The 72089-nt window shown below is 37.7% G+C and overlaps 1 protein-coding gene and 1 non-coding gene across 2 annotated transcripts; both read right to left on the minus strand.

Annotated features, from left to right (window-relative positions):
- Nucleotides 1–31781: 31781 nt before the first annotated feature.
- Nucleotides 31782–31884, minus strand: LOC145103364 (U6 spliceosomal RNA). Its single transcript, XR_013706458.1, has one exon. It is a non-coding gene; the product is annotated as a U6 spliceosomal RNA (small nuclear RNA).
- A 12819-nt stretch (nt 31885–44703) lies between these two features.
- Nucleotides 44704–46883, minus strand: LOC145100188 (protein RGF1 INDUCIBLE TRANSCRIPTION FACTOR 1-like). Its single transcript, XM_079037557.1, has 5 exons — nt 46736–46883; nt 46470–46655; nt 46309–46383; nt 46031–46171; nt 44704–45492 (listed from the first exon to the last, which is right to left on the minus strand). The coding sequence occupies exons 1-5, from the start codon at nt 46736–46738 to the stop codon at nt 45142–45144; spliced, it is 756 nt and encodes a 251-aa protein (XP_078893683.1). The 5' UTR covers nt 46739–46883; the 3' UTR covers nt 44704–45141.
- Between the last annotated feature and the right edge of the window lie 25206 nt (nt 46884–72089).

The raw sequence follows: 72089 nt of genomic DNA on the forward strand, positions 1-72089 counted from the left end.
GATGTCGTTTCCTATGAGTAGTATGTCATATACACATGATTCATCCTCACTTCGTAGAAACGCAAACTCTTTGACTTTCTCGTCGAAGCAAAGATTCCATCTGCGAGACGCTTGCTTAAGTCCATAAATGGACTTCTCAAGCTTGCACACTCTATTGGGATGTTTCGCATTGACAAAAACCCTCTGGCTGAGCCATGTAAAATCCTCAGCCAACTTCCCATTAAGGAAAGCGGTTTTGACATCCATTTGCCTTATTTCATAATCATGAAAGGTAGCAATGGCTAGCATCACGCTAATAGATTTTATCTTGGCAAACGGTGAGAAGGTTTCATCATAGTCAACTCCGGGAGTTTGAGTGAAACCCTTCGCGACCAATCGCGCCTTATATGTGTGTACATTCCCATCCATGTCGGTCTTCTTCTTGAAAATCCACTTGCACCCGACCGTCTTACGTCCGGGCACATGGTCAACCAAATTACATACTTGGTTGTCGTACATGGACTAAATCTTGCTGTCCATCGCCTCTTTCCATTTTGTAGACTCCGGCCTGCCATGGCTTCCTTATAGCTGTTAGGTTCGTCCAAATTTATTAGTGTACTATCACTAATATACGTGTCCCCTTTTGTAGTAATATGAAAACCATATAACTGGGGTTGAACTCTAACTCTTTCGGAACGTCTAAGAGGTAAAGACTTGTCAATCGGTTCAACCGGAGTTTCCTCCTCGGGTTGAGTGCCAGCTTTAGAGGTTCCTTCATCGCTCGACTCTTGAATCTCTACAAGATCGATTTGCCTCCCACTGTCCCCTTGGCTTATGAGTTCTCGCTCTCGGAAAACCCCTCTCCTCGCAACAAAAACAACATTGTCACTTGGTCTATAGAAGAGATATCCAAAGGATTTCTGCGGGTAGCCAATGAAAATACACCGCTCACTACGAGGTTCAAGCTTGTCGTGAGTCTCTCGTCTTACAAAATCCACGCAACCCTAAACCTTTATATGTGCCAACGAGGGAGCCTTCCCTGTCCACATCTTGTGAGGTGTTTTGGAAACCTTCTTTGTAGGGACTAAATTAAGGATATGAGCGGCAGTCTCTAAGGCATACCCCCAAAATGAGATAGGTAGTGAAGGGCGACTCATCATGGAACGAACGATGTCCAACAAGGTTCGATTACGCCTCTCAACACCCCGTTCAACTGCGGTGTCCTAGGTGGCGTCAATTGCAAAATGATTCTGCATTTCATAAGATAGTCGTGGAATTTAAGACTTAGGTACTCACCTCCTCGATTGGATCGAAGCATCTTGATTTTCCTGCCAAACTGATTCTCCACTTCTTGTTTAAACTCTTTGAACTTTTCAAAGGTTTCTGACTTATGCTTGATTAAGTAGATATACCCATCTCTACTATAATCATCGGCAAAAGTCACGTAGAAGCGGCTCGCATCCCTTGTGGTTGATCTAAAAGTCCCACACACATCGGTGTGTATGAGATCCAATAGACCCTCACTCCTTTCACAAGTGCCAGTGAAGGGTGACTTGGTCATCTTTCCAAGTAAACAAGAATCGCACATGTCATCGTCCCTAAGGTCAAATGACTCCAACACTCCATCCTTTTGGAGTTGGGCTATGCGTTTCTTATTGACATGTCCAAGATGACAATGCCACAAGCATGCTTTATCCAAACCATTGGATGAATCAACACACAACACATCATTTCCTAAGTTATCTACAACCATCACCATTTCATATATTCCATTACAAGGCAATGCTTCAAAATAAAATACACCATTAAGATAAGCATTAATAGAACCCTTTTCATTATCAAATGAATATCTAAAACCTTGTCTATATAAACCATGAAATGAAATGATGTTTCTTGCCATATCTCGCGAATAGCAAAAATTGTCGAGGTCTAATCCTAATCTACTATTAAGCATTAAAGAGTAAATTCCGATCTTGGTGATAGGCGACGATCTTCTGTTCCCCATGATCAAATTTATATTCCCATGCTCCACATCCCTATCTCTTCTTAGGCCCTGCAAATTAGAACAAATGTGAAAACCACATCCTGTATCAAGTACCCAAGAAATGGAATGTGATGAATCATTAGATTTAATTGTGTAAATACCTGTGTAAGATGGCTTGATCTTTCCATCCTTGATGGCCTGCAGATATTCTGGGAAGCTTCTCTTCCAATGCCCTATTTTGTAGCAGTGGTGACACCTTGCCTCCTTCGGGTTAGAGTTGGGTTTAGCAGAACCAACTTTGTTTCCACTAGAAGAGGTACCATCTTGGGGTTTACCCTTGTGGTTGATCTTTGAGGGAGCCTTCCTCTTCTTACCCCTCTCTTGCCCAATTGCCAAAACAGGGGCAACGGTTGGAGCGGGATTTGACTTATCCTTGAGATTGCTCTCATCAGTCCTAAGCAAGCCTTGAAGCTTGCTCAAGGTGACCTCTTCCTTATTCATGTGGTAGGTCATGCGGAACTGGTTGTAGTAGGGAGGCAAGGAGTGAAGGGTAATGTCAATCACAATCTCTTCATCAAATTTAACATTCAACTTGAGAAAATGGTCAACATATCTCTGCATCTTTTGCAGATAAGCGGTAAGGGACTCTCTAATACCCATTCGGGTAGTGATTATCGAAGTGATGATCTCATACCTCTCTTGCCTCGCACTTTGATGGTATCGGTCCAACAAGTCTTGATGCATCTCATAGGGATACATGTCCTCATAGGACTTTTGGAGTTCGGAAGTCATTGTCGCCAGCATGATGCAATGGACTTTTGTGGCATCACGCTCGTGGGCCTTAAAGGCAACAATCTCTTCGGGAGTAGCAGTGTTCATGTCGATCTCCTTCAGCTCCTTTCTAGGACATACTATTTGTCCTCATAACGAGTGACCATTCTAATGTTACAGATCCAATCGTTGAAATTGTTTCCGTCAGATATCACCCTCCCACACAAGTTCATGAGTGAGAAAGAGTCGGAGGAACTCGAGCCGGAAGCGTTGTTGTTGTTCATGTTCGACATCTGAAAAAGAAAAGAACAAAGTTTGATTAGAAATGAATCCCTAATTAAACACCCAAAATGAGAAATTAGGGCTAGGATCCAACAACATTATTTACATACTAGAAAAGGGATGCCGTAATCTAACATGCAAATAACTTGAAGGTAAGTGAATGACGATTCACTAATACTCCACCATGAAAAATGAAATGAAGATTAAGCTTTAAATGTATTGAAAAACTCCTAGATTCTTTTGAGATTCATTGAACCTTTCAATGGCATGTTTAAATGTCGATATGCCCCTCAAGTTTGTGACTGGGATTCCGAGGATCACAAATCGGGTGTGAATAACCATGCAATTGTACATGGTGCCCTCATTGTTACAGTCACCTATTTGATGTGCCGGTTAACCACACACGCTCCATCGAACTATGAAAAACAATGAGTCACCCTTTGCCACCTTTGCTTAGAAACCAATTAGTGTGTCGGTTAACCACACACGCTCCACTAACTTCTTAGCAAGGGTACAAAGTGTAATTTCATGGGATTGCATCAATTCACTTTGCCTAAAGTAACTAAGATTGGGAATTTTGTGAAAACATTTAGTTTCTTTATATTGATTCATTATACTTTTAATGATGAAAGGTTTGCCCTATCCTACCCGTTCAGTTAACGACCCTCCACCAATCAAGGAAGCGGTGGGTGAGAGTGGACACCCATTAAACGACTATTTTATAGGCTATAATCTTATACCCCCTTATAGATTGGCTTCGTGAATGAGGCCTAGTAACGTTAAGACTAGCATTTTAAGTTATACATATATATATATATATATATATATATGTATATTAATCTTATAATATTATAATGTATAAGGTTGAATTTTAAACTTGTAAAATTCTAGGGTTTGAAATTTAAATAGTTCAAATTAAACATTTTAATCATAAAATTTAAATTTCAAAACTTGAGGACAAGTTTTGAACTTTTTCAAAACACAAGGATCAAATAGCAAATAATTTTCAATTAAACATTTAATTTAATAATTATCTAAATTTGACCTAGTCAATATAACTTGCAAGATAATTCAAAAATTAATTTAAATAATCAAGTATTATCAAAATAAGGAATTTATTATTCAAACAATTGGTAATTATATTTTGTTTTGATGAGGATATTGACAAAAAGGTAAAAAAAATTCGGATTTTATTAAACTAAAACAATTTAGGTAAGTATCCTTAAGCAAAACAGCAAGAAATCCTGAAATTCCCTCTGTCTGACGCTCCAACTCGTCGAGTCCTCTTATGGACTCGTCGAGTTCATCCTACTCATTGACTCCACAATGGGACTCGCCGAGTTCATCAGGCAGAGAGCAAAAAAATGAATTTTTCAAACAAGAATCAAACACAAAGCATCAAATTCAAGAGAAGGCAATCAAGGCTCTGATACCACTGATGGGTTTGAGCCATAAGAACATTCCTATGTGCACATGCAAACCCTAATGTTTGGATCTAGGTTTCTCTAATGAACATGCTTTTCATCCAAGACTTGCAAACCCTAGATCTAGAGTAAACAATTCGAAATTAACATAAAAAATAGATCTAGATGATTACCTCTTCTTGAAAGCTTGAATCTTATTATCCTTGGAGCTTAGAGTCACAAATGCCACTCCTCTAATGGCTTACAAACAGCAAGAAGCAAGAGGATGATTTGGAGAGAGGTTGTAGGCACAAAATCAACTCTAGGAACTCGTTAGGGTTTCTGGTATCCGATTTCGTAGCCCTTGGGGTCTTTAAATACTTAAACTGCTAGGGTTATAGCCTGAAACCCTAATTGGATAACTTAGGTCTTAAGCAGTCCAATGATCCTTCTAGAATAAGGATTGGACGAATTCAAGGAGTCCATACACCTTAATTTCGTCCACCCTATGATCCATAAGGATCCACAGCCCAAACCCAACTATCACACAATTGACAGTTCCAGTCCCCTTTATTTAATTAATCTCTTTTAGCCACATAATTAATTCTTAATTAATTCTTGTATAATATTAATTAAATTGAAGGATTTCTCCTTTAATATATTAATCATATAATATATTAATAAATCATAAAAACCTCTTCATTTATAAATCATCCTATCATGTTGCTTTGGTGAAGGCAACCCAAAAGGACCATGCACAACCGGGTCAAGTACTTACCAAACATAGTTATGGGCTTAGACACTAATCCAACATAAGTTTCATGAGGAGTTGTGTGCTCATTTTCATTTTAGTACAACATACCATCCTCAGACCGATGACCAGAGCAAGCGGACGATCTAAATGCTTGAGGATATGCTTCGGGCTTGTGTGTTGGATTTTGGAGGGAGTTGGGATACTTACCTTCGATTGGCCGAGTTCTCCTACAACAACAATTACCAGTTTGTTGGGGCGGGGTTGGTCATCGGGTCATGGGAAGCACCAAGGTGGTGCTTAAGACCACAAAGTTGATTCAGCAAGTGCGCGACAGGTTGTGGGCAGCGCAGAGCTGACAGAAGAGTTATGCTGATCGACGATGTTCGGAACTCGGGTTTCAGATAAAGGACTTAGTGTTGTTGAAGGTGTCACCTTGGAAAGGTGTCATCTGATTCTGGTAGTGGGGCAAGTTAGGCCTCCGATTTATTGGTTCTTTTAGGATTACAACACGGGTTGGCAGGATTGCATACCAGATTGATTTGCCTGATGAGCTCATTCAGATCCATAACACTTTTCATGTGTCTCAGTTGTGAAAGTGTGTAGCCGATGATGCAGCTGTGATTTCGTTGGATGATATTCAGGTGGATAAGCGTCTGAATTATGTGGAAAGGCCCATTGTGATTCTCGACAGGAAAACTAACACTCTACGTGATAAGGTAGTGAACCTGGTAAAGGTGCAATGACAACACTGAAAGGGCTCTAAGTGGAGGTGGGAGCCAGAGGGCGTGATGAGGGAGCACTAACCTGACTTGTTTGAATTAGCAGACTTCAAGGACGAAGTCTAATTCAAGAGTGGGAGATTTGTAACATTCGATTTTAGGTACTTTTTCCTTGTTCCTTTAAGTTTAAAATTATGCGAAAATGGTCCCTCGTATGTTGGGCGTACGTTTACGTACGCTTAGCATACATGCACGTTTTGGAGTCGGGGAGCTTAACCACGTACGTTAAGCATACGTGGTGTATGCAGGGCGTATGTCAACCAAGACCAAACCCTAATTTTTAGGGCATAATCCTTATTTAAACATTATTATAGCCTTTAGACTTGTACCCTCATTAGCCTCTACTGTTCATTACATCCCATTGAAACCTTAGTTCATCCTTTGAGTGTTTTTGAGCATTGGAAGTGATTTTGTGGCATTTTTGTGTGTATTCAAGAAGAAGGAACTTAGAGACCAGGAATTTATGTAATCATAATCCCTAACTTCCTTTCAAATATTCCATTCAACACTTGAGCACCAGGTCAACTCCCGACCCAACAGTTGAACCTTCAAAGGTTACCCAAAGCATACCCAAAACATCTCACTGGATTCCTTCTCACAATAACTATCTCGGCTCACTCTGTTACACAAGTTATGAAGTCCGCTTTACCCCAAGCGAATACTAAAATCCCAACTGAAATCTTCTCATCCTCGACCTCTGTCGTTTAGTACTCATTAGTTCCATGTGTCTCTCGGTCCTTCCCATACCAACGAACTGACGCACTCAGGTCTAAGACGTCATATGACAAACAATACCCCTCCAAAATGAGACCTATCTCTGAATCCAGAATCTCATTTCTCTTACTCAATACACAGTTAGAGACAAACTCAAACTCGAGAGTCTGATCCGACATAGAATTGGAACCACTTGTCCCAATGAAGCACTCAATCCATGACCCATGACCTGCTATCCACACGTACATCACTTCTCCAATTCCTTCCAAATGCGATAACCACGCCTTAACTCAGCCTATAATGATTCCAGACCAATATGGAGACCCCAATCTTGCCCCTGGTCCAACCACCAAGTTCTCGAAAACTCAAATAATAAGGCTACCCAAGCCTAAAAAATCTTATGTGTCATGCTCTGACTAGCGAATAAGACGGCCTCCCGTAGTATCATAACATCCCCTCTCACTAACCCGAGAAGGCTACGGCTCCTCGCAGGCCTACGTCACTCTTTCACTAACTCATGAATACTACTGCTCCCCGCAGTATCACAACACTCTCTCGCTGACTGGTGAATACTACGGCTCCCTATAGTATCACAAAACTTTCTCGCTGACTGGTGAATACTACGGCTCCCCGCAGTATCACAACACGCTCTCGCTGACTCACCATGGGCTCACTCCATGGTTTTCCCTGATAATCTAAAGTGATAACTCCCACTCGGATCCACTCACCCTCTTATCACTCTTGATGATAACAGTCGTGACCAACACTTTTCTCGCTGTAATTTACACTCTTGGATACTCCCGTTAAATGACGATAGATGAAGGGCTCCCACTGTAACCATAGTCACTTGATGCTCCATTTGCCATCTCATAACTCAAGTCTCAAAATGATCCAAAATTCAAGGCATTATACTCGGATACCTCGGTACACCATCACAGAATCTTATGATGTCTTGCCTCAACCACTGACATCCTACTTACGACACCATACTCAGATATCACAATGCATCCTTTCAGAATCTCACAGCAGATCTTCCTCTCACACAACTCGTAAATTCGAAATATTCCAACTCTCAATTTGAAATACGGAGGAATCATCAATGACTCAGAACATTTTGACTATAATCCGAGATTCCCTCCTCTATTGCTCAAAACCCATGCAAAAATACTCATACCGACCCTGAAGTTGGTTGCCCAATCAACTTCTGCCCTTTCCAAAGTGCATATAACAACCCATACGTTGAGCCCGAAATTCTCAACCGCCGAAACTATCCTTTCGAGCTAACCTCCTCGAATTTACCATTACAACCTTGAAGAATTTCTAACCACCACAAGCTCTCTGACCCACGGCCACATGCCGTGGAGACGCTCGTCCTTTCCTGAACACGTATAACATGCATTATCTCGCTCTGCACCTCACCTCGACCACCAATAAACCTTGGTCTCATGTATTCGTACCGCAAGTCTCTATATCCAGTTCTCTAACCGCCCTTGAACAAATCTATGATCCTTTCAATAAAATACCCGGATCTCCCCCACTTAGGGTTTGAACCATCGCCGTAGGCATACCGACAATCTACTCCATAGATTGTTTCACCAGGTATATCACACTTGACTCTTGAAACGAACCACGTACTCATTCAATGATCTTCCTGATGGAAACCAAGCAACTCCAAATATCCCGCATCTCAGACAAAACCTCATAATCCTCCCAACGTGATTGCCTCTAGTCATCATGAATGCCTTAGACCGACACACCGCCGGATACCCCGACTGTTCCGAAACAGTCCCGACTCTCAATCTGGAAATAATGCACTATCACACACCTCGTCTCTGATTCCTTGACCAGCCTCCCATCACGGGAAATTATAAAAGCAAGAGACCTCACTCTCACAGTCGATACACAACGTAGACAACGAGGGCCATCGCCCCGATGTACTCCTCTTGATCGCCTGTAACTGCTGCTAAAAACATGCCTCACACACAAAAGCACCTTTCTAGTCTCTCCCATTTCAGACTCACTAATGACTCTCTCATAGTATAATAAATACCTCGCAGCAACATACTGCCCAAATACTCTGACGGAAAGGTTACAACCCTGTGCTACCCCACGGGGCTTGCCTCCAAACTCTGAAACCGGAACTCGCTATCTCTTTTGCTTCTCCCACGAAACGAAGACAACACAACTTTTGTCAAAGAAGGTGATGTCTCATTTATCAGTCGGGTGCTCAACTTACCGTGATCCTCTAATAAGCATCAACTCTACTCATCCCTGAGTCTTGCAATTCTAACTGGCACCTCCAAAAATCTCTCGGAAACTAACCTGATTTCCCTCTCAGGGTATGCTCCATTGAAACTCGTTCAATTTGCCCCTCTGGCCCCACACTCTATCATATCTGCTCTTAGTTTGATCAATCACAATAGAATAATTGATAAATTCTGAAGCACTAATCTCCACGAACCATAGTACTTGAACCATGTTATCACCTCTCGATCTGCCACGAATCATGGTACCCGAACCATGTTATTACCTCTCAATCTGCCACGAATCATAGTACCCGAACCATGTTATCACTTCTCAATTCGCTACTTAGAACCTCTGGAATTCTCCCTGGTTCGAGTACAGGTCCTCTTCTTTCAGTATTACGGGCCCATACTACCTGCCACATCTACCCATACTTTCCACACTGATCGTCCCAGATTTCCTAAGTAGCAGCTCAACCATTATCGATCACCAATCCAGATATACTCGGTTGGTACCCAACGAATACTCTCCTCTATCAGCATACTCTTTTGACTACAGACACTCCCTAGGCTCTTCCTAGGTTCTTACACTTCTCTGCCATCAGCTGCTGAAGAACTCCTTATGATGCCAGCCATCTACTTCCTAAATATCGGTCATATTCACTTAGTAGTTGACTCCCATCATGAAGAGTTCCACAAAGCACAAAGCAAGCAACATTCGGGCGTCGAATAATCTTCACCGACATGTAAAACCACTCTAGGTTATAACTCTATTTGCTATACTTGCTCTCAAAAGGCATCACTAAACTCATGCTACCTCACCTCTCATGGTATCTAATTACTCTTCTCAGCAGACTCCTCAATGCTCATCTAGGTATCTCTATTAGATTATCTCTCGACTCAGACCTCCCTCTTTAAGTGATTCCTGCTAGATACTCTTACTTAACACATACTCAAGGCGCATAACAGATAACGATAACCCCTAGGCTAAGGCATCACAAATTAGACAACTCTAGCCCTAATATATGAAATACCTAGCCTATCTTCTAGTATGCATCACTAATATCTCAATAATAACTCATAACACAAATAAATAAGTAAGGGTATTTTGGGAAATCACCGTTCGGGCTCTGGCTGATTGTACACACTACTTCTTCTCGTTTTTCTCTTAGAACTCTTGCTCTTTTAAGAAAATCTTTTCTTTTGAAAACTTTTCTCAAATCCTTAGTTTGAGTCCAGACACACCCGAAGGTGCATCCGAATCTCTCAAACCACGGCTCTGATACCAACTTGTAACACCGTAAAATATAAAACCAAATTTTCATTTGAAAACACAAATAAACATATGTCACATTTCCTCAAAATCACTAGTAACAAATTATCACCACATTTTTATTTAAAATTGTTTATCACAAATCCAGGATCCTCCAAACATAACTCTTTCTCTCGTGTCTACAATCGAGTCGGCGCCTTCCCGATATCATGAAAGTTACCTGAAACACATATCACATAACACGGTAAGCACGAAGCTTAGTGAGTTCCCCAAAATACCACACGCATCTCAGTAAGTATAGTGAGAAGACTCACCTCGAAAGCTAACAAGTAATAATCTCGCACACGGAAATTTTGAACTAGCCTTCGCCTATCACATAGGATAAATATCTCTAACTAATACTCTATTCATACTCAATACCAAAAGGTTGCCCTTTCTTTCTCTTTCCAACTCTTGTATTGGGTAAAAGACTATTTTACCCCTTCATGGTCTCCATTACTCATGTATGACCAAACCCTAAAGTCAACATAAGTCAAACTCGAGTCAACAGACCATGTTTGACCCGACTCACTGAGTGCAACTATGTGACTCGTCGAGTCCCCCTTGTTTCTTCTGTCATATCGCAAAATTCCACCTTGACTCGTTGAGTTGTCTCGTCAACTCGCCGAGTCACCCATGTCCAGACTCGTCGGGGAAAAACCCCAGCCGACTTGTCGAGTCGGCTCATAGACTCAGCGAGTCCCTTCAATCTGATTTCTCATTCAGACGATTCAAAGCAACTCTACTACTCCAAACACTAGATCTAGCATCCCAAGACTTCATTGTCATGTAAAGCTTCAATCTTTACGTCCATGCATGGTAGTTTTGCTCCAACATACCAAAACATGCTCTCACAATGTGTTAAGCACAATATCCTTCATATGGGTGAATAAATTTGGGACCTTTGGACTCTAGGGACCTCACAAGGTCCATATATGAGATCTAAACCTCAAGACAACTCTGTAAGCTCGAAATCCCAAATAAATGTGGCATAAACCCTAACCTTCCAAAATCAAGAGATCTAACCATAAGAATGATAAAGTTATGAACTTTTCACCTTGTAGAGAAGCTCTTGGATGACAAGCAACATATCTAAAAGCCTCTTCTCGTTCCTTGCTTGAATTCCTTCTCTTCCCCTCCAAAGATGCACCAAAATACTCAATATAAGCTCAACATTCTCTCTTTTAGCTCAAAAAGGCGACTAAGGTTTCTCTTAGTGAAGTTGGGCAACTCATGAGCCGCAAATGAGGCTATAAGTTCCCTTATATAGGCCCCAAACCCGGGGATTTAGGGTTTCACTACACAACACCTACTCGGCGAGTCGGCTCTCCGACTCGTCGAGTCCGCTCATTAAACCCATGCATTCAACTCGACTCTACACGATGGGTTCTACTCACAACTCGTCAAGTCACTCAATAAAACCCCAAAATAAACGCACCATTAATATACCTATGATTACAGATGTTACATATACCCATGATTCAAATCAGGAAATACATGACCTATGCAAGAACTAACGACATCGTCCATATTGGTTATGAACTATACTTCCCCACCCACTTGGAGGGATTCCTTTAACCTCATTAGGAACTAGATACAACAGTCAAGATTATTTTCCACGGCCAAACCAAATGCTATTGGGAGGGTCTGGTTGTTCCCGTCGATAGAAACCTCTACGAACATTATGTTTAGGTAGTCCCCTCTAAGACAGACACTACCTATGAAGATGGCATGCAGCAAACAACTATGATAGCATGGAGTTGTATTTTTTTGGGAACACAAAACAATTAGTTTAGATGTAGAAACATTATCAATTATAAAGAAACAATAGATATGTAGAAAAGAAAAGTATATCACACATCTAATAGCCACAAAACAAACTTGGAAATGATCCATCACATCTGTTTCAATATGAGTGTAAGTATGCGGGTTGGTTCGCCTAAGGTTGTGTAGGTAAACATACATGTTGTTAAAGTTTTCTTTGAGCTCACTTTATGAGAAATTCATCTTCAAACAGTTATATAAGATAATTACGGATGATCAGAAGTAAGCGTCTAAGTACATGTAGACACGTATATGTGTAGTGGACAAAAATTAAGTTTTTTTAATATAGAATAATTGTCCGAAATGGGTCTCCGATTCATTCATCTGTGACTTCGTGTTGTCACTTCAAAGTACGAGACTGGTAATCATATATAGATTCTTGTTTCGGACATGGGTATTCCGGGATGTAAATCTGGAATGTACGAATATTTTTATTCCGGACTAAAGCTCCAGAATAAAACCTTGACTCTAGAATGCCCTGTTCCAGAGAAAGTGTTGTCAGCGACGCTCCGTAATAAAACTCAGACTTTGGATTGCCCTGTTCCGGAGAATATGGTCATTTTTCAAAAAAAAAAGTTAAAACCGATTATTTTTGTTAAAATACTCGTTTGTATACGTTAGTTTACTCAATTTCCAAAAATCTCTATCTCCATATATTCTAATAAATAAATATGTTTATTCTCCTATCGACAAATGTCATTATATTAGAATCCTCATTAATATTATATGTCCCTATCATATCACTTGTCAACATATTAATTATCCATTTCAAATTTCAAATTTCTCACCCTAATTACATTAAATTTTAATTTTCACTTTAATTATATTAAATCAATAACATTATACTATCAAAAAATAAAATAAAATTAATACAAATTATAAGGTAATATAACTTTACGTATTTATTTAAATCAATGATTATAATTTTATATAGTTAAAACAATATTTATTAAGTAATAATTTATTTAAAATAATTGATTAATAATTTTTATTTTTTAATATGAAAATGTAATTAATTTTATATGGTTATCACATATTATAAACTAGTTATAAGTAATAAATTCACTGCAATACACCGTAATTCCCACTAGGTATATTCAGAGTGATAGGAAAAAAGCCGTTGACAATTAAAAGTGATAGAAATTTATGTCCATGTATACTTAGCCAAAATTATACAAAAGCAACTCATATGCTTTTAAATTATACAAAAATAAATCATATCATTTTCTTCATTAAAAAAAATTCTTAAAAACTGTTGAAACTATTTCATGAATTTGACGAATTTTTTGGAACTAACTTAAAGAACGGATAGATATTGGTCTTATATGTGGGATCTATCGAATAACTAATGTATAATTCGCAAGATTTTTTAGTGACCAATAAATTTTGTGATATATTCTAAAATGTGGATTATTGGATGATATGACTTATGAGGGCCAATATAGTCATTTTAATTAATAATTCCAATAAATATCATAGAAATAAATTTGATAAATGATATAGAGTAATAACTTTTTTACTGAAATGACAAAAATTAGGTGAAAGAAAAAAATAAGAAATGAAGAATTTGTAGCAAGAAAAAATGAGCATAATGATTAGTGGTGACATCTAATAAAATCTTCAAGCTGCTATTAAATAACCGCATTAAATATTTCATTAACAACCTATCCAAAATTGCATATTTTATTAGTTTATTTGTACAAAGAGAATAGAGTTGCATAATTGACCAAATCGCCCAACATCTCCTGACATCTTCTCGAATTCAATATAACAAAGGAAATGAAAAAAAAACATTATAAATGGGAAGAAAGAAAAAAAAAATGTCGTCGTTCCTTAATTTCATTAAAAAAAGGAAGCATAAGGAAATAACATGATCATTTTCGACTTAATTTTCTTTCCGATTTGTAAGGATTTGAAGAAAAAGAAGAAAAAAATGTTTAATTTTCCTCTAAGGGATAATGACTTAGGAGGGTAATTAGGTTTTCAGTTTGTCCGTATCAGGTCACTAAGGTTTTTTGTATGCGTATTAGACCAATATGGTTGTTATTACCGTTTAGGAATAATCATTTTTACCAGTTTCTTCCTGTTTAACCGGTAAAAAGGACTATTTCTAAACGGTAATAACAACCATATTGGTCTAATACGCACAAAAAAACCTTGGTGACCTATTACAGACAAACTGGAAACCTAATTACCCTCCTAAGTCATTAACCCTAGTTATTTAGAAAACATGTTTACAAATCAATGTGACTGACTTGTTTGACTGAAAATAGTTGCTTCCATTTAAACTTATCACACAACCCTTCCAGAATTTCCAAGTCCAAAAACTCATATGATTGATGATCTTCATGATGGGTTTTATACAAACAATCATATGTGTGCATGCAACCCTAGAGTTAGATCTATGTTTTCATTATTAGATACACAACATTATGAACACATAATAAAACCCTAATGAGCCATACTATTTTCGAAATTCACCAAGAAGATTAGATTACATACCTCTTGTTGTTATTTTGCAATAACAACTTAAATCTTCAAACCCTAAGTCTTGAAAGCAAGCACCACAAGTGTAGTGCCTCTAATGACTCACAAACACCACAAGCAATTGGAGAAGATATGGAGAGAGAAAGAGGAGGTAGAAATCGGCCCTATGATCTCTTAGAATCAAGTGTATGAATTCATGAGGCCTAGGGGTCTTTATATATAGGGTTGAGATTAAGGTTTCAGTCCTTATCCTTATCTTGTTGCTTGCCCACCAAGTAACAATAAGATAAGCCTTGAAAGCCCATATCTTTGGACGATTTCAAGGATCCATATCCTCTAGATTTCGTCCAACCCATATGTAGGATAATCCTTACCCTACTTTGTAACTATCACATAATTACAATTCAGCCCCTCTAGTTTAATTAATTACACTTGATCACAAAATTAATTCCTAATTAATTATTGACCAATATTAATTAAACAAATATGATTTCTCCTTTAATATATTATTCTTATAACATATTAATAAATCATAATAACCTCTTTCTCTATTATTTCTCCAGTCAAGTTGCTTTGGTGAAGACAACCCAAAAGGACCATGCACAATCGGGTCAAGTACTTACCAAATATGGTTACGGGCTTAGACACTAATCCAACAGTCTCCCACTTGGATAAGTCTAGTAACCACAAATGCAAGTACAACTCGATTAGCAATCGTAGCTCTCAAAGACGCTGTCGAACTCTGATCTTATCAGTAACCTGTCCTTTAGATAAGGGATCGTATATTCCATTCTAGATACCGTATAAACTGAGACATGGATTTAAATCATTCTCTCTGTCTATGTGTTGTTTCCCGATTTCTGATTTATGAAGACTGACAACAGACTACAATTGAACACATCAAATTAGTCCCGGCTTAGCCAAGCGCTTAGGTGTCATCACTAAATCATCGAGGGGCCCACATATATCTCTTTCATCCCACTTTAGATAAAAGGAATGGATAAACTTTGATTCAATGTTTGCTTGCACTCACTCACCGAATCACACACAACAATATGTTTTATGACACCAAGTTACTGGTACGTTTACATATTATCAATGTGTAACCGACTCGCAAGATACAACTCACACATCTCGGTTTCAAGAATATAAGATGTTATCGTCTCACCAATCAGTCGTGATAAAATCCATGAAGTGATCCAAGTGAGCGTAGGTATAATTCAATGCTCAAATCATATTCATAAGCACTCATGAACGTTGCAGCAAACATTTGCTTATGTCTAATACATTTTAGACAATCCACACACCAATTCACGACAGTCTTCATTCATATCTACTTCCAACATATGACCGACTGTGGTCCGTTTGAATAATTTGATTGTTCTGAACCAATTTAATTATTCAGGAAGTCAAAACATGCAAAGTGAAACACAAGAATAATACTAATCCCATATGGCCCCAAACTCTGGGTATAAATAAAACGTTTTATTTAATTACCATATTGATTACTCATTATTTGTTGTTTCGGGTAATCAACTTCTTACTTGAATTATTACTACACTTGTCCCATGCTCTCAGCATGCACACAATGTTTACCTACGGTCCTTACTTTGTGAAATAGAACAAACGAACACATTTCCAATCATACTCATTTCACAACTCCCAATCCTTATCACAAGTGTAAGAATATCAAATGCTTGCCACTTATAGAATATGCTAGATTCTAACATTTTATGCAATGATCCTTTCGTAAAGTCATAGCTTAAAATCATCAAGACTTGGCCAATCTCTATCAGAACCAATTCTATAGATATGATGTCTCTCACTCAAAGTACATGCCTTTGAACATCCTTCTTGCATAAAAGTTTCTAATCTAGACATAGATTCTCAATAATCAGCTCCCAATATGGAAACATTTCTATATTTTCCATATGACAACTCATTCTTAATAGAATCTTATCTATTCATAATAATGTCGATATGGTCCATCCAATACCATACTTCCAATTACTCACAAGCGACCAATCCTTAGCGAGCTTTGGATCGTCCTTTGATAGTTGTTTAATTATCTTAGTCAAAACTGATTCTTGTCCTTTTTCCCTCTTAATGCGCAAGACATTGGGAAAATTTTAGAATGGTCAAATATTATAGCATTTGCAATCGATCCTATACCCGAAGCGTATGGGACACGATGCATAATGTCTTACATAAAGATACGATACTTTATCAATCTTCTGCCATAATATCTTATGTGTCTCGTTCTTACAATTCGAACTATGAAGAGGGATACCGTAATCATAATCGAAATTTAAGAACATACTATGTATCCTTTGACTAAATTAAAATTTCTCAATCTAAGCTTTAGATTTTGAAACGAAGTACAATATTCTCTCCCTTAATTATAGCATAACAACTTTTCAACCCTTACGACTTTGCAAAGTATAACTCTTGTTTTCTATAATTAATATTGCTAACTTGCAATACTTGCCTTAATAATCATACAAGCACAACATTTATGCTACCACTATCATAATGATTATTATCATATAAGCATAACACTTATGCTCCCACTAGCTTTGACATGTTTTAGAAAACAACTGAACTTCCAGAAAACAATACTTATTGAATTTCTGAAGTTCATATTTCTAATACCTAATGCTTTGATAATCCTTTATCTAAGCTTCTTAAACTTATACACCTTTGCTATAGATAGCTCATATGTGTGTCTAAACAATTCAGACTAGTTGCCAAATCTCACAATTCGAATTATGGAAAGGGATACCGTAACCATAATCGAATTTGAGAATACAATTTCACAATCACTATCTTCTTAAAATCTCTCTTGGTGAAAGCATTTCCTCACAGTCATTTTCATGAAGGAGAGAATCTTATGACACTTAGATTTTAATGGTGTATGTGTTCCCATCCATGCGAATTTGTCAAAAGCAAAGTTTGCGACAAATCCAAACTCATATGGACCAAACTTTCTCAATCTTGATTTCTTGCCTTATGGTAACACGAGTGCCCACCATGTCTTCCAAGTAGTTAAGCAACTCATCCTTTCCTATTAATGTACTTTTCATTGATCAAGGTGCTTGCCTTTTATGCGTTCAAATGAGAACTCATAGAACTCACATGCATAATTAACTCAATTGGAACGGCACAGAAACAAGATAGTGTCAACACGATAGGTTGTGAACCTCAAGTCGTGTGCTAGTGATGATCGATAAGGTTTATTCTTGATTAGTTCTTGAACTTTTCAAGACCATTAAGACTCCCACTGACTCCTTGACATATAAGATTCTCTTATCAATAAACATTTCTCGACAAACAAATATTCAAGAGTTAGTGTAGCTTTTATCAAGACAAAACACTTCACAAAATTGGTCCTAGTTGGTCTTTGTCTTATCCAAGACATCACAACTTTCCACATTTGATGAATGTTATAAACCTTCTTAAGACTTGTCACTCAATGTCACAATCTTAACTCTAAGACTTGTTTTTGGAACGAAGTATGATTGACTTCTAAATTTTACCATTTCTTCAATTTTGATTCCTCTTCTCAGACATACAATTGTACTAAGACTCACTTAGAGGATCAATTGAGATATGGTTCTTAATCATTAAGACCTATCATAAAATATAATAAAAGGTACTCTCCCTTCTTATTAGAATAGAGAAACTTTTATATTTTTGCCTACTTGATTCTTCTTATTCGTTCTGCTATTGATTTAAACTCTTTCAATCAATTCAGAATTACACTTAATCTTATAAGTATAATCATATTTACTAAACCTTTAGTAAATCATGACGAATATCTTTGTTACTCTTGTGGTGGACTTGATCAACACACAACTTTGTGTACTCGATCTCCTAGTCCTTCACTTGACACTTTGTCAACGAATTAGTCTAATTTCCAAATATAAAATTTCTCATTCATCATGCAACCAAGTTGCATGATTCCAAGTTTCTGTCCAATTGAAACTTGGGTGATGAGAAACTCTCCCTATTTGCTAAATTCTCGACATTTCCACATAATTAAGAATCAAATCCATTATTTCTAATAATAGAAACATTCAAAACATCAATTTTCATACACGCCATCGCAAGGATAAATAAATAATATAAAATCAAAAATTTATTTTATTGCGGAAAAATTTGTCCTTACAATGCAATTCTTTGAAAAACTATGCTAATACATATTTCTTAGCAATCTTATTCTAACTCTAAGTAGTAGCTCAAGAATCTAATCTTCAAGTAATGTGATCGAAATCCATTTCTTCACGATTAGATTCCGCTCACTTCTTCCCTTAAGTTTCCTCTCTTTTCTTCGATTCTACAAAACATCAAATGTAATCTTATCACATCATGTATTAAGAATCTAGAATAGGAACTTAAAAGAGTTAGTTAATGGATTTTACCTAAAGTAGAGTCGTACGTTTTGACTCTCCCATCTCTTAGATCTCTTAGATAAATAGGGCAGCTTTGTCTCCAATGCCCCTTCTCTTGGCAATAAAAGCAAATGGATTCCTTTGGCACATGGAACTATCTCAGAATCTACCTTTTCTGGATCTCCAATGTCACCATTTTCAATATTCATTGAAGTGTGTGAGTTTGATTTACCAGACAAATTTGCTCGACCAGCTCGCCAAATCATTTCTGATTCAGCAACTATAAGCAAATAGGTAAAATCAATGAGGGTCACGTCATGATCCGTCATATAGTACTCTTTAACGAACTCACTATATGATTCATGAAGCGACTGAAGAACCCAGCCAACTTACCTGAAATCTCGACACCCAACATCCTTAACCTTTCAATGTGTGACTTCATCTCTAAGACGTGTACACACACATGTTTCCCATGTTTACTTGCCAAAAGGGATTGAGTGAGCTTGAACTTTTCAAGCCTTCGAACTTGTGGGTTAGGGAGAATAATTGGAGGAGGTGGAGGAAGTGAAGCATGATCTCTTGTTCCTCGATCGAATCGTGGAATATCATCTTCATGTGGAAAGATGTTCCATGGGATTTGGGAATACCATAGTTGTCGTACTTTAATGGGAGAAAACAAATTCAAGTTAGTTGATTTATTGAGTCCTTAATAAATCACCCAAATGAGATATTAGGGCTAGGACCCAACACAATACGCTACAACCTAGAAAAGGGATACCGTAATCTAGTTGCAGAATATTTGAAGGTAGGTAAATGACGATTTACCAATTTCCACCATGAAAAACGAAAAAGAAATTTAAGTTTTAAATCTATGAAAATTCCTAGATCCTTTGAGATTCATTTGAACTTTTCAATGGCATGTTTAAATCTCGATATGCCCCTCTAGTTTGTGACTGGGATATCGAGGATCACAAAGCGGGTGTGAATAACCATGCAAACTTACATGGTGCCCCCACATGTTACAGTCACCTATTCGATGTGCCGGTTAACCACACACGCTCCACCGAACTATGGCAAACATTGAGTCACCCTTTGCTACCTTTGCTTAGAACCATTTAGTGTTCCGGTTAACCACACACACTCCACTAACGTCTTCGCAAGGGCACAAAGTGTAATTTCATGGGATTGCATCAATTTCACTTTTTCCTAAAGTAACTAGGATTGGGAATTTGCAAAAGTGTTTAGTTACTTTACATAGATTCATTATACTTATTAATGAAGAGAGGATTGCCCTATCCTACCCGTTCGGCTAACGACCCTCCACCAATCAAGGAAGCGGTGGGTAAGAGTGGATACCCATTAAACGGCTATTTTATAGGCCATAACCTTATACCCCCCTTATAGATTGGCTTCGTGAATGAGGCCTACTAACGGCAAGACTAGCATTTTAGTTATACATATATAATATTAAACTTTTAATGTTATACATAGTATAAGGGTGTATTTTACACTTTTAAAATACTAGGTGGTTGAAATTATACTTTTAATTAACCAAAATCATTATGGATTTATTAACTCTCTTTTAATTATACACTTAATTAATTTAATAAAACCATAAGGGTTTAATTTGAACTTTTCAAATTTAGGGTTTTGGAATTTAGACTTTCAAAATTAACTTTTAATCAACAATTTAAATTCCAAAACTTGAGGGCAAGTTTTGAAACTTTTCAAAACAATTAAGTTTTAATCTCACTTAAAATTTTCGAATTTAAGACATTTAAATTAAAATTTTAAATACTAAAACTCTTGATTTAATAATTATCTTGAATTAGACTATTAATTTTAATTAATAAATCATAAGGGATTATCTAAATCATGAGGATAATTACCATTTATACATTTAAGATATCCTAATCCCATAAACTTCTACATAGATTTCAAAAATAAGGGATGAGATATCCCAAAATCTTTAATCACCATATTTAACTATTAAAGGATAATTACAAGATATGGGATAATCCAAAATCCCTAAAATTTAGGATCTTATCTTGGGGAGGAGGCTAATTTCGAAAATCATGGGGTTTTGCAAACCCTAGATTTCGAAATCTTGGGGCTTAAGGAAAAGATTTGAAAATCTTGTTCAAATTTTCGCAAATTAGGGTTTGGAAACCCTAATCTCGAAAATTCTAGCTTCCTAGGGTTTATTGGCAGTAAACCCTAATATGTCAAGTTCATACAATTGTATAATACTTATTGAAAACAAGTTAACCAAAGGCTCTAAAACCACTGATGGGTTTTATACAAACAATCCTATGTGTGCATGCAACCCTAGAATTGGATCTATGTTTTCACTATTAGATACACAACATTATGAACACATAATAAAACCCTAATGAGCCATACTATTTTCAAAATTCACCAGGAAGATTAGATTACATACCTCTTGTTGTTATTTTGCAATAACAACTTAAATCTTCAAACCCTAAGTCTTGAAAGCAAGCACCACAAGTGTAGTGCCTCTAATGGCTCACAAACACCACAAGCAATTGGAGAAGATATGGAGAGAGAAAGAGGAGGTAGAAATCGGCCCTATGATCTCTTAGAATCAAGTGTACGAATTCATGAGGCCTAGGGGTCTTTATATATAGGGTTGAGATTAGGGTTTCAGTCCTTATCCTTATCTAGTTTGTAACGACCCGTCTCCGGTATGATATTTCCTTGGTATTTATTTTGGAAGTTTTGCAAGAGGGACTCGGCGAGTTCATAGCCTGACTCGCCGAGTAGGGTCGGGATTTCGAGCATGTGTTAGCTGGCGACTCGGCGAGTCCATATTCCGGACTCGGCGAGTCTGTCCGTCTGGGAGAAACCCTAAATCCCCGGGTTGCCCACTATTTAAGCCACCTTATAGCCCCCAATCTCGCCTCCTTCACCCTCTAAAGCTGTGAGAAAACCCTAATTCGTTCTTGAGTGATTCTAAGTGATTTTTGTGTGCTATTGTGAAGGCCTGAAGAAGGAGAAGAAGAAAGGAGCAAGGAGAAGGATTGTAGAGCAGAGATTCTAGGGGAAAGCAAGAGCTCTTAGAGGTATTTTTGGATTTCCTTCTCTTTTATGCCTTAAACCCCCCTTTTTAGATCTTGTTAATGCCTTCTTAAAGCCTTATGTTGATATGGAAGCTCTCTTATGCCAAGATAACCTTAGATCTGTTCATTTAGGAGTTGTAGAGCCCAGATCTATTGCCTTTATGGAGCTATTTTGCATATTAACCCTAGATCTACCCCTTTTAAGCATCTTTTAGCATTTATTCCCTTGTTCATGTGTTTGTACACGTAAAGTTGGAAACTTTACGTGGTAAATCAGCTTATTGGACTCAGATCTATCATTTGTATGTTTTGGATTCGAGCAGAATCGAGTGTAGGATAGTTGCATGGCGGTGACTCGGCGAGTCGGAAGAACGACTCATTGAGTCGAGTCGCGAGTCCCCGATTTCTTCCTTTTTGAGCGGTGTCGAGTGGGACCAGTGAGTAGTGGAGTGGACTCAGCGAGTTTGAGGGTAGACTCAGTAATGGAGGGACTCGGCGAGTTGTTCATACAACTCGGCGAGTCCAAGGCAATCTTCTTAAGCTCAAGAACAACTCGTCGAGTTGTTCATATGACTCGGCGAGTCGGATGAAGATTGTCTGAGTTCTTGGATCGAATGAGTACTCGTCGAGTCGATGCCATACTCGACGAGTAGCAGCGAGTAGGGTCGAGGAGTGAGAATAGAGACTCGGCGAGTTGGCAGCCCAACTCGGCGAGTCAGGTCAACTGAGAGTTGACTTTGACCAAGGGTAAAAGAGTCATTTTACCCAGTGCAGTGTTTAGTATTTGATTGAGTGTGTTTATGGATTTGTAGCCGGGGAGATACCGGAGCAGCAGCAGTTAGCCCTCCGAGCTATTCACTCAGCAGCCAGTTCACGAGGTGAGTTCCCTTTCAGTAGGAACGGGTCTAAGGCCACAATGTCGGCCCGTTTAGCTAGCAGTAGTATCCGGATTTTTATCTGATGCAGTAGTTAGCATGTTTGATGCCTTCGTGGCTCAGACAGGATTATGTGTGTTCATGTTAAGTGATACGTTTATGTTATGATCAGTCAGCTTCGGACTTCGGTCCGATGTCAGCTTCGGACTTCGGTTCGATGTAGGGGACAAGGTCCCAGTCAGCTTCGGACTTCGGTCCGATGTCAGCTTCGAACTTCGGTTCGATGTAGGGGACAAGGTCCCAGTCAGCTTCGGACTTCGGTCCGATGTCAGCTTCGAACTTCGGTTCGATGTAGGGGACACGGTCCCAGTCAGCTTCGGACTTTGGTCCGATGTCAGCTTCGGTCTCCGGTCCGATGTAGGGGACAAGGTCCCAGTCAGTCAGCTTCGGACTTCTGTCCGATGGAGGGGGCAAGGCCCCAGTATGTGCTTGATATATTATTGTATGGTATGTGGTAATTTGGGGGAGCTCACTAAGCTTCGTTCTTACAGTTTCAATTTTGGTTTCAGGTACTTTCGCCAGCAGAGGGAAGAGCTCGGGATGATGGCATCGCACACACCACAGCTTCAGCTTTTATCCTGGGAGTTGATTTAGTTCTTGATTTTTATATGACATGGATATGATACAGTTTTCCGCACAGTGTTTTATTATTATTTTGAGATACATCATGTATGGTTTTATGATATGACACTCAGATTATGGTTTTTGGTTATGTTGAAAAATAAAATTTTTGGGTCGTTTCAAGTTGGTATCAAAGCCCTGGTTTGAGGGATTCGGATACACCTCCGGGTGCATCTGAACTCAAACTAAGGGAAAGATAAGAAGATTTTCAAAAAGAAAAATGTTTTCGAATTAGATTCTGAAAAACACTTAGAAAGGAGATATTTTTTTTTTAAACCAGATAAGGGTGTGGTGCATGCGATCAGCCGAGCTCAAGTAAGTACTCCCAAATTACCCATACAAGTTATGTTATGATTATTAGTTCCAGTTTCAGTTTCAGTTTCAGCTTCAGTTTCAGTAGAACAGCATGCTAGAATAGGACTAAGGATCTAGGATGATGCCTTATGTGCCTGTTTTATGTGTTACAGCTTTATGAGTATTGCATGCTAGTATTGAGTAGACAGCAGTAGGATAACCTGTTAAAGTTATGCCTAATAGTAAGAGCTTAGCATTGTATGCTTGAGTAGATTCTCGTTATGAGGATAGTTTTGCCTGAGTATGTTTCCCTTATCCGAATGCTGCTTGCTTTGTGCTTTGTGGGACTCTGAACGGTGGGAGTTAGCCATTAGGTGAATACGCCACATCACATGTGATCAGGGTTGAATAATCTTAGAGTGCTGGATTTGGCCCTATTGCGCAGCTCTTGTTTGAGTCCAACCGTTATAGGGACGATTCTTTTACTTGAAGGATTATCTGAGCCTCGTCACATGTGATGGTGTTCAGGTGGTGGCTAATTAGCATTATAAGGAGGCCTTCAGCAGCTGAGGACTAGTTGTGTTGAGTCTGAGGTTTCCCTAGGGCAAGCCTAGGATGAGAGTAGCAGAGATCAGCAGTAGTAGAAGTGACTTGGTGGAGTCAAGGCGGTTCTTGAGGAAAGTACGGATAGATGTGGAAGGTAGTATGGGCCCGTACTACTGAAAGCAGAGGATCCGTACTCGAATCAAGGAAGGCCGAGGCAAGGCCAGGAAGCTAGTAGTAGTATCAATGATCCCTTGAGATATTTCAGTTTTCCTGATATTGCTATGATGTGTTTCAGTATGGTGGTTTTGCGTCCGAGGACAGCAGCCAGCAGTGGAGGTGCCGGGGAGGGATCAGGATCAGGCTCGGGGAGCGAGCACATGGATGAGCAGACCAGAGAGTTTCTTTCTTCAGAGATTACTCGTATCATTTTAGAGCAGACTCCTGTGATCTTCGGTTCGATCAAGGAGGGGATTTTAGAGCTGATGGATGAGAGATTGGGCACCTTCCGTGCCGAGGTGGCGGCCATGATGGGGTCGTGCACCCTTACTTTCAGGGAGTTCAGGGCATGTGGAGCTTCGGACTATCATGGGGAGCGAGACCCCATAGCGAGTACCAGATGGTTGGCGGATGTGGCCAACGCTTTCCGCACTAGCAGATGTCCCGAGGGGGACAAGGTCAGACTGGCGTCCTGTCTTCTGAAGGACAGGGCACGAGATTGGTGGGAGGAGGTCGGACATGCCATTGGGGATGACGCAGCATTGGACGCCATGACTTGGGCTGATTTCTCTACCAGGTTTAGGGCAGAGTTTGCACCGGTCATTGAGGTGCAGCAGTTGGCTAGGGAGTTTCAGGACCTCACCCAGACTACAGAGACAGTGGCGGAGATCACCGCCAAGTTCAGGGAGAGGGCTCTTCTCGTTCCTTAGTACGTGGCTGATGAGGAAATGAAGAAGGCCCGTTATCATGAGATGTTGCGGAGCGATATCCGCCAGTTTGTGAGCCGATCCAGCTGTAAAACGCTGGAAGATATGATTGCTAGGGCTCGGGAGAGGGAGATTGATCTCAAGATGGAGAAGAAGAGGAAACCGGAGGCGGTTTCGGGTTCAGGCGGTTCGGGCAAAAAGCCCAGGGTTTCAGATCACAGGTCCAGGGGATAGCCGAGCCACGGTCGATGTGGTAGGTGTGGGAAGATGCACGAGGGGGCGTGCAAGGCAGGGAGTTCCGGATGCTTCAAGTGCGGTCGGATTGGACATTTGAGTAGGGATTGTACGGCTCCTGCTACTGCTGTTGCAGCATCAGATCTGATTTGCTTTTAGTGCAATCAGAGGGGACATAAAAAGTCCCAGTGTCCGAGCTTAGCCGCAGCAAGGAAGGTGGTTGCACCTGCCCCTGCTACCTTGAGGATTACAGATGGCCGGCAGGGCCGAGCCGAGACGCCAGTGGTGAAGAGCAGGGCGTTTCAGATGACAGCAGAGGATGCGCGAGTGAATCCTGATGTGGTGGCGGGTATGTATCTTCCCTTCATCTCTTTATTATTATTATTATCGTTTGAGTATTGCTTATGATTGTATGTTTTATTCAGGGTCGTTCTCTGTGAACGGCATTTCTGCTATGGTATTATTCGATTCGGGGGCTACCCGATCTTTCGTATCGCTTGCTCTTAGCAAGAGATTTAGTAGAGCTCCAGGGGAGCTGAATTGTCCATTAGAGGTTGAGATAGCAGCTGATAGGACCGTGAGGGTCGGCAGAGTGCATAGAGGGTGTTCCCTTCAGTTGTTTGATGAGCAGTTTTCAGTGGACCTGGTACCTATTCCCCTGCGAGGGAATAAGGTTATTGTGGGCATGGATTGGCTAAGCCCCAATGGGGCGGTGATTGATTGTGAGCATCAGCTAGTGAGGGTTCGCACTCCCAGTGGGGGAGAGTTAGTGATTCAGGGCGAGAGGCCACAGCGGGGACCGACCTTTTGTTCCGCCGCAAGGGCGAGGCGCTATGTTCGGCAGGGTTGCGCCGGTTTTGTAGCTTACGTCTTGGATGCCCGGGAGAAGGGCAAGACGACAGTTGATGATGTTCCTATTGTTCGAGACTACCCGGACGTGTTTCCCGAGGATTTGCCGGGATACCTCCTGAGAGACAGGTCGAGTTCAGGATCGACCTAATTCCTGGTGCGGCTCCGATAGCCAAAGCACCGTATCGATTAGCTCCCCCTGAGATGCAGGAGTTGTCTACATAGCTGCAGGAGCTGTTAGACAAGGGTTTCATTCGGCCGAGCAGTTCGCCTTGGGGAGCGTCGATCCTGTTTGTGAGGAAGAAGGATGGGTCGCATCGTATGTGTATAGATTATCGGGAGTTGAATAAGGTAACGGTGAAGAACCGTTACCCACTTCCGAGGATAGATGATTTGTTTGATCAGCTTCAGGGAGCGTCTTGGTTCTCCAAGATCGATCTACGCTCCGGTTATCATCAGATGCGGGTTAGAGAGGAGGATGTACAGAAGACTGCTTTCAGGACCAGGTATGGTCATTATGAGTTTGTGGTGATGCCATTTGGGCTCACCAATGCTCCAGCCGCGTTCATGGATCTCATGAACCGCGTGTGTAGGCCGATGCTGGATCGGTCAGTGATAGTGTTCATAGATGATATCTTGGTATATTCCAAGACGCAGGAGCAGCACGAGGAGCACCTGCGGGAGGTGCTGGAGGCTTTGAGGAGGGAGAGACTTTTCGCAAAGTTCTCCAAATGTGAGTTCTGGTTGCGCGAGGTGCAGTTCCTTGGTCACCTCGTCAACCAGAAGGGCATTTTGGTAGATCCGGCCAAGATTGAGGCCGTGATGCAGTGGGAGGTCCCGAAGTCTCCATCTGAGATTCAGAGCTTCCTAGGGTTGGCAGGGTATTATCGGAGATTTATTCAGGATTTCTCCAAGATAGCAGTGCCGCTCACCCGACTGACCAAGAAGTCAGTGGTATTTCGTTGGGGTCCAGAGCAGCAGACAGCGTTCGAGACCCTCAGGCAGAGGTTGTGCGAGGCTCCGATACTTACCTTGCCAGAGGGAGTAGAGGACTTCGTAGTCTATTGTGATGCCTCGATCACCGGTATGGGAGCAGTTTTGATGCAGCGAGGTCATGTGATAGCTTATGCCTCGAGACAGTTGAAGCCTCGCGAGGCTAATTATCCTACCCATGATTTGGAGCTGGGGGCAGTTGTGTTTGCCCTCAAGATTTGGAGGCATTACCTTTATGGGGTCCGTTGTACTATTTACACGGATCACAAGAGTTTGAGGTACCTTATGGATCAGCCGAGTCTGAACATGAGGCAGAGGAGGTGGTTGGATGTGCTAAAGGATTACGACTGTGAGATCCTTTACCATCCAGGGAAGGCCAACGTGGTGGCCAATGCCTTGAGCCGCAAAGTGTCGGCGGCCCCTATCAGAGATCTATGTTTGAGGATGACAGTGATCACTCCGTTGTTGGAGCGGAGGAGGCTCAGGTGGAGGGCCTCAAGGAGGAGAGACAGAAGTGTGAGAGGATCGTGGGCCGAGTAGCCTCGTTTGATTATGATAGTCGTGGTTTGCTGACGCTTCACGGGAGAGTGTGGGTACCGTACTGGGGTGGAGTACGGCAAGTGTTGATGGATGAGGCTCATAAGTCTCGGTTTTCTATCCACCCAGGGGCGACGAAGATGTATCGAGATCTTCGACCTGATTATTGGTGGCCCTGCATGAAGCGGGACGTCGCCTGGTACGTCGAGAGATGCCTGACCTGCCGGAAGGTCAAGGCGGAGCACCAGAGACCTCACGGCAGGATGCAGCCGTTAGACATTCCTGTGTGGAAATGGGAGGACATCACCATGGATTTTGTCACCAAGCTTCCTCGGACCGCACGTGGAGTGGATTCGATATGGGTAGTAGTGGATCGGTTGACGAAGAGTGCCCATTTTATCCCGATCCAGGAGAGTATATCGGCGGAAAAGTTAGCCGATATCTATGTGCGAGAGATTGTGGCACGTCATGGAGTGTCGGTATCGGTGGTGTTAGACCGAGATGTCTGTTTCACATCCAGGTTCTGGAAGCGGTTCCACGACGAGATGGGTACCCGTCTCCATTTCAGCACCTCTTTCCACCCTCAGACAGACGGGCAGAGCGAGAGGACGATTCAGACTCTCGAGGACATGCTTAGGGCATGTGTTCTTGATTTCGGTGGCAGTTGGGATACGTATCTTCCGTTGGCGGAATTTTCGTATAACAGTTATCATGCGAGCATTGATCGACCTCCCTTTGAGATGTTGTATGGGAGGAAGTGTAGGACCCTGATTTGTTGGGGCGAGGTCGGTCAGCGGGTCATCGGGAGCACGGAAGTGGTGCTCAAGACGACTGAGTTGATCCAGCAGGTCCGTAGTAGACTGCAGACTGCTCAGAGTCGGCAGAAGAGCTACGCCGATAGGAGGCGTTCGGACTTGGAGTTCCAGGTGGGGGATATGGTCCTTCTGAAGGTCTCACCTTGGAAAGGTGTCATCAGGTTCCGGAAGAGGGGCAAGTTGGGCCCCAGATTTATTGGTCCTTTCAGGGTTTTGGCCCGGGTGGGTCGGGTTGCTTATCGGTTAGATCTTCCTGAGGAGCTTAGTCAGATCCACAACACTTTCCATGTGTCTCAGTTGAGGAAGTGTTTGGTGGATGAGTCAGCAGTCGTTCCCCTAGAGGATATTCAGGTTGATAGCAGCCTGAATTATATTGAGAGACCGGTCGCGATTCTGGACTGGAAGACCAAGACCTTGAGGAACAAGGAAGTTCAGTTAGTGAAGGTGCAGTGGCAGCACCGGAAGGGGTCTGAGTGGACGTGGGAGGCAGAGGAGGAGATGAGGGAGCACTACCCAGAGATATTTGCAGATTCAGCCGTAGCAGATTTCGAGGACGAAGTCTGAGATAAGTGGGGGAGAATTGTAACGACCCGTCTCCGGTATGATATTTCCTTGGTATTTATTTTGGAAGTTTTGCAAGAGGGACTCGGCGAGTTCATAGCCTGACTCGCCGAGTAGGGTCGGGATTTCGAGCACGTGTTAGCTGGCGACTCGGCGAGTCCATATTCCGGACTCGGCGAGTCTGTCCGTCTGGGAGAAACCCTAAATCCCCGGGTTGCCCACTATTTAAGCCACCTTATAGCCCCCAATCTCGCCTCCTTCACCCTCTAAAGCTGTGAGAAAACCCTAATTTGTTCTTGAGTGATTCTAAGTGATTTTTGTGTGCTATTGTGAATGCTTGAAGAAGGAGAATAAGAAAGGAGCAAGGAGAAGGATTGTAGAGCAGAGATTCTAGGGGAAAGCAAGAGCTCTTAGAGGTATTTTCGGATTTCCTTCTCTTTTATGCCTTAAACCCCCCTTTTTAGATCTTGTTAATGCCTTCTTAAAGCCTTATGTTGATATGGAAGCTCTTTTATGCCGAGATAACCTTAGATCTGTTCATTTAGGAGTTGTAGAGCCCAGATCTATTGCCTTTATGGAGCTATTTTGCATATTAACCCTAGATCTACCCCTTTTAAGCATCTTTTAGCCATTATTCCCTTGTTCATGTGTTTGTACATGTAAAGTTGGAAACTTTACGTGGTAAATCAGCTTATTGGACTCAGATCTATCATTTGTATGTTTTGGATTCGAGCAGAATCGAGTGTAGGATAGTTGCATGGCGGTGACTCGGCGAGTCGGAAGAACGACTCATTGAGTCGAGTCGCGAGTCCCCGATTTCTTCCTTTTTGAGCGGTGTCGAGTGGGACCAGTGAGTAGTGGAGTGGACTCAGCGAGTTTGAGGGTAGACTCAGTAATGGAGGGACTCGGCGAGTTGTTCATACAACTCGGCGAGTCCAAGGCAATCTTCTTAAGCTCAAGAACAACTCGTCGAGTTGTTCATATGACTCGGCGAGTCGGATGAAGATTGTCTGAGTTCTTGGATCGAATGAGTACTCGTCGAGTCAATGCCATACTCGACGAGTAGCAGCGAGTAGGGTCGAGGAGTGAGAATAGAGACTCGGCGAGTTGGCAGCCCAACTCGGCGAGTCAGGTCAACTGAGAGTTGACTTTGACCAAGGGTAAAAGAGTCATTTTACCCAGTGCAGTGTTTAGTATTTGATTGAGTGTGTTTATGGATTTGTAGCCGGGGAGATACCGGAGCAGCAGCAGTTAGCCCTCCGAGCTATTCACTCAGCAGCCAGTTCACGAGGTGAGTTCCCTTTCAGTAGGAACGGGTCTAAGGCCACAATGCCGGCCCGTTTAGCTAGCAGTAGTATCCGGATTTTTATCTGATGCAGTAGTTAGCATGTTTGATGCCTTCGTGGCTCAGACAGGATTATGTGTGTTCATGTTAAGTGATACGTTTATGTTATGATCAGTCAGCTTCGGACTTCGGTCCGATGTCAGCTTCGGACTTCGGTTCGATGTAGGGGACAAGGTCCCAGTCAGCTTCGGACTTCGGTCCGATGTCAACTTCGAACTTCGGTTCGATGTAGGGGACAAGGTCCCAGTCAGCTTCGGACTTCGGTTCGATGTCAGCTTCGAACTTCGGTTCGATGTAGGGGACACGGTCCCAGTCAGCTTCGGACTTTGGTCCGATGTCAGCTTCGGTCTCCGGTCCGATGTAGGGGACAAGGTCCCAGTCAGTCAGCTTCGGACTTCGGTCCGATGGAGGGGGCAAGGCCCCAGTATGTGCTTGATATATTATTGTATGGTATGTGGTAATTTGGGGGAGCTCACTAAGCTTCGTGCTTACAGTTTCAATTTTGGTTTCAGGTACTTTCGCCAGCAGAGGGAAGAGCTCGGGATGATGGCATCGCACACACCACAGCTTCAGCTTTTATCCTGGGAGTTGATTTAGTTCTTGATTTTTATATGACATGGATATGATACAGTTTTCCGCACAGTGTTTTATTATTATTTTGAGATACATCATGTATGGTTTTATGATATGACACTCAGATTATGGTTTTTCGTTATGTTGAAAACCAACAGGGACTTGCAAAGGGTGCCTATTATCAATTATTTTATAAACATCAAAAGCACAACATGAACTAAGAAACTGAAGTTGCAAAATGAATAAAAAAATCAGCACATAAACAAACACATACAGACTATATACAACACATAAAGAGAAGTTTATAAAGCATGAAACTTAATGACAAGAAAAGTAAAAAACTTAAAGGAGACTTTATAGAAAAAAAATCACCCTTACTTGCCACAAATGGTTGAAGACATCAACAAGAAGATCAATCTAACCATGGAATCCACATGTTCTCTGATCATGACTTCGATAGTTCATCTACTAAAATGTAAGAATTGCAATTGAACTTTATTAGCATTTGAAAAGAGAATTAGGGTTTCAGAGAAGACGGCAAAGGGTTTAAAAAAGTTTTTGGACCATTTCTCGATTTGTGCATGTCATCCTTGCGTAGGGGCCATGCTAATCTTCTCTGTATCGTTCCAATTTTATCGGATGTCCTCGAAGGGACGACTATAGATGAAGAGCTTCGCCATATAAAGGAGTAGCAGGTTCTTCTTCTGGTCGATATGGGACGACGCGAGTTCTAAATGAACTAGTTTACTGTTGATGATCATATATTCTCAATGTCTTTAAAATTAGGGTTAATGACTTAGGAGGGTAATTAGGTTTCTAGTTTGTCCGTATTAGGTCACTAAGGTTTTTTTTTGTACGTATTAGACCAATATGGTTGTTATTACCGTTTAGAAATAGTCATTTTTACTGGTTAAACATAAAGAAACCGGTAAAAAGGACTATTTCTAAACGGTAATAACAACCATATTGGTCTAATACGCACAAAACAAAACCTTAGTGACCTAATATGGACAAACTAGAAACCTAATTACCCTCCTAAGTCATTATCCCTTCCTCTAACTTCTCTTCCACTCAGGAACACAAAATAATTTTTTTTCTTTCTCTTCTTTTCTCTCATTTGCTAAAACTCAAGAACTGGGCATAAAGGATCATCACATTTCAAATCTTTGTTGCATTGTAGAGAGGCTTGGTTTCTGTCCAACAAAATCTAATCCTTAATCGTGACGTGTAACACCCTTGATCCATATATTTTCCAATTTTACTCCTTTAGTATGAAATTTGTTTGCAAATTGGTCCCTTAGCTCCTTAAGAGGAAAACGTGCCTTTTGTGGGTACGTTGGGTGTATACTTATGTACGTTGGGCGTACGTGGTTGATACTTAAAACCTAATTTTTAAGGTTTGAGCCCTATTTAAACATCATTATCTCATTGAGACCCATTCATTCATCAGCCTCCATCCCCATTTTCGTCCCTAGCAAACTTTAATTCCTTGTGTGAGCCCTTGTGAGATTAAAAGTGCATTTGTGGTGTTCTTGAAGGGAGGAGAAGGAAAAGAAACCATCTTGGAAGCTTAAGGCACTTTGGATCCAGAAGTTTTTCACCCTCAAAGCATCATTTGGAGGTATAAAGTCTGAAACTTGATGAGTATTTTCTTAGATCTTGTTAGCTTGGAGTTTGTGTTCATTTTTGGTGCCATAAGCTTGGTGTACATGAGTATGGCTTACTCTAACTCGTAAGGGTTGTCCTTATAGACGTATTTAGGTGTTTAGTACAATAAAAATGTGATCTTGGTCCCTTTCCTTTCTTCATGCATGAGATATGAGGTTTTGGTTTGTGTATTAAGTTAGGGTTTAGTTGATGGACCCTTTCTAGCATTGCAAAGTCATAAAGTTGGAAACTTTATAACTTAGAATGTTATTTGGAACTAGATCTGAGTTTTGGACGTGGTGTCTTAATAGATTAATCACTTAATAAAAAGGAAAATGTGGCAACCGGGTACGTTGGGCGTACATGATGGTATGTTGCACGTACCTGGTCGTGACCCTCTAATTTGGCCAAGAGAGTGCACTACGATAGGTGTAGTGGTTGAGTACGTTGTGCATACTCAGTCTGAGTTGACTCCGTTGAGTTTTACTTTTGACCTTCGACCATAATTTTGACCAAATTTGACTTAGGAACATTTTGGGTATTTTGAGTTGTAGTTTGAGTTTAGGTCACTACTTGTTGTATAGGTGACCTGTATAGTTGACTTTTGGAGCAATGTTCCTTTTGCTATTTTTCAGACTGTAAGGTGAGTTTCCTTACTGTACTTGTGTGTCGAAGGAACCAATACTGACCCATTCAGTTATGTATCCTGATATATAGGATGTTGATATGTTGTAATGATCTATTAGATTTGCATCATTATTTGTTTGCTAGTTATATGTTTATCTGTTGCATATGTTGACATGATGTGGTTGGTTTGAGGCAATACTACTTTGTACGGAAGGTAATAATCCCGGGAGCAAACCAGACATAAGTTGTGGGCCGAAAAGGTAACCCAGACTTATGTTATGGGCTCGAGAGCAAGTCAGGCACAAGTTGTGGATCGTAAAGGCAAGCCAGACTTATGCTATGGGCTCGGGAGCAATCCAGACATGAGATGTGGGACAGAAAGGCAAGCCAAACTCATGTTGTGGGCTCAGGGGTAATCCAGCCTGATGGTTGTGGACCCAATATGCATGTTGTTATATGTTTGTATGGTGGTACTTTAGGGGAACTCACTAAGCTTTGACTTACCATTTAAGTTTTATGTTTCAGGTATTTCAGATGATCGGGGGAAAGCAAATGCGTGATCGTACAGATCATTTGATGACATGTTTTTGAGATGTTATGATACATTGATTTTGGAACATTTATATTTGATCTTGGGTTATTATGATTTGGATTGATTGAAAATAATGATTTCTCCTTGATTACAAATAAAAAATTTTATTAGGATTTATGGGATGTTACATGACGACTTGTAGAATGTCAATATTCCACCGTCTATCGATTACTTTCTAAATAAAGCAAACGACATTGATTGAAAATAATGATTTCTCGTTGATTAAAAATAAAAAAAAATTATTAGGATTTATAGGATGTTACATGACGACTTGTAGAATGTCAATATTCCACCATCTATCGATTACTTTCTAAATAAAGCAAGCGACATAGTAAAAAAAAGAAAGATATTACCGGGTGTATCAATTTGAAAATCGGCACACCATACAAAATAAATAGTCAATATACATCATCTTTTATCCAAATTGTATTTATAAACACTAGGTGCAATAATCATGTATTACATGAGTTCATTTAAAAGAAAAGATAAATATGAAATTTTAAATATTTGAAAAGTTTGAATTTATATTAATAATAAGAAAATTATTGAACTATTAAAGTTAAAGTGTTTTTTTTCTCTTTTAAATTTAAACAAATAATTTAGATAAATAAACAAAAAAGAAAACTAATAAAGCTTTAATTTAGAAATTTAGAAATTAGAAGGAAAATCAATTAATGAAATTGATATGTATTTATTTTAATTATTACATTTAAATATTACGTTGAATTTAATAAAATATTAAAAACCCATAAAATGACATATGAAAAAAAAACTAATTTAAAATAACCACAAAATATCATATAACAATACTAATAAAATATGACACGTGGCAAAAAAAAATTTATTTATTAAAATAGATTTTACCTTAACTACGAGTTTCTTTCATCACGTAGTGTCTTCCTCCACCATTAAAGTAGCATCTTCAATTACATCCCTTAATATTGATTCATTAAGTTAGTTGTAAGAAAATAACTATTTTATTGTAGTTTATTGTTTGGAAAAATTATTATAATGATTTATTTTAAGTTATGAACTAATTTATTAACTATTTTTTTCATAAGCTACTTTAAGATTGTTTTTATAAACTTATGGAGTTTTTTCCAACATATTTCATATATGCAAACCATATATATATTATTTTTTCTTTTAAATATATCTCATATTTTCGATGTCTAGTTATGTCATTCACATTCGCAATCTAATTTATAAACTATTTTTTACAAAGCACGATTAATTACTAAAACCGTTTTTCAATTATCAATTGGCTTTTCCATTCTAATAAATAATAATTATCTATTTCACTTGTTATGCTCCCATTCATTATGTCACATGTTATTTTATGATAACCTTAGATTAAATTATATTCATTTGTTATTTTGTGTTTGTTTCTATTTTATTAGACTATAGGGCATGGACAACGCCCTATCCTGTTTTTCTGAGTTGGCACCCAAAAACACCGACATAACAACTATAATACCAGACTCCATCGTGTTTTCAGACGATATGTTATTGTGCGTTATGCTGACGACGGGAGGAAACAACTATGTTTGGCTTGCAATTGATCTAATCTCATTGTTGAGGAACGGTCGCAAAGTAAAAAAAAAAAAGATATTTTGTCAATTTAAATCACATATAAATACACAAAAACAACACCAATTTTACCACTCTTCTTTTCCTGCTTTCTATTTCATATAAACTTTTAATATTTCTAAACAAAAAAAAATGGATCCGTTTGATCCTTTTCAAACGTTCAACGATGATAACCACGACGATGATATCTTTGTGACTATAATGTACTGGTATTCTACACGCATGCTACTACAACCAGATCATGCTCAACTACTCACACGACATGCATCGTTAAACAAAAATCACAAACAAGGGCATAGACGTCTAGTTAACGATTATTTTGCGGATAATTGTGTCTGCCAACCTAGCGATTTCAAAAGAAGGTTTCGTATGCGAAAAAATATGTTTGAACGGATAGTCAACACATTGGAAAACATGTATCTTTTCTTTCAAGTTTTGTAAATTATAATGTAGCTTTTAGATAAAATAAATACATATTTTTACCTATGAAATGGGTATATGTTTAGGCATGACTTTTTCCACCTAATGTATGATGCTAAAGGTAAGAGAGGTTTCATAGGGTTACATAAATGTGTTGTGGCAATTAAACTTATGGCTACAAGGGAGTCACCCGATTCTATTGACGATTATACGAGAATGTTCGAGAGAATTGCACGAGAAATTTTGTATAGATTGTCAAGAGGTGTTGTCGAAACCTTCAGTGACAAATACTTGAGCAAACCTTCAATGAATGATATATAACAACTGTAACATCCAAAATTTCAAAACAATTAAAACTTTTCAAAAGCCACTCATTTTAATAATGTTGTTACAAAAAGGTTTTCAATACATTATTTAACAGAGTATTTCCCAGGTTCAATTCATAAAACACCAACGCGAGGAACGGTACGATCACGCCTTTGCCTTGTCACAGACTCTTGAGAACCTGAAACATAAAACCACAACTGTAAGCCCGAGAGCTTAGTGAGATACCCCCAGTATACCAACCACATATACGCCTTTCCAGGCCCTGACCTTCCGGTCCATGTGTCTCAGGGGACTTCCGTCCCTTCTGGGTAAACCTTCCGGTCCTACCCACGCCGACCTTCCGGTCCATCACACAATATAATCGCCTTCCGGCCCATAACATATTGCCTTCCGGCCCATAACATATTGCCTTCCGGCCCATAACATATATTGCCTTCCGGCCCATAAGCATAAAATGCATATACAACATAACGAATAATCATATAGCAGTTCATAGACAACAATCGATCAACAGATTACATATCATAGCATTACTCTAACAAGATACCGGTCTAGCCGGTCACTATCATAACATTACCCTATGAATCAGTCAACATACTAAATGCATACATACGCCTTTCCAGGCCATGACCTTCCGGTCCACATAGCAAAGCCTTCCGGCCCATAACATGTAATGACAACTACCCGGATTTCCATCCGATAAAAAGGGTCGGCCTTGGTGCCATAAACCCTAGCGATATAGTGAGGATAACTCACCTCGAAACTGCCGACTGAACAGATAGCTCAAGCTGCTCCGATCACTGATACGATCTCCACCTCTGGACGGTCACCAATGCACTGAACTCAAACAATAAACAACAATTACCAAAATACCCCTGGAACCACTGGTCAATCCTTGGTCAAAGACAAGGTCAAAGTCAACCCCTGACTGACCCTACTCGCCGAGTCAACCCTATGACTCGCCGAGTCCCCATACTCAGAACTTCACTTAACCCGCGACCTAACTCGCCGAGTCACCCCAAGACTCGCCGAGTTCAACGACTCTGAGTCCACTCGCCCTTGACTCACCGATTCCTTAAGATTCCCTTTCTACACGTCGAGTATCCCCTTTTTACTCGACGAGTTCCTCCTGGAAGAATCGCGGGGCCACCCCGACTCAACTCGCCGAGTCTGAAGAACAACTCGACGAGTCCCAGTTATTCTTCAAGCTACTCGCCGAGTCTGTTCATCGGACTCGGCGAGTCCATGCCATGCAACCGCTCAACTGCCTTCTAAGGTCAGAACCGCTCCGACCATTCATAAGTCTGGCCTTCCTAGACTGATCCACCACGTAAGGTCCTCATTTCAGTGCTCATGATACACCCCATGATTCATAATTCACATTTTGACCTAAGGCATAAGGATTCCAATCCAAAGCCTTCATCAATTCCCGAAATGCACAGGCATGGGACATTCTGGACCTACAAAGGTCCTAATACAGAGTCACAATCGTTTGGGGGACTAGGGTAGCATTCAATCTAATCACAAAAGGGTTCCACAAACCCTAATTCCATAAACACATCAACATAGCAGAGTATACTCGAATTCTTACATGGATGATGTATTCTCTGTGTCCCCAATCCTCAGAATGTGACTCCCTTGCTGCTCCTTTAGCCAATCCCTTCTCTTCCTTGCACAACAACTCTTCCAAGATCAACAATGGCCCTTAGACTTTGCTCCAGATGCACCCACTCGATTTAGGGTTCTTTTCAGAAGGCTAAACTGAACAATGACGGCCAATGAGTGCCTCTTATACGTCCCAAACCTGAACGGTTAGGGTTTTTGCCAAACAGCGCAGACTCGCCGAGTCCCTATCTGGACTTGTCGAGTCCAGTCGCGAACCCGCGACCCGGTCTGCGATCCTACTCGGCGAGTCTAGGCTCCAACTCGCCGAGTCCCCTCTTAAAACACCCCCAAAACATAATTATTACAATACTTGGAATTCCGGGCTGTTACAACAACTATATACAACGCATGAACGAAAACATGGTTTTTCAGGTATGATTGGAAGAATTGATTGCATAAAGCGGACATGGAGAAATTGTCACGTGGCGTGGAAATGCAAATACACAAGTTGTCATCATGGAGTGCCTCCGTTGGTATTAGAGGTTGTTGTTTCTCAAGACTTATGGATTTGACATGCTTTTTTCAGGGTTGCGGGTTCTTATAACGATGTACACGTTTAGAGGTGGCAAAAATTGACACGACCCGAAACTCGACCCGAAATCGACACGAAATAAATGGGTTTGGGTTAGAGATTTCGACACGTTTAATTAAACGGGTTGACACGACACGACACGATTATTAAATGGGTAAGGTTAGGGTTAAGATTTTCAACTCGAAAATGACACGAAAATAACCCGTTTATATATATATATATATATATATATATATATATATATATATATATATATAGTGTGTATTGGGTTAAAATAACATATTGGGCTGTTATTGTGTTCAAAGGGTATTGGACTATTGGGCTAATAAAGAGATTTTTTGTCCTAATTGGCTAATTACGTGAATACGTGAATCGTGATGACCTAATTCGTGATTTCTAATTTTCTTTCCTAGTTTCCGCACACTCCTAGCTTCCGGCTTCCGCACACCAGTGAGCAGTGACGACAAAAGACAGAAGAACGCACTCGATTCTCATCTTCTTTTCCTCGTACGCGTTCGATCAATCGTTCCTTGTGAGTCGCAAGTCGCAACAACTATCGGTTTAATTCCTCCAACATATCAATCGATTCTCATCTTCTTTTCCTCTTATGTGTTCGTTTTTTTTTTGTTGCAGTTAGGTAATCATGGATGAACCAATCAACTTGTCTGGTGATGAAATCGATGTTTCTAATGACGAAATAGGAGATGAGATGGAAGAGGAAGTTGGTAGTGCACCACCAATTTCTAATCGGAATATGCATAAACCGAATCTGTCTGATAACCCACCTGTCAAACGAAAACGTAAGCTTACTTCTCGTGTTTGGAAATCCTTTGAAATACTTAAAGAATCGGATAGTAAGGGGAATATGTTGTGCAAATGCAAGAAATGTGGGACTACATATATTGCTGAAAGTAGTCACGGGACAGGGAATCTACTTAGGCATAAAAGGGCTTGTGATTTGAAACACAAAAGTTATAAAGATGTTGGACAGCTTCTTATACAATCTAATTTGAAAGGGACTTTGGGTACTAGATCTCCTGCTTTTAATGCTGATGAATTTCGTGAGTTGGTTGCTGTTGCTATTGCTAGACATAATCTTCCTTTTCAATTTGTAGAATATGAAGGTATTAGGAAATGTTTTGCTTACTTATATCCAGAAGTTAAAACATTTTGCAGAAATACCATAAAAAAAGAAATATTCAACATGTATTCATTTGAGAAATCAAAGCTCTATGATTTGTTGCGACTTGTTCCTAGTAGAATAGCATTAACATCAGATTGTTGGACTTCTGTAACAACTGATGGGTATATTTCATTGACTGCTCACTTTGTTGATCATAATTGGTGCTTGCAAAAACGTATTTTAGCTTTTACTTCTATGCCCCCTCCCCATAATGGTGCTTCCTTAGCAGAAAGAGTTTGTGGATTGTTAAAACAGTGGGGAATTGATAAGAAAATAGTTTCCATAACCTTAGATAATGCCTCTGCAAATGATTCTATGGCTAATGCATTGAAGTTTGATTTGAATTTGATGTCTGATGGTGATTATTTTCATGTTCGTTGTTGTGCTCACATCCTTAATTTAATTGTACAAGATGGCTTAAAAGAATTAGATGAAGCTATCGTTAAGGTGAGAGATACTGTTAAGTATTGCAAAGGTTCTCAAGCTCGGAAAAAGTCATTTTTGCGTTCTGTTCAATATGTTGGCATAGATTCCACAAGAGGGCTAAGGCAAGATGTTCCAACTCGTTGGAATTCTACATATCACATGTTAGATAGTGCATTATATCACAAAAAAGCAATTCTTCATTTGGCAAAGACTGATGCAAACTATGTTCATTGCCCAAGCTTCGAAGAGTGGAGTAGGATTGAAAAAATTTGCAACTTTTTGCAAGTTTTCCATGATGTGACTTTAGCTTTTTCAGGTTCTAAGTATCCCACTTCCAATCTTTATTTTCCTAATGTTTTAAAGATAAGATTGCTTTTGCAAGAGGAGAAGGAAAATGGTGATACTTTTATAAAGAACATGGCTAAAAATATGCATTTGAAGTTTGACAAGTATTGGTGTGAGTTTAGCACTATTATGGGCATTGCAATTGTTTTTGATCCCCGTTACAAGTTTCATTTTATTGAATGGGCTTTCAAAAAGATATATGGTTCATCTTTTGATGTTGAGTTGGATTTGTTTAAACAAAAATTGTTTTCCTTGTTTGATGAGTATACGGCTATTAGTGCTACAACCAAGGCTAATGAAAGTTCATCTCATTCCGGTGTTGCCAATGATAAGTCGGACACATATATGACGGTAATATTTTGCTCCTATCTTATTTTATGATTTTTTTTGTATTTTCCTAACTTCTACATTTTTTGCTAGGATTTTGATGATTTCTTTAGCTGTGAATTTACTACTGGTGGTAAATCTGAGCTGCAATCTTACCTAGAGGAGCCAAAATTACCTCGCACAGGTGATTTGAATGTGTTGGAGTATTGGAAACATCTTCAAGGACGGTATCCTGTTGTTTCTCAAATGGCTAGAGATATTTTGGCCATCCCAATATCTACTGTTGCTTCCGAATCTGTTTTTAGTATTGGAGGAAGAGTTATTGATGCTTATCGTAGTTCATTGAAGGCAAATGCTGCTGAAGCCTTGGTTTGTCTTAGAGATTGGGTTTTTAGTGAAGGTAAAATTTTCATTTATAAAATTCTGTATTTAAAAAAAAAAAAAAACTGCATTTCAACAAATATTAAGAGTAAAATCTGCATTTTTTAAAGAGTTAAAATTTTGCATTTACAAAAAAACAACATTTAAATTTATGCATTTATAAAAACTGCATTTATAAAATAAAATAAAATAAAATAAAAAGTAATGCTAATATAATTTTTTGTATTTTGTAGGTTCAATGCATCCAGATGTTGAGGCGTTATGCAAACAGACTTTAACAATGAAGATTGGCGATGTGAATGAAGATGAAAGTGATGTACCAAGTGCTCCTAGTATTCAAACTCAACAATCCGGTTTAGGTTAAAGATTTGAAGTTGAATTCTCGTATTACTTGTATTTTTTATTTTAATGTTGTGGATGTTTGATGTTTTGGAAACTTGCTATTATTTTGGATTGTAAACTTCGCTTAATACTTTGAATGTTTAATGCTTTAACTTGTGAACTAAAAGTTTTGATCTACTGATTTGGTTGTTTACTTTCCTGATGTAAAATTTAGAAAATTTTATTCTTTAAACGGGTTAAACAGGTTAAACGGGTAAAACGGGTTAAACGGGTTACATGGGTTAAACAGGTTTCGCGGGTTAAACAGGTCGTGTCGGGTTAGAGGGTTTTATACGTGTCGAGTTCAGGTCAACAATTTTTGACCCGTTTAATAAACAGGTCGTGTCCGTGTCACATATTTCCAACCTGTTTAAGTTTCGACACGACACGAACCCGACACGACACGACCCGTTTGCCACCTCTATACACGTTATTGATCAGTCACTAATATTCGAGGATCTTATATCAGGAAAGGCACTAGGTGCTCATTTCACAGTGAGTGAGCATGAGTATAAGTTTGAGTATTACCTTACAGATGGAATATATCCACCGTATTCCACGTTTGTGAAGTAGACGTTTCAAAACCCAGTAGACCCAAGAGACAAATTTTTCAAGAGAAGACAAGAAGGAGCACATAAGGATATTAAACGTGATTTTGGAGTTTTAAAATCAAAATGGTACATAGTTCAACATGCGGCACAACCATATGAGTAATGAGTTAGCAATTCTACGAGATATTATGTATGCATGTATCATAATGCATAACATTGTGATTGAAGATAAATGACGAAATACTACAGAGTATTCGCCTACGGAACCTAGACATGTGCAACTTCAAACAGGGATGACGGAATATTTACACAAAGTAATTGATATTCAACATCAAGAAAAACACAAACAACTTCGAAAAAACTTACAGATTATATATACGATGGTAATGAAGATGAATACTTTAGAGGAAAAAATGTAATTATTTTGTCTTCTAATGTTTTTTTATTACATGTTTTTATCCTTTGTTGTATTTAAAAAAAATTGTGTAAGTTAGGATTTATTAAAATATCATGTTTTATTAATTTATTTGTTTTTTTATAATCATTCACAAAAAAACAAAAATAAAATAAAATAAATGATGATTTGGAAATTAGATTGTGTTATAATCTATGCTATCAATAGCGGTGCTATAACATTTTGCGGTGTTACCGAACCACTATTTTGAAATAGCGTTACAAATAGCGGTAACGCTATTAACCGCTATTTACCGTGAACCTCATCAGCGCTATAGCGACGCTACACCTGCTTTTACAATTTTGTACATATTAGACTACTTTGACAATGAAAAAAACAATTGTATGTTATTTTAATATTAAATCTTTATTTTTTTAACTAGTCCACTACACTTTTGTCTCAATAAGTCCAAATAATAAATATAATTAATTACAAACTACAAAGCAACAAATGACGACTTCTCTTTTTCGTCTATTTTAGTACTTAGAAACCACGAACGAGTTAAGTTGCGATGACATTTTGACACTTTTTAGTGTTCATATTACTATATTAGAATATTAAATGTAGATTATGTGATGTTTTTATACGATTTTTTATGATATTAATTATATATAGTATTAATAATGTAATATATAAATTTTGTATAAATATATAATAAAAATTATACATAATATTAGAAAAACGGTATACCACTGCTATACTAACGCGATTTCAAATAACGACATGTGACCGCTCTTGAAATTTCGACCGCGATAACTGCTTAGGTTATAACATGTTAGACCAAACCCATCTCCATTCCCCCCCCCCCATAAATGGAGTAAAAAATTGAGTAATAGTATTTCATCTCCAACCCTACTTCATTTTCTACCCCATTTTTACCCCAAAAAATATATTCCTAGAATATTTCATTTTTATAACTTATATATATATATATATATATATATATATATATATATATATATATATATATATCGTCAAATATACTCATCTACTAATTAAACTCTATATTTATGATTAATTAATATATATATATATATATATATATATATATATATATATATATATATATATAACATGATATTATAAATATTAAATATTGCATTTAAATTATAATTAGTAGATAAAATAAATTAGAAATGTATAAAATAAAAATAAGAGAGGCTAAAATTGTCAACCAAACTTCACCTCCATTTTTGGAGATATGAATAGTATTCCCCCATATATGGGGGAATACTATTAATATCTCCAAAAATGGAGGTCAAATGAGATAGGATTGGAGAAAAATGAGGGAATAAATGGAGGAATAAATGGAGTTTAGGGTGTGTTGGAGATGCCCTTGTTAGAGTTTATCATTTTCATACTTTGTGTTATAACATCATATATATGACTAGGATGATGAGGTGATAACTTTTTAGTATGATAACATGTTGTTCACACTCATCAAGCTTAAATTATATATAATATTTAAATATAGTAAACGTAATAATAAATACATATCATATCAGTAATATAATTTTCTTATAATTTCTAAAATTTTAAATTAAATCTATTTATTTTAATTGTTTATTTATTTAAATTTAAAAAGAGAAATAAACACAATTAATTATTTTTTTTTTTACAAATTCAAACTTTCTAAATTTTTAGATATTCATAATTATTTTTATTTTTCTAAATAAATTCATATAATAAATATGTCTCACAAGTAATCATTTAATATACATTCATTTTAAAAAGAATAAAAATTAAACTTATCATGTTTATTTATTCGAATATAGGTAGCCTTTTGTGGGATCTACCGATCAATAATTGTACAAACTTTAAATTTATTTTACAAAATATAACATTTAAATAACATGTTCTTTAGTAAAAGAAAAAAAAACGTCACTAATAAATCGATACCGGAAACGTCTATATTTAACACAATTTAGAATACTTAAAAAAAACAAATTCATCCCTTATCTTGTAACAGTTGTGGATAAACATTTTATTAGAATGCTGCTTATAAACTAATGTTTAGTAGAACTCAGAAAATAAAACAAAGGTAATATATTATCTTTGCTTGAATACGAGGGAGTAAAACTGTAATAAGCCAAAAGGTTTAGGCATAAAAATACATTACATTGGATACTACGAAGTACGAACCCATATCACAAGAATAGAGAATGAAAAAACCGAGGGGTTGTATGTGAAATATACAAAACTAGAAGTACTTATCTATAAGTTCTATCATTTTACAACTATTTTTAGAAAGCTTTGGAAATAACAATTATGCCCTCACCATTACCATTAGTATTTACCAGTCCCCTGGTCCTGGTTACTTTAGTGCAGGCTTCATCAAGTGAACTAAAACACCCTCCGTTAGATTAAAGTCAAATAGATCTTGACCGTTGCTGTATCGCAGGTCCATATCCTAGCCCTACACCCCCTTCCACTCTATCATTTCCACTACTCTGACCGGAATGATTCAATGGAAAGGCGACCGGCGTGGGACACCTTTTCGGCGGTTCCCCAATAATTCCGACGGCTGTGAATTAACTGGGAGACATGCCGCCGCACGAATTGCCGACTTGGAGCTTCTCTTTTTCCTCACAATCTCAGTGGTGGCGGTGGATGCAATTGTCCGGCAGTCGAATCCACCGCCGGGAGCCCCGCAGCTCGCGCTAGACCCAGATGAAGTCCGCAGAGAAATGAACGGTTCAAGAACCGAATCAGGCGTCATTAAACCGTCGTCAAATCCTAGCTCCGGCAACGTGAGCACCTCGCAGTCGTGTAAGTATTCAGACATCATTCCCTCGCTTCGGAGGATATGACTAATCTATATATATACCAAAAACAAAATACAACAAATATCATTCGAATTTCATATTTCTGATAAATTTAAATGCCAATAAATTTCAAATTATAAGGTTGATATTTAAAAATATATACATTATAAATAAGTAGAGAGAGCATGAACATTGATCACTATCAGTAAGCAAGAATACGAACAAAAAGAAATACTACAACTTTTGTCGAAAATAAATTAGGGTTTACATATGCATTGCAGACAGACATACGTACGTGTCTGTATGTATATACACACATATATGCGACAAGTTTGGAATTTTCAACACATTTTTCAAATTTGTGAGAAAATAACCCAAGCCCATTTAAGGAAACATTAAAATATCAAACCGCTTCACGTTTTAATTTCAATTACAAAAATGTGACGCATTTAAGGTTCATGTTTACAAATATACCAACATACAATTAATATATATATATATATATATATATATATATATATATATATATATATATATATATATATATATAGAGAGAGAGAGAGAGAGAGAGAGAGAGAGAGAGGAAACCTTGCAGAAGATAGAGCAGAAGAGATATGGGTCTTGCAGAGCTCTGTCACAGCTGATGCAGCCATTGTTTATGTTTCTACATGCTCTAGTTTGAGGCCTTGGATTTAAAAACACAACTTTCGCACTGTTTGTTGTATAAGACTGTAGAGAGAGAGAGAGAGAGAGAGAGAGATTAGACACAAAAAATGAAATAAAAATTGATCAATTGAAGAACATGAAAAAGGTGACCAAACAAGAAGACGAAATTTATAATTAAATTTAAGTACATAAACTCTCACCTGAACATAAGAACAATCCATTAATTTCTCAGCATCTCCAACCCTAATAACGTCATGATACACATACCTCCTTATCTACGTACACAACAATATATAATTAACATTAAATTCAAAAGAAATGAAGGAATTTATTTCGATTCGTGAATTGTAATTTGAAAAACCTGTAGGAGACGATGAGAGCCATGAGGGGTGAGACAGTGAGGGCAAATACCCTCGCAACAATCAAGACAGAATATGTTTTTCTCGTTCTTTTTTGCATCTTGGTGAATTATGCAAGCATTGTAGAATTTTTCAGAGAGAAGAGATTCGAGCCATGGAGGTAAGTTTGTCGAACATGATGATTCCTCCTGCAAATTATGAGTTGAAAAACATCAGACTTGATGAAACTTTCATTCAAGAAACTGGAAATTAAATTGAAGAAACCCACCATTTTTTCTTCAAGAACAGAAGTCGATAATTGGTAGGGTTTTGATGAAGATGAAGAACAACGAAGGTCTGGCTATGGCTATGGCGATGGAGAGATTTTAGAGAGAGAAAGAGAAGCGGCGCCTGCTGCAGAAAAGAAGCTAATATTATGGAGGAGGACTCTCCAATATTTAAAAAAGGTCTGCCTTTTTGGCTTCTTCTTGTAGACTTGGTGTAGTGTGTGTTTTTATTATTACAGATAAAATTATTTTTAATGTTTATACCGAATATTTTTATGAGTATTAATTAACCTATAAATTTTCCAATTCCCTTTATTAATTTATTTAAGAGATCTCTTTATTTAATACAAGTGACAAGAATCGAACCTAAGACATGATGTTTAAGTGAGACATCAAATCCGTTAAATTGACCACTAGGTCAACCCTAAAATGTTAATCTATAGATTTTTTGAGGATGATGTTTAATAAGATCTCTAATAGGACAAAATGAAATTTGGTTAAACTAATATGGTGGGATTTGATGATATGGCACTTTAATTCTACGGCTTAGGAAATGATATACTAGTTGAATTAATAAACCAAAAAATATTCAAAGTTTAACAATTGTTTTGATATTTTGTTGAAATTGGTAGATTTTGTAGTGGAAAATGGAGACGTTTTGTGTCCTGCAGTGTAAGGGAGACATTTTGTGTTAATTTGACCAATACTGCATGTTTTCTTTATGGGAAATGATACAATTTCTTTTAAAAAGTAATATTTTTTAAATAATATGTTAGAACTATTTATTACTTTATTATATAAAAATCTTGGTATATGTATTTACGTAAACGTAAAAGTCATTACTTTAACAAAATAAATAAATAAATAATAACTCGTATTGCATTATATAGAAAATTATTAATCCAACCATTTTGCCTAAGAACTTTTCGTTTTTTAGCCAAAAATTTAGAAAAATTTCCATTTTAGCTATTAAAAACTACGTTTTGCATGACTATTTTTAGCTATTTATAAAATTTTAACTATTAATCAAGAAATAATTAGAGATTTTGGCTTGATTAGTTATCGATTCCGTTCTTTATAGATAGACAAAGAAAATATAAGATGAAAAGTTAAAAAAAAAAAAATCACAAATTTTGTTTGTTGAACATTCTCTTAACGTCTCCGATCAATGCGATTCATTTGTTATGGTCAATATTTTCCCATAACTTGGCATGATGCCTTTCCTTTCACATGAATATGTATAATACATACAATTGGGCTGAATACATACAATTTGGCTATAAGGTATAATGGTCCACATAATAAACAATATAAAATGCAATGCATGAGTACGCTAACAGCCCCATAGTCGGAACGAGAGGCCTCAAACGGACGTTTAGGCTAGATCTGAAGTCAAGGAAAAGAGAGGATGATAGACATTTGGTGAAGATATTCGCGTGTGGAGATGAAGATGGAACATGAAGTACCCAAATATGGTCCAATGTGACTTTGTCTCGCACAAAGTGAATGTCAATCTCGATATGTTTGGTGCGTTAGTGCTGAACATGATTCATCAAAAAATAAACAACACTGACATTATCGCAATATATCAAAGTTGCCATGAGGAGAGGATAATATAACTCTCATAGGAGATTGTGAAGCCAACTTTTTTCTACTACAACATTCGCAACACCCCGATACTCGACTTCGACACTAGACCAAAATATCGTACCATGCCGCTTAGAGGTCTAGGACAGAAGATTATGGCCAAGAAACACGTAATAAATTCCTCGAAGTAGATCGCCTAGAGGTGGGGCATCTTGCCCGATCAACCCACAAGATGGAGATACATACATCTGTAGACCATGATGAAGAGTACCTCGAATGTAGCGTAGGATCCGTTTGAGAGCTGAGAAATGAGGCTCTTGAGGGTCATGCATGTAGATGTTGGGTTTTTATTCAAAAATTAGTTTAAAAAATAAGAGATTTTAGGAACGGAAGACTTTAAAATTAGAATAAACATAAAACTAGTTCATACCTACCATGGATCTTCTTGCAAAGCTTGAAAAGAAAACAACAACCAAAGAAGAAGAAGAAGAACATAACAACCTTTGTAGTTGTGAATCCTCAAGGAGAGGCTAGAAAGTTGATAAACAATGAACGAACCTTTAAGACACCAACAATAATCCAACTTGATTTAAGCTGCTAGTCTTGTAAAACTCTTAAGCTCTTAATCTTTAAGTTCATATCTAAAGTATGAACTTAAAACGAGCATTTACAAGTAACTAAAACTCCAAGCTATTGCATGAAAGAGATGTGAGAAAAGGAAGAGAGAAATCCACATTTTTTTGTCATCAATAATAACAAAAAATGAAAGCCTTTTGCATGATACAAAAGTCAAGGTATTAACCGGAAGGTCTTAACACTTTAAGACCTACCATGTCCCTAATGTTCTATACTCCATCAAGTAGTCCATGCATGCTTTCTTTAGAGTGAGTTCTTGTGATTAAATAAATGCAAAATCCATACCCTTTGTCCCCACGAGAACCTATGGTTCTAAGAGTAAAAAAGAAAGCAACATTATAAATTTTATAAACTTCTTTTATAAAATAAAAACCTTAACCTTTTGATAAAAAACAAAAAGTTCTGATGTTCCAAGAAGTTGTATACGATTTAATAAATCATACCATATGATATATTATGTTACTTGCTAATGAAATTTAATATTTCCATGGATAATTTTCAATTAATTATAAGAGTTTATTGAATATTTATTAAAATCAATTTCTAATAAATAATCAATCTAAGAGAATATTTTAATTTAATCGTGAATTTTTTATAACATAGTTATCACAGTACAACGAGTGAGAAGGCAACAAACAACAAGATGTGTCGCTTAGTCTTTTTGTATAGTAAAACCAATTATTTTGAAGACTACATCTATAGATCTAAAGGATATAACATTGATATGCATGATTGTTGGAACAATAAATAAGATCGAAAGATTTTATAATAATGAGGTGAATTACAGACAAGAACAATAAAGATCAAACGTGTGCTGAATGCTTAGATTAAATGACTCTAGAAGAGTTCTCAAAAACTTATCTGAAAGAGCATACGACAATTAGGGTTACAAAACGTTAACCCTAAAGATACATCCATGCACAATATTTGTAGTCTAAGCTACTAAGCAGATCCGAGAATGGACATGCCTAAACCGGAATAAATAAGACTATACTAGCACATATTTGACACACCATTATTAAACCCAACAATCTCCCCCTTTGTGTCAAATTCCGAAGGAGAGTCTTCACTATTGCCTTCTCTGTGCGTTGAATAATTTGGGCATCAAATTCAGAAGCACGTTTCAGACACAAAGATACCATGTAATCATATCCGAGAAGCATTTCAGATCAGTTGTTTTGTTCGCCTTGCAAGTTTCAACCATTGTGAGGATAATCTTCAGACCAGTGGTTGAGTAGAGATGTTTGTCTCTCATAAAAGAACATACTCTTATGAAAATTTTCACTAGACTTTTGATTATACGCAACACTCCAGTGCTCTTTCTGAATAACTCCCAACTTCATCTTCTTAACGTCCCGAGGCTGCTCTTCGGGTTCCAAAATGGGCTTTTTCTACGACACCAACGCTATTTCCACATCCACCTTCACAATCTCCAAGACATAGCAGATAAGCATCCTTTTCAGATGGGCAACGATGGGTTCGTATTTCTTCTCATCTTTCATGACAATGTTGAACAATGAGATCCAATCATACGGATTCACAAACGGCATGTCTGCCAAAGTAAATTCATCCAACACTTTATCGGTTCCCTGAAACCCCTTGAATCTTATGTTCACAAAATCTTCAGTAGGTACAGCCGAGCAAACCTTCAACCCCATAATCCTCTTCACGCTCCAAGACTGATATTGAGGCTTGGCATACTTCAAGTAAAAATTAAAGAGTTTCAGATTCACCGCTTTGTCGAAAATCTGAGCGTTTTCTATCTTCTCAAAGCATTGAAACAGAAAATCCCTGGGAGTAATACGAAAATCAAGTTGAGAATCCGCTTCATTATTTAGATCGGAAGATACAAAAGGCTCAAGCCAATAAACGTTCAGAGCATCAATGGATTCTCTGTGAGTTCTATCAATTGACCATGGAGGAAAAAGTGACTTCTGAGTTTCAAGCGTCACTTTTGCAGTTCTAGACTCCGCTTCTTGTGCTTCCAACTTCTTACAAAGATTCAGAAGATCATCAAATTCTTTGTCTTTCTTCTTTCTTACAAGCTTTTAGATGTTGAGAGCTCATCATCATCATCACCATCAATAACAACCTTCTCTTATCCTTTGTTTGATGTAGAAGCTTCATTACCCTTTTGATCATTTGCCTTCGGTTTTTGTTCTTGTTTTTTTTCATGTTCACTAGTGTCTTGAGCTACTTGGGGTTCTTCTTTGTCTCCCCCCTTGTTTTGGAAGAGCACCACTTCTCGAAACACCTTTTTTTTTTATTTAGCTTTGCAAACACTGGTTGATGTTTATCCGAAAGATGTTGTCTAACAGAGACTGTGAACATAGAGTCACGAGTCTCAACAAGCCGTTGCAAATACAGATTAATTTCGGAAATACAACTTTTGACAATTGTTTTCTCATATTTCAAATCATCCATATGCTTGTTGGCATATTGCAACTTTATCGAAATGACCCTGGCCTTTTGAGTCTTTTCTGCCAAATGATCCATGATCTTGTTTTCTGTGGCCAAGTCCTCCTGCAAGTTTTCTATCTTTGAAAGAACAAAGATGGTCAGTTCAACATTGTCGACCTTTATCTCTGAATGAACAACAGAAAGATCCTCCTTCTCAGCTTGCAGAGAATTCCGAAACCCGACAATAACTTTATTTACGGCTTCGTTGTTGGAGTTAAACGAATATATGGACTCATCCATAAATTTTTTGCACTTCTTGATATAGTTTTTTGACTTTTGCGGTCGTTTCGGAAACGGTACGTTCGGAAGCCTAAATCACCTTGATAGATTCCTCAAGGGCTTTTGCATTCTTTTTCGTTAACATCTCCATAATGGTCTTGTGGGTTGTCAACAGATACTCCTAGTTGGGCGAGGACGAAGATTTGGAAGACTCCAAGAGAGTATCCAATTTCTCATTTAGTTGCTTGAACTACCCTTTCGTCATAGGGGCATCATCATCATCACTATTGACATGGATTGTGAAGGGACTGAAAACAAAGTCTGTAAAATTCTCCTGATCATCGCCAAAAAGGATGTTTGGATTGTCATCACGTAATGGAGAAGCTGTAGAGGTTCCTGGACCCATTGTAACACCAAAATTAACATCTGCCCCCATATCAGATACGTTGACATGAATGTCAGAAGTGTGTACCTCCTTCGAAACAGACTTGGTGATATTGACTTCTAGTGTACTGGTTACTATTGTTGTAGTAGTAGAGGTTGAATATGTAAAGAAAGGTGTAGAAAGAGGAGTGGAGATATGTGGAAGTGAAAATCCAACATAAATCTTTGGTGGAAGTGGTGGGATAGACAATATCAGAATTGTGGTTGTCATATGTGAGGAGGGTGGAGTGTTCATCTGGAAATCATCTAAAAAATGAACAAAAGAAGGAGGTAGAGTGGATACCTTTAGAATTTAGTCAATATGAACAGGTTCTAAAGTTGCAGCAGTATACTCAACTTCATTCTGAACTGTGGCATTCTCTTGAATTTCCGAAACCGTTTGGGATTCCGAGTCCTCCTGAGCAACTGGAGATGGATATCTCGGTTTCCTAGCCTGCTTCTTGACCTTCTTTGGAGTTTTCGCTACGTTAAAAGGAGCAACTTTTGCTTTTTGCTTGCCTCCCTTCTTCAGTTTGTTACCTTCCTTGAGTATCTTTCGTAATTCCTCTGTCATTGGGCGAACACTAGATGTAGGCAACTTACAATATTCGTTCACAATCGCATTGTCTGTAGGAACTTTTACCAACATCATTTCTGGAATAGATCCAACAAAGCTGAATTTTCTTGGACTGAACATCATGAATGTTGATGTTTGTAGAAACATGAATAGCAACAATTACTGAATTCTCCACCTGTGGAACCTTGAAGTGGCCTAGGGCGCATTTAACCACAATAGACCAAAAGCGAGCACATGAGATCTCCATGTGGCGAATGGTGGAAACTATGCTTTGGATGAGCTGAGTCCACAAGTTAGAACCAAAATTAAGATTTACTCCATGGTAGAGGTCATAGATAATAGTATAAAACAACCTACTTGCGTTGTTAGAGCCTGCAACTCTTTCAGAAAAGCTCTTAAACAGGAGAGTGAAAATCTCATTCCATATTGGAGGAAGAAAGGGCTTCCTAAACTTTGACAATCAGGAAATATCTCAATTGTATCCCATCTGGTAAAAATATTGATGAGTGCAGAAGTTGAAATTGATTCTGGGTCCACGAGTCCTTCAGATGAAGCAAACCCTAAAATTCTGCAGAAACAGGATTTGGAGATCGACGTCTTATGAGAAGCTACATTGAAGTGAATGACCTCATCAGGTTGACTGTAGTTGGCAGAAGAATAAGCCTTAGAAAGATGGAGCCAGTGGCAAGTGGTGAGAACCTTAATCATTCAATCATGAGCCTTAGGGCTTCATTGTAGCGAGATGAGTCGAGATCAAGAATGAGGTTCTGGTTTGGCCATATACAGCATGATGACGGAGGCGGATTGATCGGTGAAAGAGGCTGTTTCTGATGATCCAACCATTGAAGCAACGAGAAAGATGATTAACAGTAAAGAGTGTTTGCGGTTTTTTCTATGAGTGTTTTTAACAACTATGAGCAGTGAGAGAGAATAAACATCAAAACCTTTTTATACGGTTTGTTATGAGTGGTGAGAGAAAAATGCGACTTGACATTCCCGTATCACATAAAAGTAGCCTTGAAAGGTGCGACAGCTCATCCATATGTCAGACGTCGTTGTCACTGACACGTGTGATGTCAGGGATTTAAAAAAATTGCACCTGATTGAAATCTTATCTTTTAATAAACCGTCGTTTCAGATATGACGATTTCGGAGTCAACAACCAATTCACCAACTTTAAGATCATGACCTGTTCTCAGAATGAAAGTAACCATTCAGAATTAGAATATAAAGATTTTGTGCAAGAGTGTGCCAAAGCAAAAGAAATAAACCAAATAAAATTTGTGGGATTTTGTGATGTCAAATAAAAATGACATGAAAATCAGATGGATCCCGGGCAACGATCTCTTCCTTTTGAGTCAAGAGAGACTCTAAAGTGCTTGTGTGGTATCCCGTTGAATTACGACCATCTATTTGTTGAAAAATACTGAAAGGCTTTTTTGAGTAGGCTACAAGGGTGTCTTAAGCTTCGATCAAATTCTGAGACTTGACATAAGTCTGAAGATCTGAGAGAAGTACTTGTTTAACCAATGTAGCCATAAAAACAAGTATGCTTTGGATATGTTTTAAGTGGTTGGATATTATGGAAATCTCAAGAAAAATAAAAACCTGGATCATTTGGGAAGAAATGTATTGGGTTCAGAACATTTCATTAAGATCACTCAAAAAGAAAAATGAAATTTCAAAACTTAAAAGGTACACACCATAAATGTTTTAAATGTTAAATCCTTGGTGAAATATCTAGAACATTTAATTGTTCACCGTAAATTCAGAAATGTGTTTCAGATATTAGGGTCTCACTCAAAATCGTGGTTACAACGATTTTAAGATCATAAACACAGAGGTTGTGTAACCATAAACCTTAGTGGTAATTGCTGAGAGTCTCAAGGGTTATGTTTATGAACGTGAAATTGATGGAGAAAGCTTAGATTGGTTCCAAGGAAGAAAGTGTACCTTTGCTATATATGAATGGCAAAGTGGTCAACTCTTAACTCAATGTGAGAAGAGTAAGGTAGCTCGATGACTTATATGATTTATTAGCCTGATTGGGAAGAAACGATCGGAATGAAAGTTTCATTAAGGCTTCGAACATAGAGTCTCAGAGGCTTGAGACAACATGCAACATCATGCTTTTAGGGAAACTTAGCTAATACATAGATTTAGAATTATACCTGCCCCGCCGTTCTGAATTGAAGTATCGAAGTATAAGTACTTAAAAGCGAATGATAGTGTTCTCAAAAGTAAATTGTTTTTGGTATTTTTGATTTTCTGAAAAATATAAAACAAAAATTAATAAAAACTATTTTTGTGATTTTTGGTTTTCTGAAATCAAAAGAAAAACAAAAATGAGGAAAAATATTTAAGATAAATAAGTTCAGTAATACTAATGAACAATAACCTTCGAACAATTCTAAAGCTCGGAGTCAATCGGAGGACACTTAATGTACAAAGGATACAAAAGATTTCCGAAACCTCAATGAACAGTAGATTTTGAATAATTATGAAGCTTGAAATCAATCACAACATGAACAGTAAATTCTGATTATGAAGGGGATTTTGGAGGATACTTAACACGATCCTTTATGAAGTGATATCACAGTGCTATATGTTTTGTCTTTGAGTGTTGGACCGGGATTATGGCAGATTCTAATTGCGCTTTTTGAATCACAATATAGTGGAATCCTCTTCATATTGATTCCATAATCCCTAAGTTGATTATGAATCCACACTACTTAGGAAGTGCATGATGCGGTGGCGATGTATTAAGCTTCTGCAGTAGATAATGAGACACAAGTCTGCTTCTTGGATTGCCAACTGACAAGTTTTCCATCCAGAATCTAATATCCCCCAAAAGTGCTTTTTTGATCAAGTCCACATCCACCAAGACCAGCATCAGAATATGCTTACACGAAGAATCCGGAGTTAGAAGGATACCAAATTCTGAGAGAGGTTGATCTTTTGAGGTATCGAAATATGTTCTTCACAGCTACCATATGTGATTCATGGGGATTCGCCTGAAACCTAACATAATAACATACAACACACATAATATCAGGACGACTCGACATTAGATACATTAAAGATCCAATAATCTGGCGATATAGAGTGATATCAACTGCTGGCTTGTCCAAGGACGGAGTGAGTTTCGTTCTGAATGCCATAGGAACCTTGACTTTTGAATCACCCGCCATACCAAATTTCACTAGCAAAGTCTGTGTGTAGGATTCTTGGTTGATAAATATTCCATCTGAACTCTGTCTAATGTTTAAACCAAGGAAAAATTTAATTGGACCCATTGAACTCATTTCAAATTTAGTTTCCATCAGTTTTCGGAATTCAACTATTAATATAGGATTAGTGGATCCGAAAATAATGCCATCAATGTAAATTTGAACGATCATTAAATGGTCACCGTCTTTCTTGCGAGAGAAGGATGGATCAACTAAACCTTGTTTAAATTTTGATTGTTTCAGAAAACGAGTAAGGGTTTCATACCATGCTCGATGTGCTTGTTTCAGACCATACACAACCTTATCCAATATATAACAATGATTTGGATATTTTTCATTAACGAAACCCGGTGGTTGTTCCATGTAGGCTGTTTCCTCGAGTTCACCATTCAGAAACGCGCAATTCACATCCATTTGACAGACTTCCAAATTTTTGTGAGCGACATATGCAAGAAAGATCCAAACTGATTCAAGTCTTGCTACCAGTGCAAACGTCTCTTCGTAGTCTATTCCTTCCTCTTGGAAATATCCTTTCACCACCAGTCGTGCTTCGTTGCGAATAACGTTTCCTTCCTTATTAAACTTATTCTGAAACACCCATTTCATTCCGACAACTGAAGCACTCTTCGGAGTGGGAACTAATCTCCATACTTTGTTTCTCTCAAATTCATTGAGTTCTTCCTGCATAGGTTGAACCCAATATGCATGATCGAGAGTTCTTTTCACAGTTTTAGACTCAATCTTGGAAAGGAACGAATTAAACATGAAAAATTCCATTTTTGAAAATAATGTTGTTTGTTTCACTTTTTGTTGTGCCCGAGTAAGAACTCCTGAAGACGAGTCTCTTATCACTTGATATTGTGGATAATCTCTGGTCCACTTAGTTATCGGAAGATAATTCGGATCAAGAGCTGGATTGATTTCAGCATAAAATTCTTCGAATTCCAATTGTATGTCGGAGTCATTATTTTCATCCCACCCCCTTGAAGTTTGCATATGACTACATTCGGAATCAGATCCTCCCCCTGGAATGTATCATCGAATTTGGAGTTCGAAGTGGAACCCTCCCCCTGGAATGGAGCATCAGTAGGTTGTGGAGGAGTTGGGAATTCAGAAGCGTTCGGAATTGGCTATTCCTAAGAGGTCTCGACGTTTTTAGCAGCTTCATCAACGATCTTCTTTAATTAATCTTCTTTGTTGTCCCTGGCCTTTGATTCTAAGAAAATAGCTTTATTAGTCTCATCAAACAAATTTAGAAATTCCTCATATAATTCTAAGAGAGGAATTGTCATAGGATTTGTTGACGGAGAGATTTCCTCAGATTGACAGTCTGCTTTCTGATACTTCTTCAAATAGTGATCATCAAAGGTGACATAATAGGTTTCTTTAATCTTTCTTGATTTCTTGTTCAGAACCCTATATGTCTTTGAAGTTAACGAATAGCCTAGAAAAATTCCCTCATCAACTTTCACTTCAAATTTGTTCCTATTTTCTTTAGAATTGAATATGAAGTACCTGGAACCAAATACATGAAAGAATTTAACGTTAGGTTTCCTATTATTCAGAATCTCATAAGGTGTAATCAGACATCTTTTATTTATGAAGGAATGGTTCTGTGTAAAGCAAGCAGTAGGAATAACGTTAGCCCATAAGTAGAGAGGAAGATTCACAAATAATAGCATCGTCCTTACAACTTCGTAAAGAGAGCGGTTTCGTATTTCAACTACACCGTTCTGCTGTAGAGTGTAAGGAGCAGAGAAGTTGTGAGCAATCCATTTTCCAATTAAGAATTGGTCAAACGCTTGGTTTTTGAATTCCGAACCATTGTCACTATGAATTTTTAGAACATGGTTTCGCAATTGAAGCTCAATCTGCTTGATAAAATCTATCATCTTCAGATTGGCATCTAATTTCTGTCTAAGAAAGAACACCCATGTAAATTTAGAAAAATTATCAACAACAACCAAAATAATTTTTTTATCACCAATACTTTCGATGGCAGATGGACCACAAAGATCAATGTGCAATTGCTCCAGTGGCTCAATGATTTTAGTATTGATGATGGTTGAGTGACTCTTCCTACTTTGCTTTCCAAATTCACAGGCAGTACATAAATGTTCCTTCTCGAAGTTCAAAAGGGGTAGTCCACGTACAAGATCACCAAGTACAAGTTTGTTTATATCCATGAAATTCAGATGTCAGAGCCTTCGGTACCATAGCCAACTATCATCCGAAGATGTTGTCGTAAGTAGGCGGATAGAAGGCTTTTTGATTGGATTCAAGTTCAAAAGATACATCTCTCCCTTTCTTTTGGAGTTCAAAAGCATTGCCTTATATTTCTTTTCAATAATCTTCGAACCTTCTTCATCAAATGAAACCTTTAGATTAGTACCTACAGGCCTTCCACGTATGCTACCTTCCGAATATAGAATTTGCCATGAGTGATCATTTTGTAGCCTTTTATATCTCCAGTGGCTTTGTTTCCAAACTTTACTCTACCGCCATCCTTTAATGATCTAAACTCTCGTAATTCTTCTCTTCTCCCAGTCATGTGACGAGAACATCCACTGTCGATATACGATTCAGAATCATACTCTTCGTCACGCATAACGTGTAAAAATTAGAGAGATTTAGGAACCCAAACCATCTTGGGTCCTTGTAAGGATTTCTTTTGAACGTGAAATATCTTTGTTTTATCAACCCAAAAAGATTTAATTTTCAAAACATGATTCTTCCCTTTTTCGATTTTGAAAACTTCCACTTTATGATCACAAAGATTAATTTCAACAAAAATAGATTTTCATTGAATATATTCTTTGATTTTTGGTGTCATTCCTTTGGAAAAATCCTTTTCTTCCTTTATCAGATTTGCTTCGTATGCCTTGAGAATTGTCTCTGGTTCCAAAACAATTTTATGTTTGCCCTTAACATCGTTTGGCTTGATGTCAACTTTTGAAGATTGGGACTTAGGAGAAAAACTTTTTTTTGGATTTTCAACTGGTTTCGAAACCTGTGATTTTGGAGCAAAATTTGACTTAGATTTCGGATTTTTAGAAGAATCAACTTTTTGATTAGAAGCTCGTTCTCAATTGATAGAACTTTGATTTGAATTCTTATTTTTCCAAAAATGCTTTCTTTCTTGCAAATTCTTCCTATATCTAGCATTCATCTGTCTTTTCTTAGCCACAAGTTCTTCAGCAGACTTATGAATGTTTGCCTTCAGTTTTTCTTTTCTGACTGGCGTTTCGTTTTGTCCCGAAGAGGTTTCACTGGAAACGTCTTTTGTGCCACTTGGTCAAGCCTGATCGTAACGATGATCAACATGATTCAACGGTTTTGAAATGTATTTCCCTTTTGATTTCCACGAGGTCATTTCTGAAAGACCTTTTGTTTCATCGCCATTGTCGATTGGCTTGGACCAGATGTGACAACCCGAACCTTTTTCCGTTAATGTTGGACCAATTTCATTAATAAAATTTGACTTTTATTTACTTTCGTCAAATTCTTGTTATTTGGAAATCATTTAAGTTATATAATGAAATTTTCTTTTATGAGACGGAACCAAAAATCACGAGAAAACCCGAATTTCCTTCGAAAAATCAGCAGTTTTCGGCCTGACCGGTGTTCACGGCCATGAACCCGATCACAGCCGTAAACTTGTTTATTGCTGGTGACAGGTGGCCCCCACCACCGACCATACAACCAACCTATAAATACGGGACTCCCACCTACATTTGAACTTTTCTGGCCAAAAACTCTCCCACACACACACACACACACACACACACTCTCTCTCTCTCTCTCTCCAACCCCTCAACCACAAACACTAAAATACCTTCTTTTCTTCCAAAAATCATCAAGAATCACCTTGGGGTGTTGTTGTGGAGCATCTAAAAACACGTTTATATCGAATCCATCATACTTGTTCTTGAGTTGACGGTCGTACACACTTTAAACCCTCAAGGGCCGCAAACCGTTTACGGCCGTACACCCTTCAAATCTTCAAGTTTCCTTCAAGAACACCGTTCACGGCCATAAACCCTTCAAGGGGCTGTTAACAACCGAGAACAGTTCACGATCGTAATCCCTTCACGACTGTAAACCCTTCTTAAGTGGTGAACTTGGCTGAAAACCCGCTTTCTCCGATTTAATCGAGTCCCGGTAACATTCCTAAAATGAAAAGAAGTGTTTTTCAAACACTATAAATAATGGTTTCACTAATAAATACAATTATGTATTTAATTGTTGATTAGGGTCCCTTTAAGTACCGCGTGCATCCACCCAAGGGTCTTCACTGCCAGTTTCGTTGTCCAACTATTCACACGACCAACAGTAAGTTCATACCCTTATGCTTTTATGGTTTTAATGTTTTCAGGGGGAGAATACAAGCCAAACACAAATGATTTTGTGAATTTATACAAAAGGATTTCAAAACACTTAAAAATGATGCAATGGATATAGTCATATGGTTTCTACATTTCATAAAATAATTAGATATTTTATCCTTTTTGTATCATGTTGAGCATAAGGGATGTTTTTGACTTACTACCACATTGCATAGTTTTCGGATCAATCCATGAACCAAATACATAATATTCATGCAAACTATAATAGGTATAGTTTGGGGTTTCAAAATACAGTATCTCAAATTCAGGATTTATACATTATTAAACATACTATATAGTTCGGGTAACAAGGATACTTTATTACATAATTATTGAAGTATAATTATTTCTCCGTAAAGTATACACACACGATTAAATACAATAGATCAATATAGAACCGCATGTAAACTAGATTATACATAATTGTGAGACTCTACTTCAAACTTGTACCCTTTGGTGTACTGAACTAATTCCTATCACAATATAACCAGAGTCTCCTGGAGGGAGAGCGTGAGATTTGTGAATAGATCTATTCGGGACGGACAATCCTACACCTGAACTGCTAGCTACAATGAGACATGCATGTATGGGGTGACAAATATCATATATCCGACACTTGAAGAACGTCGTAAAGGTCACTAGGTCATATCAAACATGGTTATACGACTCAAAATAGTATAAACGAATCTTTTGTTTACAGAATTTCATTCTTCATTAGTTTTATTTTGATAAATAGAACTACTATACGTTATACTAGAGGATTCCAGGGGATAAATACATGGTTTTATTTTAATCAATGAAACTACTATACATACTGGCGGTAACCAGGGTTTTCCAAAAGAACATTCTATACATATTGGTGATAGCCAGGGTTTTCGTACTTATAAATCAATGTAACAAACTCAACATTAGAAACTATTGGATTTTCTTGGAAGAATATAAACATTTTTATCGATTCATTAACAATTTTCATTTCAAAAACATGCTTATGAACTCACCAGCTTTTATGCTGATACTCTCTTTTCAAAACCTCTTGTATTCTCAGGAAATCAGTAGACATGTACCTCGACAGACTTTTGAGAAGACGGAGCATATAGAGCCTCGTCTTTATTTTTCTACTTTTGATGTAAATACCTATATATATATATATATATATATATATATATATATATATATATATATATATCAATGTAGTGATTGTGTTTACTTTGATTACTATGGTGCAATTTTTGTGATACTACATATGACGTCATCCACCCCCGAACCTTTCCGTTGTTCCGGTTTGGGGGTGTGACACCAGAAGAATATATTGCATCCATTTGCATTGTCATCAGCAACCAGGGACGTGAATTTAGTTGTATCATTTTTGTCCAGTCCTGTCTTAACAAAAACTTGATTCATAACAGTTTGGACTTTCGAAAAAACAGTTGCTTTTTCTTTCAAAACATTTGAACCTTTGTTTTGAACAATTAAGAAATTCAATTGAGTTTTCAGAAATCAGATTTTTCTTAGGTTTATTAGCATTTTGCACAAAAGTAGAAAAATCAATTCCATCCTCAACAAAAATTTCACTCATATCACTTTTATCAATACCAGAAATGTTTTTGGAATCAAAAGTATTTTCTAAATTTAATTTCTTGCATAATGAGTCATACTTTTGCATTGTACTTAATATGATTTGTTCTTTATCTTTTTCATTCAACATTTTTTTAACATGTTTTTGTGGTCTTTGGACTGTACGTATTTTTCGATTTTCACAAGTCCAGCCCTGTATGAATTATAAACATCATCTAATGAAACAATAGATTCACAATTATAACAGTCAGCATCGATTTCATCCTCTTTCAATTCAATAAAGGCTAAAATAATTTTATACAGACCTTTCCCTATTTCACAATCCAACTGCAATTGAGTAATAATCAAATATAAACACTTCACAATTAAACAAAAAATGTTCCTTTGTTTCAAAAGTTGACGACTATCTCTTCTAAGATAAATGACATCATCACGTAACCTAGTATGGTCTAATTCCAAAGCCTCTATTATTAATCTTATCTCTTCACTTTTAAATGTAATGTTGTTAAGTTGATAAGTCTGATTAGAATTATTGAGATGAGTTCGTTTTAAGCTATCACTAAAATTTGAAATAGTGTATTTTAAATCGTCTAGTTCAGAATCATAACGAGAGATAGGAATGTTATGAGATTTGAGTACAGAGTGTACCTTATCGACCACTTTCTCGTATTCTCTCACTTGCTCTGAGATAGTCTTCGCAGCAAAACAACTTTCAAAAGCTCGACCACCATCAATAGTATACCCACTTTGTTCCAAAACTCTGTTATGAACCATTAAGCACTTACCTTCGTATCCCCGCACTTCTGACTTTGCAACAAAACACCCTCCATGTATGGGTTTCCTGACCTCGTCATCTTTCGAGTCTGTAGACCACACCTCAACTTGTCCGTCATAGTCACTTCCTTCCAGAACAATCAATGTCGGCTTCGCATTTGGCACATTCCTTTTCTGAAGCTCCTCTATCTTCTATAATTAATAGGCTTCAACCTTTTCATTTTCACTCTTCTCATTTTGCTTTCTCAACATGCACTCCTTCGCAAAGTGATTCTTGCCATGACAGTAATTACAATGATAACTCGAATCACCCACCAACTTCTTTTCTTTCTTTTCATCGTCATTCCCTGAGTTCTTGAAAACTCATCCCCAGGCTTCTCTAAACTTGAATTACCTTGCATGTACTTATTTCTGTAGCGAGAAAGTTCTTCTTATAGAACTTTTTGGGATTAGACACCAAAAGAGCCTTGTCTTCTTTTGAGATTTCACTTTCCGAAAGGTCTGATTCGGAATCTTCTTCAGCAGTCTTCTTTCCCTTTGCAACCAACGCCAAGGATCCCATGCTTGATACAACTTTCATTTCCTTTGTTACTTCTTCTTCGTGTGATCTCAGAATGCCCACGAGTTTGGCCAACGTATAGCTCTTAAATTGTTCGTGTGCCTTCATTGTAGAAACAAAAGCCTTCCATTCGGATCTGAGTCCATTCATAAATGTGACTTTTTGTTCAATTATTTCATGCTTGAGATTGTTCTTAACCATCCTGCTTAACAAGTGATTGAAGCGATTGAACGTCTGATCCAGTTTCTCTTCATACTTTTGTACAAATGCTCCAAATTCTGATAGGAGCATTGTTTGCACGGAATGTTCCAAATCAGCATCACTGGAGTATAACTCCTTCAACCTATCCCAAATAGCTTTAGCAGTTTCACATGCACTCACAAGACGAAAAATGTCTTGAGGAAGAGCAATTCGAATGATTCTCATTGCTTTTATATTACTCATCAGTTTATCCTTCTCATCTTGTGGAATAGTGTGTTCAACAAGAGTTTTGATTTGCATTTTGGTATCCATATGTTTGTATGTTTCTTGTGTAATTGCATGCCATATTGTGGAACCGTAATCTTCTAATCCAAGAACATAATCTTCAAAGTGGAGTGCCCAAACTTCATAATCGTCTGGAAACAAAATTGGAATCCTTATCGTTGATCCAATACTGCTTGAGAGATTAAATGAAAGAGAGTGAGGATATTTGTGAGCCATCTTATCAAGAATTCATAGAAATAAAAATAGAACCAGATGTGTAAACCATGAATCGAGTTCAAAGGGTAAAAGTTAAGATCTAGATTTTGAATCTACAATCGATTGAGACAACAAGAACAGATCTAAGTTGAAGGTAAAACCCTAGCAAAACTCAACAGAATAATAGCAAATTAATTCCATCTCCTTTTTTGATACCAATTGTTAGAATAATAAATAAGATCGAAAGATTCTATAATAATGATGTGAATTAAAGACAAGAACAATGTAGATCAAACGTGTGATGAATGCTTAGATTAAAGGGCTCTTGAGGAGTTCTCAAGAACTTCTCTATAAGAGCATACGCCAATTAGGGTTACAACACGTTAACCCTAAAGGTACATGCATGCACAATATTTATAGTCTAAGCTACTAAGCAGATCTGATAATGGACAGGCCCAAACCGGAATAAATAAGACTATACTAGCACATATTTGACACAACATTACTAAACCCAAAAATGATCTGTTGTACTCTATTAAGAAGCTCTATCGCATCTGAGTCGAGGAAACCAAACGTATCAAACGCAAATGATATGAACACGTGTATCCCCTCTCATTGGCTTGAGGGGTTGATTTTTTATTTTTGGATGGGTTGGAGGGAAACATGCCTGTGTGGACCTTACAAGGGTATCCCTTCTCGTAGGCTTGAGGTCTGGGGGTGACAAGGCAGCACAAGCTACTTTAAAAGCTGCTACATGCAAGGTCACAAAACATGAGAAATCGTGCATGGAAAATCAACACGTGTTCATACCAGTTGCGAATAATCAATCGCATCAAGTTATAGTTAATGTGACCCATTAGTATCATATGTTAATTAGAAATATCATTTTAATATGACTCTTGAGCATACAGGATCTTTCAATCTCCCACTTGCACAAGGCTCATATTAGATTGATGTAAATAGCAGTGAACGTCTAACAACATTTCAATGCCCCTAACAACATATGAATTTGTGTCATTCTATCAACATCCAATTCCCCAAAAGCTCAAAGATACAATTGGTGTATAAGGTAAGTTATCAGTTATCCCTTTGTCACAGACATCATGTTGAGCATGAGGTACATATCTCAATCAATATCATTTGGTGTTCAACTTTGGGTAAGGCGTCTTAGATATCTAACTCTCAACATATAAGAGGAACAAATTCCATCTTGACTACATAAGCCTTTTGTGTAGTTCATAATATACCTAAAAATGAATTTTATAACTACCCAGTTAAGGATCATCATTTGACCATATCTATGCACAACACTCATTACACATAAGTCCCACGATGTATCTAATGTGTTAAGGATACAAAGATAGCACCTTTTAATCAAGTATCACTCATGATAGTGATCCATGATGTGATCTTGATGCAGGTCAGTTCAATACCAGTTCTATGACAAGTACCTATGTATCTTGATTACAACCACTTGCCTGCTTTCATCTGGTGAGAGTCAACTAATCCAATTCATATTCTTATTACTTTATAATTGCTCCCACAATTCTAACTGACTATGACCTTTTAGAATAATAAGATTATTCATGGATTAAACATGTTAATATAGAACACAACACATATTAATGAGATGATCATATCCTAGTATATCGAGACATTATCTAATAGTTGTTGTCACAATGTTCCAATATCCAAATACTAAATCCAAATCAAAATCCCATTTCTTGAATAATAAAGTCTTAGATCTGAAGTATGACTATTCATACTTAGCTTAAAAGAATGACTTTATTAATAAGTCTGACTATAACACTCACATATTTGGGCTAGTCAATTTAGAGACAATAACAATCAAAAATGACTTTTTGATGGAAGATTATTTATAAGGAATAATCTTAACCAAGTTATATTATATGTCACAAAGGTTCTGTACATATAAAGAACGATGAAATCCGAGTTATAACGAAGAATTTACAACTCGTCGATGTTTTACGGCTAAACCGGCAAAGCACCACGTAACGTAAAAGTGAATTTTTTGTAAACTACTTTTTAGAATTAGAGATCTAAATGAAAGTTGTATTATACGTTAAACCGAGAGCGTGCATAAAAAGAACGTCAAAATCTGACTTCGTATGAGGAAGTTATGGTTTTTCTAAGATTTTGCATAGTAGTGCACAACCCTGAATTCGAATTTTAGATCAATCAATATTTAGCCAAAACAACCTAAATGAGAATTGAAGATCTCATTAATAGGATTTTAACGATAAAAAGACAATAAAAAACGGAGTCTGTATGTAAAAGTTATGAATTTTACACGGTCGTTAACAATGTAATCTTCTCATACTGTTAAATTTAAAATCGGTCGAGAATTAGCCGACGGATTGTAAACGAACGTTGTAGAGTACATCTCTACTTACGCGTGGATATAAAGAACGTCAAAAACGGAGCTCGTATGCGAAAGTTATGGAATTTAGAAGTCGGAATGGTGCTGCTGCGAGAGGGGTGACATGACTTAATCTGGACCATTGCTTTCTCCCTAAGCCTTGTCACCAGAAGGTGACATGTGACACCAACTCGACGAGTAGTTCCAAAATTCCTCCTATAAATAGAATGTGAGAGTGCCTTCATTTCTCACACAAAAAACCCATTCTCTCTCTCCCTCTCTCTTTAAATTCTCTCTAACACTACTAGAAAAACAGCCTTTTACGACGCGCAAAACACGACGCTCTTTGATTTATGTTACGCATTAGAGAGCGACATTAAAAAAAAGTCATCTCTTCAAAAATTTTAAGAATTTAGGTCGCGCATTACTGAGTGCCCTTAAATTAGTGTCTCACGAAAAGAAATTAAAAACACGGAGGGCGCTTTATTTTAAAGGTGCGTCCTCTATATTTGTCGCTTTATAATTTTAATGAAAAGGCGCATTTAGTAGAGGTGGGAAACGAAATCCCAAAAATTTTGAAAAGTCGTCTTCTACCTTCTTTCTATCTTTCATCTTCTCCCCTCTCGCTCCCTCCTTCTCTCTCCTCTCTGATCCGCTTCCCCGCCACTCCTGACCTCCTTATCGATCTCATCAAACATCGTGTCCCATCCTTAATACCTCGCGGGAATCTAAAATTTAGAAAACCCCGTACTCAAAAAGTCTAAGAAACTAGGGTTTTTTCATCCCTCAAAGAACGACCCACATCCTCCATAGATCGATCTCTATCGCTTCATTTCTCACAAGAAATCAAACACTTTACGTTCATAGGGCCACAATTGCAAGGATGCTCACTCACCTTTCTAGAGAATACCTTCGCATATATAACACGATCATCTTCACAAAAATGGCTGCCACCATTGCTTGAGCGGGCTCAAGCTACGATCGACAATCAGAGCTTAAAGCTTTCGACCAAACAAAAACCGGCGTCAAAGGCCTCGTCGATGCCGGAATCCAATCGGAGCTAGGGATTTTTGTGAAGAACTTGCCCCGCCTTTCTCTACTGCGTGTTCTCTCTTTTGCATCTGCACCCTCCAATGAAATCCAATCACCAGCGATCCTATAACAGTTCTTTCTCATGCTCGAACCCTAGATCTCACCTCGTACCTTGCTACATCTCTATAACAGTTCTTTCTCATGCTCGAACCCTATTTCTTTCTCATGCTCGAACCCTAGATCACCAGCGATCCTATAACAGTTCTTTCAATTGCTTGATTTTGTCGATTCGTATACGATTGCATCAGCAGCTGATCCAGTCTCGCACCAAAATCTATTTGAAGAAGATTAGAGATAGAGGGAGAGGTAGGGCTCGTGGTGGTGGTGGTGGTCGAGGTCAAGGAAGATAATTTGGTGGTGGAAGACCAACAGGGCCACCTCGCAGAGGTCCCCTTGCTGTGAATGCTCGACCCTCAGCTTATACTATTGCAAAGGCAAGCTCAAATCTATGGATAATCTTATACATTTGATTCAGAACCTCTTAACATTTGCATTACAAATTCAAACATGAGGAGAAGTTGCTACTAAAGAATTGTCACCTATCTTGGGAGGTTCATCATGTCAAATCACCAACACCAACACCAACAATTTCTGTTTCTTTTCTTTTTTTCTTGACCATTTTACCTCAAGTGATAAAAGGTTCTGTAAAGGGGGAGTTTATGGTGGATTCTATTTCTTTAACTGGGATATCTTCAGTTTCTGAAAAGGGAATGTTAAGATTGTTTGAATAATTGAATGTTTGTGGAGAATGAATGGTGAATTGTGTTAAGTGTTAACTTGGTGTATACTTGCTGCAGTCTTTCCGCAGACCAAAGATATCCAGCAATCATGCTTTTGTTATTAAATGTATTTCAGGGGGATTTCGGGAAATGTTATGATAGATGCACATTCCATAGGGAAATATTATCACTGTAAGTTCATCAACGTTTGACCAAGGAAATAGGAATATTCACATGGTTGCTAATTATAAGGTTGTATTGTATGTATGCAGTTGTAAGGCTTATGTGACGTGCTGCTTCCCACATTACATTAGAATGTGCTTTACAAACTCATCCAAACATCACTCTTATTGGAGAAGAGGTACACAATTCAATTTATTTTTTATTTTTTTTAGAGACTCACTAATTATTTTTTTGTCATATTTCTTACAGGTTGCATCAAAGAAATTGACACTAAAAAAGGTTACAAATTACATAGAAGATGTAATCTGTAAACGTGCAGATCTTGGTTATAACTATGGTGTTATTCTCATACCTGAAGGACTTATTGATTCCCTGAGGTAAAAAAGTGCAAAAGACGAGAATACCCTTGTCAGGCATTCTCATACTAATAATCATTGTTGATGAATTGTAGGTGCAACAACTGATTTCTGAATTATATGAAATATTGACAAATGAAACTGTTGATGAGGGAGGAATTGTAGACAGGGGAAGTATCCTGGTTGTGCTCATTTTGCCATAAGAGGAGGGCGTAGAGATTCCAAAACAGAATACCAGCTGCCAGTAAGTTGTTATTACAGTATATTTTGTTTTGTTCGTAAAAGGTTGTTTTTCTAGTAGTGAACTGATTATGATATTGATCTTGATGCAGAAAGTCAGAACCCAAATGATCAGGTTAATTTAATTATTTTTATCCAAGATAATTTTCACTTTGTAATTTCCATATTTTTTTTACTTGATTTGATTTTTGTGATTAATAATATAGGGTTTTGAGAAAATGATATCGGGAATGTATTTAGGTGACATTGTTAGAAGAGTAATTCACAAAGTGTCATTAGAATCAAATATTTTTGGACGAGTTTCCTCTAAGCTTTCAGCAAGATTCATGTTAAGGTATGTCATAAAACGAAATTCTTTACTCTTTTTACCAATGTAGGGGTAGAAATGTAAAGTGCATTGTTTAGATTGATAAAAAGTTCTCAGCAAATGGGATTACAAAAAAGATAAATTCATATTTTGTTTCTTAAAAATACTCAGTACACCATTAATGGCTGCTATGCATGAAGATGACACCCCAAACCCGAGTGAAGTTGCCAAGATTCTTGAAGAAACCCTAAATGTAAGATTTTCCTAGTTTCTATATAAAAAAAAAAAATACTTTTTTGAATCTGGGTTTATTTTCTTTTTTGATAAAATTAATTCATTATCAGATAAATGATGTTCCACTGAAAGTGAGAAAACTGGTGGTGAAAATATGTGATGTGGTGACAAGAAGACCTGCAAGGTTAGCAGCAGCGGGCATTGGGGGAATTTTGAAAAAGATTGGTAGGGATGGGACTGTAGTGATTACAAGTAGAAGGGTTAAAAGTGGAAAAAATGGGAAAATGAGAAGAACAGTTGTAGCAATAGAAGGTGGATTATATTAAAGCTACATGATTTTTAGGGAATATTTGAATGAAGCAGTTACAGAAATATTGCAGAAATCCCAACAAACATTATTTTTAAAGGATTTTGATGGAATGGAATGACTCTCAATTGGTATTCTGTTAGAGTGATTTTTCTTGCATCATTTTCTAAAGCACTTAAGTACCATGATTTTCACCATCTTTACCACACATTTTTTTTTCTTTCTGAAAATGCAGCAGAAAATGAGGAAGAAGAGAAGGGCAGAATGGTAATTCATGCCATAGAAAGGGCAATGGTGTTAGGTTGAGAATTTTAATGGGGTTTTCATTGTGGAAAGGTATGAATGTCTACTACATTTTTTCTTTGTTTTCCTATCCTGATTCTGAGTGTATGTGAGTTGTTTATCCCATTTTGTTTGATGTTGTCATGAAATGTTTCAGCACATTGCTGCAATCTGTCCTTATATTATAAAAATCATACAAGGCCATCAGATTGTCCAAAAATCATGAAGTATAGTTTTCTGGAAAGGTTAGTGTATCTAGTTTCACTGAACTTTGGACCACTTTTCCTAATTCCAATTCCTTTAAGGGTATAAGTACCAATCTTTGCAAACTGGTCCATGCAGCCCACTGTTTGCATCAATCAACTTCGAAAATTCATAATAAATTCATAAAGGCTCCAAATGCCATGAGGTAAAAGCCTATAATCAGGTATGGAAGTCTATTTTCATCCTTACCAAGGGCTTAACTTAATTCCAAGCACAAAAGTTCAGCTTAGTACAAGAGTGCAAACTAGCCCGAAAATTCACAAATTTCATGTGCTAACTTGTCATGTGCACAAGTAATTCTACAAAGCATAATTTATGTAACAGTGAAAATGATCCAACATTCCATTTGAAGTGTTTGTAGATCTTCAAGTGAGTAAATATCAAGTGAATTTTGAAAGCCATGTTATATATACACATTCCTTTATCTGTTTTGTTTCATGTGTGACACATACACTTGAAAGCTTTTACCTTTTGATAGAGGTATGCAAGATTAGTTTCCAAAGATTTTGCACCCAAGGTACCCTTTTGTGTTCTTTAAGTATTAACACTCCTTGTGAAATATGATTTTAAAATTTTCAATAATTGATTTTCTTTTTTCTTGGATCTGACAGTGGGATATTCCAAATTTGGATATTCCTACTTCTGAGCCTGAACTAAACTTGCCCACAGCCTTGAGAGAGCTTTCATGTGAACTTTATAGGTTTATCATAGGAATGTCCGAATGACGGTTATGCCCTTCCTACCATAAAAAGCCATTTATCAATTGATTTTTATATCATGCAATTTATCTTACCTAAAAATTTCAATTTTGGGATTTGTAAATTTAGTTTTTTGAGGTGATATATTCAAGTTTACAAAAGATGATAAATGATGATGGGTTTCAACGAGCACTTTATATGATTGACATTGGCCAAAATGACATTGTTGATGCGTTTGCCAATAAGTATTCATATGCCCAAGTTGTAAAAAGAATACCATTAGTTCTTGCAGAAATTAAGAATGCCATCAAGGTGAAATTAAATTGTAAAAAAAAAAACACAAAAATAGCCCAAACAGTTAAACTTTTGACTCATTTCCATTTTATATTTATTTTTTTGTCCAGAGTATACATGATAATGGTGGCAGTAAATTTTGAGTTCCTAACATTGATTGGTTTCTTGTTATGCTCAAATCTTAATAGCTATCATGCCAACCTTCAACAATAGTTTTGGATTGACAACTTCTAGCAGAAGATATTGCGTACGTGTTCTTGTGCTGTTATTATGGATTCGGGAACATCCTTGCTTACTGGTCCAACTGTATGTATCTCACGTGAAGCTTCTATTAGTACTTTTAATCTCAGGGATTTCAATTTTTTTCATATTTCTTGTATAATAAATATTCTGAAATATTAGCAATGTGTTACATTTACTTAATATTGGAATGATTATTTGTATTTGACATATTAGTGCAATGAATTATTCTTAGTGTTTATGGTATTTTATTTTGTATTATTAGACTTTTAATGTGTTATTTAATTTGAAAATTAGTAAATCTATCAAAAAATATATAATTTTAAAAATATTTAAAATTATGACACGCAAAATGCGTTTCGTCTTCCTTAGGCTTCCTTGATACGCAAAAATGTGTGTCATCTTCATTTATGACATGGCCTTTCTTGACAGGGGCTTCCTTGATACGCATTGCGTGTCATAAACACGCGCGTCGTAAGGTTACGACACGCAAATGCGTGTCGTCTTCCTTTATGACAGGGCCTTCCTTGATACGCATTGCGTAAATGCGTGTCGTCTTCCTTTATAACCGCGTGTCGTAAATGCGCGTCGTCTATAGACGACGCGTAAAAGCGCGTCGTCTCTCTTTATGACAGGGCCTTCCTTGACACGCAT

This window comes from Lactuca serriola, chromosome 4 (assembly GCF_051521515.1).
Source record: "Lactuca serriola cultivar US96UC23 chromosome 4, Lser_US96UC23_V15, whole genome shotgun sequence".
NCBI lineage: Eukaryota > Viridiplantae > Streptophyta > Magnoliopsida > Asterales > Asteraceae > Lactuca > Lactuca serriola.

Bases quoted from the DNA above. Each gene is read 5' to 3' on its own strand.
- LOC145100188 (XM_079037557.1), bottom strand. The intron at 46,384-46,469 runs GTTTTTCAAATT...TTGTGTACGTAG, and splicing joins GCTCTCATCGTCTCCTACAG to ATAAGGAGGTATGTGTATCA. The intron at 45,493-46,030 runs GTTTCCTCTCTC...GTATATATATAG, and splicing joins TCTGCTCTATCTTCTGCAAG to ATTAGTCATATCCTCCGAAG.